At 43.8% G+C, this 69,129-nt stretch overlaps 8 protein-coding genes across 18 annotated transcripts in view; 6 read left to right on the plus strand and 2 right to left on the minus strand.

Annotated features, from left to right (window-relative positions):
- The first annotated feature begins 2,815 nt into the window (after nt 1–2,815).
- Nucleotides 2,816–9,826, plus strand: LOC133921142 (flavonol synthase 1). Of its 4 annotated transcripts, XM_062365908.1 has the most exons (3): nt 2,816–3,781; nt 7,479–7,522; nt 9,370–9,567. In XM_062365908.1, the coding sequence occupies exons 1-3, from the start codon at nt 2,933–2,935 to the stop codon at nt 9,416–9,418; spliced, it is 942 nt and encodes a 313-aa protein (XP_062221892.1). In that variant the 5' UTR covers nt 2,816–2,932; the 3' UTR covers nt 9,419–9,567. The 4 variants fall into 4 exon arrangements, 3 of the variants coding, with proteins under 3 accessions (XP_062221892.1, XP_062221893.1, XP_062221891.1); XM_062365909.1 differs by lacking the exons at nt 7,479–7,522; nt 9,370–9,567 and adding an exon at nt 5,265–6,670; XR_009910214.1 differs by lacking the exon at nt 7,479–7,522 and having other exon boundaries at nt 2,818–3,866; nt 9,370–9,504.
- A 9,993-nt stretch (nt 9,827–19,819) lies between these two features.
- Nucleotides 19,820–23,267, plus strand: LOC133920354 (triacylglycerol lipase OBL1-like). The gene is made up of 5 exons (XM_062364970.1): nt 19,820–20,226; nt 21,101–21,294; nt 21,389–21,422; nt 21,531–22,138; nt 22,842–23,267. Exons 1-5 carry the CDS (start codon nt 19,902–19,904, stop codon nt 23,091–23,093), a joined length of 1,413 nt encoding a protein of 470 aa, XP_062220954.1. The 5' UTR covers nt 19,820–19,901; the 3' UTR covers nt 23,094–23,267.
- Nucleotides 23,268–27,095: 3,828 nt separating this feature from the next.
- Nucleotides 27,096–32,554, minus strand: LOC133921144 (THO complex subunit 5A-like). 3 transcript variants are annotated; one of them, XM_062365910.1, is made up of 8 exons: nt 32,250–32,554; nt 31,857–32,147; nt 30,739–31,075; nt 29,797–30,131; nt 29,016–29,263; nt 28,094–28,679; nt 27,896–28,009; nt 27,096–27,804 (listed from the first exon to the last, which is right to left on the minus strand). In XM_062365910.1, exons 1-8 carry the CDS (start codon nt 32,478–32,480, stop codon nt 27,550–27,552), a joined length of 2,397 nt encoding a protein of 798 aa, XP_062221894.1. In that variant the 5' UTR covers nt 32,481–32,554; the 3' UTR covers nt 27,096–27,549. The 3 variants fall into 3 exon arrangements, 1 of the variants encoding a protein (XP_062221894.1); XR_009910215.1 differs by lacking the exons at nt 27,096–27,804; nt 27,896–28,009 and having other exon boundaries at nt 28,538–28,715; nt 28,842–29,263; XR_009910216.1 differs by lacking the exons at nt 27,096–27,804; nt 27,896–28,009 and having other exon boundaries at nt 28,539–28,679; nt 28,842–29,263.
- Nucleotides 32,555–34,882: 2,328 nt separating this feature from the next.
- Nucleotides 34,883–40,206, plus strand: LOC133921145 (uncharacterized). 2 transcript variants are annotated; one of them, XM_062365912.1, is made up of 9 exons: nt 34,992–35,112; nt 35,209–35,287; nt 35,528–35,657; nt 35,756–35,842; nt 35,928–36,704; nt 37,894–38,251; nt 39,182–39,263; nt 39,382–39,634; nt 39,811–40,206. In XM_062365912.1, the coding sequence occupies exons 2-8, from the start codon at nt 35,276–35,278 to the stop codon at nt 39,580–39,582; spliced, it is 1,647 nt and encodes a 548-aa protein (XP_062221896.1). In that variant the 5' UTR covers nt 34,992–35,112; nt 35,209–35,275; the 3' UTR covers nt 39,583–39,634; nt 39,811–40,206. The 2 variants fall into 2 exon arrangements, with proteins under 2 accessions (XP_062221895.1, XP_062221896.1); XM_062365911.1 differs by lacking the exon at nt 35,209–35,287 and having other exon boundaries at nt 34,883–35,112.
- A 1,128-nt stretch (nt 40,207–41,334) lies between these two features.
- LOC133920789 (putative mannan endo-1,4-beta-mannosidase 9) lies at nt 41,335–43,426 on the plus strand. The gene is made up of 5 exons (XM_062365368.1): nt 41,335–41,691; nt 42,037–42,231; nt 42,370–42,492; nt 42,626–42,828; nt 42,946–43,426. The coding sequence occupies exons 1-5, from the start codon at nt 41,335–41,337 to the stop codon at nt 43,307–43,309; spliced, it is 1,242 nt and encodes a 413-aa protein (XP_062221352.1). The 3' UTR covers nt 43,310–43,426.
- Nucleotides 43,427–44,515: 1,089 nt separating this feature from the next.
- Nucleotides 44,516–49,838, plus strand: LOC133921146 (bZIP transcription factor 23-like). Of its 4 annotated transcripts, none has more exons than XM_062365916.1 (5): nt 44,516–45,681; nt 46,164–46,235; nt 46,903–46,932; nt 49,128–49,204; nt 49,670–49,838. In XM_062365916.1, coding segments are annotated over exons 1-5 (1,056 nt in total). In that variant the 5' UTR covers nt 44,516–44,805; the 3' UTR covers nt 49,671–49,838. The 4 variants fall into 4 exon arrangements, with proteins under 4 accessions (XP_062221900.1, XP_062221899.1, XP_062221898.1 ...); XM_062365915.1 differs by having other exon boundaries at nt 46,903–46,931; nt 49,124–49,204; XM_062365914.1 differs by lacking the exon at nt 49,670–49,838 and having other exon boundaries at nt 49,128–49,509.
- Nucleotides 49,839–52,519: 2,681 nt separating this feature from the next.
- On the minus strand, nt 52,520–53,707 carry LOC133921148 (uncharacterized). The gene is made up of 2 exons (XM_062365917.1): nt 53,159–53,707; nt 52,520–52,968 (listed from the first exon to the last, which is right to left on the minus strand). The coding sequence occupies exons 1-2, from the start codon at nt 53,583–53,585 to the stop codon at nt 52,889–52,891; spliced, it is 507 nt and encodes a 168-aa protein (XP_062221901.1). The 5' UTR covers nt 53,586–53,707; the 3' UTR covers nt 52,520–52,888.
- A 14,274-nt stretch (nt 53,708–67,981) lies between these two features.
- Nucleotides 67,982–69,129, plus strand: part of LOC133921149 (protein DCL homolog, chloroplastic-like) — a 6,552-nt gene continuing 5,404 nt past the window's right edge. For both annotated transcript variants that reach the window (XM_062365918.1, XM_062365919.1), the window contains exon 1: nt 67,982–68,674. In XM_062365918.1, the coding sequence (XP_062221902.1) occupies nt 68,265–68,674 (410 nt within the window). In that variant the 5' untranslated portion in view covers nt 67,982–68,264. The remainder of the gene's footprint in view (nt 68,675–69,129) is intronic.

Here is a 69,129-nt window from a genome sequence, read left to right on the forward strand (position 1 = left end):
ATGTAGCATCTTCAAATCCTTCCTCAAGAAATAATTCAGCGTGCATCTTCTTTATACGCTAGACCTTCTAGAATGTACAAGTTCCATGAGCTGAAACACTTTGGCGTGTATAACACCTTTGTCGTCGGACCATCTGACATAGTCATTTATTTTGAAACTTCTCCGATTCAACCAATCTTTGTCTCGACTTCGATGACTTCTTCATGTATTACATCCATGAGATATACTAAAGCATATACTTGACAAAAATATTTGTCCCATTGACTATGTTATCATTAATCACTAAAATCACATATATGCCCTAAATATGGTCGCTACAATCTCCCCAAAGGTATGTTTTCTACAACCGAGAGGGGCGGTGAAGGAGGAGGTGGCTTTGGTGCTTCACACGCACGGTCATAAGGCATGAGTCTGGGATTTTGGGGCTGAGGACTTTAGGTGGTGGGTGGTTCTAGTGTTTTATGGTGGGCTAATGGGCTAGCTGGGTCAGATATGGTGGTGGCCTAGGAGGTTGAGGACCTATGAGTACATAGGTATGGGTAGTAGGAGAACGGATCTATACCCACTCCACCCGATGTGTGATAATTTTGCCCTATTAACAGACCCATAGGTAGAAAAAAGTCTATACCTAATTCCTAATAGAGTAATTACCCGTCAGGTATCAGGTTTCAGGGCCCATGGGCATCTCTGCTCACCACGCATCCATCAGGTATGATGAGAACAACACTACATGTACCATGCACTTTGCATATTGCACCAACGTCCATGCACACACTACGTGGAAAATAGACATGGGTGACGGGTCATACCCGTCATAAATGATGGACCTATACCTGTCACCCCGAACGTGTCACTGATGACTAGTCATTGGTGACAGGTAAGGACCTGTCACTATTGAGGTCATCGGTGATGGGTCATAACCTCAACTCGTCACCTTTGAGCATCTCCCATGTGGTTTAGTGGCAGACATAAGTGAAGGGTAAACTCTTCATCCGTCACTTATGTCCCAATATAAGTGACGGGTAACTAGGTTATTCGTCATTTATGTCTATCACACATGTGTTGGGGGGGAATACATAAGTGACGAGTAACCTAAGTTACCCATCACTTATATTTAACATAAGTAACAGGTAATTATGTTGCCCGTCACTTATGTTTATGGTATCCTGCTGGATTGATATGCTTCCTAGCTGCATCATGGAGCTTAACCAGGATTTGATAGCGTCTTCTCCCTGCAAATAACAACAATGCATCCAAATTTATAGTGACAAACACACTTATATAAGAACTCACCTCATCACAGAATCGCAAAGGTTACATAGTTCCAATATATTCATTACAGAATCACAAATGTTATAAAGTTCCGATCAACTCATATTACATAAGACATCACAAACTAGAGATTCTATAGTGAAACTCACCGTGTGGGCTGATAACTTCAGACACCATGAGCCCGGTGATGTGTCATCGAATCTCGAGCAATTTCAAGTATAAGAAAGTGCACTCAAAAGCCTCTGCTCCATCTAAGACAAAATGCAGCAATGAGGTAATAAGGAATGAGTAAGGCATCACAATTCACACCAAGAAATAAGCACTTCAAGCATGAACGCCACAAGTCCATCATTAGCAGGCGATATGCCACATTCCTATTTTAGACTTCATGATTTGGAAGATCTTCAACAAATCTGACTTGTCATCAATTTGTCTTATCAGAACAAGATCTCCAACAAATCTGATCCAACATTGCATTAGGAAGATTAAGGGCACTTTGAGCAAACAAGATCTCCAACAAACATCATGATTTATCATCAACCACACAACGGATCCAGTACGAGCAGGAGATGGGGGAGGAGTGGGGGCGTGCCAGACAGAGATGGGGGTGGGTAGACACCGGGCTCAACAGAGATGGGAGGTGGACACTGAGCTCGACAGAGATGGGGCGATGGCTTGTAGCGACGGTGGTAGGCCCGGGGGCGATGGTGCTGCTCCAAGTGTGGCGAGGATCCGACGGGAGCGAAGAGGGCTCAAGGGTGATGGTGGAGACGGGCTCAGTGGTGACGGCGACCATCTCGATGGAGAGCGACGGCGACAGTGAACCCTATTAGCGTGCGCAAGCAAAAAGACTCAGACAAAATGATAGATAGCGCACGAGGGAACTAGCTAGGGTTATATACGTACAAGTCATAAGTGACGGGTGATAAATATCACCCATCACTTATTATAATTACCCATCGGATATCAACTTTAGGACCCATGGGCATCTCTGCTCACCATGCATCCATAGAACAATACTACAGGTACCATGCACTTTGCATATTGCACCAACGTCCATGCTCATCACCATCTAATTAACACATATTAGACCATATCCAAGGGAGTTTATTCGCGGACGAGAATCTCTTCGTGAAAGGATTTGTTTCTCTTTAACATTTCAACGGTTTTCTTCACAGTTTACGTCATAAAAGAATTCATAAAACTATTCTCTCTTAACGGGATTCTCTCGGTTCTCTTTACTAATCTGTTTGAAGAGAAATTATTGGAGCCTAGAGAAAATAAAGAGAGCTTGGACGAGAAAGAGAATTAGAGTCCCTGTCCGTTGCACAGCTTGAGCCAGACGAGTCCCTGGCGGGTACAACGTACGACTCTGACACCAACTGGCCACCGGAGATTCTGAGCAAGCTAGCTAGCTACCCGGAAATGCGGCGAATGAAAAAGATAAAGAAAACGAGTGTGTGGTAGGTGCATCGAACGGCCAAAACCACGCGATACGCGACGCCCTTGCTTTGTGCCGCCTTTTTCAGTTCCCAAACCAGCGACGCTTGCAACACCGGGCGCCGGCACCAACCACGTCGCGTCCGTGCCGTACGTACGCGTGCGTGAGCGGGGCACCGCGCGTTTGCCCACTCGCTCCTCGCTCGCTCGCTCACGGTCCATGTATATATATTACTGCTACGAGCTCCGTTGCTCTTCATCGGGAGTAAAGCAGTTTAACGTGATGGGGGAGATGCACCAGAGCGTGCAGGCGCTGGCGGCGTCGCTGGGCGCGGTTCCGCCGGAGTTCGTGCGGTCGGAGCACGAGCAGCCGGGTGCCACCACGTTCTGCGGGGCCGACGCGCCGGAGGCGCCCGTGATCGACATGTCGGAGCCCGGGTGCGGCGCGCGCATGGTGGAGGCGGCGAGGGAGTGGGGGCTCTTCCAGGTGGTCAACCACGGCGTGCCCGCGGCTGTGGTGGCGGAGCTGCAGCTCGTGGGGCGGGCCTTCTTCGCGCTGCCGCAGGATGAGAAGGAGCGGCACGCCATGGACCCGGCCTCCGGGAAGATCGAGGGGTACGGCACCAAGCTGCAGAAGGACCTTGAGGGCAAGAAGACATGGAACGACTTCTTCTTCCACGTCGTCGCGCCGCCGGAGAAGGTCGACCACGGAATATGGCCCAAGGACCCCGCCGGCTACAGGGAAGCGAACGAGGCGTACTGCGCGCACATGCAGCGGCTGACGCGCGAGCTGTTCGAGCACCTCTCGCTGGGGCTGGGCCTGGAGAAGGGCGCCATGAGCGAGGCGTTCGGCGGTGACAAGCTGGTGTTCCTGCAGAAGATCAACTTCTACCCACCGTGCCCGCAGCCGGAGCTCACGCTCGGCGTCGCGCCGCACACCGACATGAGCACGCTCACCATCCTCGTGCCCAACGAGGTGCAGGGGCTCCAGATCTTCAGGGACGGCCACTGGTACGACGCCAAGTACGTGCCCGGCGCGCTCATCGTCCACATCGGCGACCAGATCGAGGCAAGTGCGCACGCTACTATCTTTCACGCCTGAGCCGTGTTGGAAGCAGGGTTAAGAAATTCGGCGGTTACCGTCGAAATTCACGGTAACGGATCTTACTGTTCCGTTCAAATAATATAAACCAATCGATTATCGAATTTAAATTTAAAAAATTAAAAAAAAATCCTGAAAATTAGAGAAAATCCTTGAACTTCGTGAAAATTTAATTTTAAAATAATATCATTTGAATCATATTCTATAAGGAGGAAGTTTAAAAAAAACTTGAAACGCACAGTTCATTTATTAACTCATGTTAAGAAAAAGTTTAACATAGAAATAAATATTTTTCTTATATGGATGTATCTTAAGAGGACCTTTAAAATTGATTTCACTTAAGTTAGAGTTTTATTAATTTCTTCATGATTTTTACAAATTTCACAAGCATAAAGTGAATATGTTAAGGAACAACGCTGTAATTAATTTTTTTTATATCTACCAATATTTTTTCTAAATAAAAAATAGTATAAGTAAACTAATAAAAGTGGCTTCATAATTTTAGAGGTGTGATGGGTTAGTTATGAATTAATCTAGTTACAACATATTTATACAATCCTGCATATTACAATAACTATTTTTATCATGTAGATCATGTTACAAGGAAAATAAAAAAAATTGTTTCACTTGATTTTTAAGCTCAGATGAATTAGCTATTGATTTTACAAGGTTGAGCTATTTTTTGGTTTTTTTAAACATCACTGAAATTCAAGAAAACCGCTCGATAAATCACTAAAATCGAACAGTTACCAACAAAATCGAGCGGTTAGTGACAATGCAGAAAATTGGGAAAATGCGCTAGATAAATCGGCGATACCGCTCGATAACCGGTGCAAACTGAGCGGTTACCTTCAATCGATTCGGTCCGAATTCTCAGCGAATTTCAAATTTGACCGAGTGAATTTTGAGTGAATTCTCGCTGAATTTCAAGCGGTTATTGTGATAACTACAATTTTTCGGTTACCGTCGGATCTCGGTTTTTGTGCTCCAAACGGTTTTGTAAACCTTGTTTGTAAGTAATAGTTCTTTCATATTTAATTTAATTTATTTTTTAATATAAAATAAATAGGATCAGATAGAATAAATAATAATGATTGCGTTCCAATTAGCTCCGACTAAATTTGACTAGCCTTGAGTAGAATTTGACAAGTCTCAACACGCCTCGACTAGTGCATATTCTTGATAAGATATTTGACTAGGTACTCGAGTAGGATTTACATACGTACCCGATGATGACGTGAGATGTAGATGCTCTTGTGGTGTCGATGCTTGATGTAGTAGATGATGATGAAGATAAAATAGTCGATGCAGATGTCACCATGATGCCAATTCAGTAAGTGATGACAAAGACGAAGTAGTCAAAGTTGATCACAATAATGTAGATGAAGTAGATCATGAGCAATCGCAACGAGCGATTCCTAAAAACCTCATTCGTCCTCTCTTGGAGCAGGATCCCAAGGGCGACAGGACCCAAAAACCTGGTTTCACATTCGTCGGTACACACTGGTGCAACGGGATGTAGTAGATTACGTGTGACAGTGGAGCAGAGAGAAATTTGTAAAACCCTAATTACGTGTGGTGTCTCACATCTCTCATTTATGCGGCGGCTGACAAATATATATAGAGGGAGAGTCGTGTGGTTGAGATGTACCACGACCGGAGACGGTTATGTCATCACGATTAGAGTCTTGACCAACATGATTTTCATATAGTTATTCGTTTGCCCACGTAGCAAAAAGAAAGAAACGGCAAAAGGAAGACATACATGCGCAAGCAATCAAACCATATTTCGATGGACCATTCCCGCAGGTGTCATGCGCCTGCGCCCTTTGCTCCTGCTCTGGCCCCAGCCACAGCCTGTTGAAGTGAGCGAGCGCGTGTGTGTTCTTCTAGTCCTCTCATCCACATATGCTAAATTGGTGGAGGAGATAAACTGGTTTAAGTTGGTCTTCATCCACTTTTATTAGCAAGGTGGTACTAAAGAATACGCACATCTCTCACATGGTTGAGCATATAATGGGCTAAGCCTATATATTCTAACAATCACCCATCACATCTAAAAGTCCCACGAAGATTTACCTTTTTCTTAATATTGTTTGATATATTAGTGTTTCAGTGGAGACGGTTAGGTTGAACATACACCTAGAACATCAAGCTACACGCATTCAGAACTTGACAATGGACTAAGTCTTGAATTGCAAGTCTTGTGCTAACAAGTTTCACTTAGAGTTATAACTGATACTAGGTTGATAGTAGGCTACACCGCGAGTGGAGCATATAAGTTATACTTCATGGTCTCTTCATGAATTTATTAGAGATCACCCAAGTCTTATAAACTACAACCAACAGTCAGGCTCATATATGTGTTCTTTCAAAAATAACATATGTTAGCATCTTCACTAATTAAAGCCAACATAACACATTAAGGCAATAGCTAACCTACCTTACAGATTTCGAGAGTCTTGCATCTTTACCCGAGTAGGTTGTGTGGTACTCTCATTCAGTTAACCAATAGCTTGTTCTTCTCAGGTCCTAATTCACAGGATATCTGATCACATAGGTTAGGTTGCCACTATTGTATAACTCATATGGGTCTCATACTCATCTCCTTCGATGAATTATCTATCACATTTCGTGATAGTTTCTTTGTAAATTAATCTACCAGATTTTTAGCTGCTTGGATATAATCCAACGCTATCACTCCAGAGTTTCTTAATTTTCTGACAGATTCAATTTTCTCTTTACATTCACTCAAGAAGTACAATCCACATGATCCGACCTAAGTCTTTTGATTTTTCTTTCCAATAGATTTTCAATTTCTGCCTTATAGATCTTTCGATTTCAACAAATATATATGATTAAAGTCATGAAATATCTTTTGTCACCCTTCATCAACACACCATTCATCTCGCAAAGATTTGAATGTATGAGTTCTAACAAATTTCTCTCCTCATCTGCCTTGTGAGAACTACTAGGATGCTTAGATTGCACACAACTTTGGCACTTAGAACCTTTGACAATGAAAAAATTAGGAATTAAATTCGAGCCGAAAAGACGAGTCATACAACCAAAGTTTATGTGACATAATTATGAGTGCCAAACACTAGCCTCATCTCCATTAATATTGCCACAAATACGATTCAAAGATTTATTGCAGAAATCAAAAGGAGAAAAGCATAATAAGCTCCCGCACTCATAGTCTTTACCAATAAAAAGTCCAAGTTTTGATAGAATCACTTTATTAGACTCAAGTACCACTTTAAACTTGTCTCTGTAGAGAAGGGAACCACTAACTAGATTCTTGTTTATTAAGGGACATACTGCACATTCCTCAGCTGCACGATCTTTTCCTAAGTAAACTTTAGATCTACTATATCAATACCATGAACAGTAGCATGAGACCTATTTCCCATTAAGACAGAATAATCTCTAGCTATTTCCCATTAAGACGGAATAATCTCTAGCAATCGGATAAGAAGAGAACATTGAAATGTCAGCACATATGTGTATATTAGCCTCAGTATCAATCTACCAACTGGTAGAATGATCCACTAAAAGAACAATAGGTAGATTATCACACCCACTAGTTCCATCTCTAATATTGTCAATCGTCATGTTGACAGACTCGGTGTTCTTCCCTTGATTAACCTTTCATCTTTTGCAGTCTCGGCAATCTTTGGCCCAATGGCCATCCTCGCCGTGCACGAAGTAAGGTTTATCATCTTTGTACATCTTCATTTTTTTGAAGTTGATGGTTTATTTGGCCTTGTTATTTTTCCCTTAGTACTTGCTATTAGAGAAATGTTGCACCATATTTACGGTAGACTATCCATCGCCTCCTTTATTATGCACGTCCTAAGCTCGAGCTTTCTCTTTAACATCAAGAGACACAATCAGACTCTCAATAAAGATTTCTTGTCTCTTGTATTTTAGAGCCGTGGCAAAATTTCTCCATGAGTGAGGTAATTTGGCAAGGATACCCCCAACCACAAACTTGTCGGATAAGGAACACTTTAGGAGCTCGAGTTATTTTACAATGCACTGAATCTTATGAGCCTGCTCAACTACCAATCGATTATCGACCATCTTGTAGTCATGATATTGCTCCATGATATACAATTCTATGTCTGCATCTGACGCACCAAATTTTACATTCAGTATGTTCCACAACTCTTTTGTGCCCTTTATGTTCATATATACATCACAAAGACGATCGGTAAGAGCGCTAAGAACATATTCTATAAAGAGTATGTTAGTTTTCTCAAACTTCTTCTACTCATTAGAGGAAATAGTTCCTTTAGGCCTGCCAGACGCAACCCAGTAGCAGTTCATAGCTTACATGCACACCAATAAACTTGTCCGGTTTCAGTGCATTGGTAAAATCAGCTATCCTTAAATCAAAGTGCCTACAATAAGATTTTTGGATTGTTGTAAGTAATAGCACTTTTAGATTTAATTTAATTTAATTCCTGATATAAAATGAACAAAAATGGATGCAAATAATAAAAAACAACTATGTTCTGACTAGCCCCGACTAAATTCGACTAGCCTTGAGTAGGATTCAATAATTCTCAACACGCCTCGACTAGTGCATATCCCCAACAAGATATTCGACTAGACACTCGACCAGTAGATGTACTCGACTAGGTACTCGAGTAGCATTTACATACATACCCGGTGGTGACCTGAGATGTAGACGCCTATGTGGTATCGATGTTCGATGCAGTAGATGATGAAGCAGATGAAGTAGTCGATGTAGAGGCTACCGTAATGTCAATCCAGTAGGCGATAACAAAGACGAAATAGTCGAAGTAGATCACAATGATGTAGAGAAAGCAGATCGTGAGTAGTCACGACGAGTGCTTTCCAAAAACCTTATTCGCCCTCTCCCGGTGCAGGATTCTAATGGCGACGTATTCTGGAGAACTATTCTCCCATTTGTCGGTGCACATCGGCGCAACGGGATGGAGTAGACTACGTGCGACAGCGCAGCAAAGAGAAATTGGCAAATCCCTAATTACGTGTGGTGTCTCATGTCTCTCCTTTGTGCGACGGCTAACAGATATATATAGAGGGGGAGTCATACAGTTGAGACGCACCACGATCGAAGACGGTTATGCCGTCACGATGGGAGTCTTGACCGACACGATTTTGATATATTTATTCGTTTGCTCACGCAAATAAAAACCCTATAAAAGAAGATCGGACCTGTACAAGCAACTAGATCCAATTTTGATGGACCATTCATGCAGACGTTATCCGCCCTCCGCTCCCACCCTGACCATGGCCCGACAAGCCAAACGAGAATGTGTGTTCTTGTACTATCATCTACACATGTTAAATAGGTGGTGGAGAGAAATCTTTTTAAATTGATTTCCATCTACTTTTATTAGTAAAGTGAGACTAATGCACATCTCTCTCACATGATTGAGCATTTAAAATTTATGTAAAATTATAAAATCTATAATAGACTAAACTCATATATTATAACATGCCGTGCAGAAAGTACAAAGACTAATGTCTGTCTGTGCCACGTTCAACATGCTTATGAATAGATTTTCAGCAACGGGAGGTACAAGGCCGTGCTGCACCGGACGATGGTGAACAAGGAGAAGACGCGGATGTCGTGGCCGGTGTTCGTGGAGCCGCCGGCGGAGCTCGTCGTCGGGCCGCACCTGCAGCTGGTCAGCGACGAGAGCCCGGCCAAGTACAAGGCCATGAAGTACAAGGACTACCAGCACTGCAAGATCAACAAGCTCCCGATGTAACTGACTGCTCACGCCGTTGTCGTTGCCTCGTGGCGTACGTGCGTCCACGTTTCTCTGTCGTGCCGTCGTGGTGTCAGTTTCGTCTTGGCAGTGGTTAGTTTCAGTCGCATCACCATACTGTGACATACTGTATGGAGTGTACGGCTGTGACATACTGTAATAATAACGGGATTGCTACTTCTGTGATCTGGAATATCGCCGTTTGCTCTTAAGCAGAATTATAGAGGAAAACGCTCCCATTTAACACGCTGCTCTTCATCAAACTGAAGAGCAGAATTTGAAAGCTGCTAGGTCCGGCATGGCAGATGGTGTAATGGCATCAATAGGGTTGCGTTTAGCGACTGCTGCAGTCCAATCCGAAAGGGGGAAGAGTCCTGGAGGCTGGTGCCTTGGTGATTTGAACCTGAAGCATTCTGAGCTGAACATGAAAATTCCACTAACTTTTATGACACACATTTTATCATGACTATTTATTGAGATTTGTGTTGAAGGGTAGGTAAAAAAATCATAAATTAGATGAGAAAATTAACGGATGGATAAATTTTAGATAGAAGAGAGACGGTCTAGATGGGTCGTTCATGCGAAAAAAATGCGGAGTTGCATTTCTCATTTTGAGTTGTGCGTCAGTTCATAGCTGTTTCTGTCTTCTTTTTTGTTTTAGTTTTTTTTTATCTCTTCTTCGAGTGCTCAATGAAAACGTATTGATTGTTCAAACTGTGCTGCGCTACTCTCTTTTTTTTTTTTGAAACTGCAAACGTACCGTGCTGTAAAACACTACTCTGGTCTTGTTGCAAATTGCAATGCTTATGGACTGGGGCTTTGTCCCTAGTAGAACTTAAAAAGATATAGGGAAAAATGAAAAAAAAACCCCTAAAAATCACTTGGATTTTGATTTTTTCCCTAAAAATTGTTTTTTTTTTGGAAAAAAAACACTCTCAGAAGTTTAGTTTTGTTGCAAAAACACTTCCAAAAATTCAAAAAAAAATTAAAAAATCTAAAACAAATCTTAAAAAAACTAGAGATAATCCTAAGACCTTTTGTGATTTTTTTTTTCAAAAATAATATCCTTTGCATCATATTTTATGGAGAGGAAGTTTGAAAAAAAAGAAAAATGTGCAGCTCATTTATTAATTCGAGTTAAATGCATAGTTAATTATTTACTAATCCAAAAATCATGAAACTAATTTTTTTTAGTCTTCTTACATGATCCTCTATCTTCTAAAAATACATAAAATCTTGAAATAGTTATTGTAACGTGCAGGATTGAGTAAATGTGTTGCAGATAGATTAATTCATAACTAATCCATAACACTCCCAAAATTAGTGAAACCACTTTTATTAGTTTAATTAAACAATTATTTGTGTAGGAAAAATAATGGTAGACATGACAAAGTTAAAATAATATGAGTTAATAAATGAGCTGTACATTTTTCTTTTTTTTCAAGCTTCCTCTTCATGAAATATGATGCAAAGGATATTATTTTTTAAAACAAAATTCACATAAGGTCTTAGAATGGTCTCAGTTTTGTTTAGAATTTTTTTTATGATTTTTTTATTTTTTTTTGAATTTTGGGGGGTTTTTTCAACTAAGTCAAATTTTTAGAGGGGTTTTTGCAAAAAAACAATTTTAGGAGAAAAAGTCAAAATCCAAGTGATTTTGGGGGGTTTTTGTATTTTTCCCAAAAGATATAAGACGCTGCTCAAAACTGAGTTTCTGACGTGGATTGGGCCTCGGATTGTGGGCTGGCTACGTACTCGCTTGCGCTTCATGGGCTGGCCTGCTATTGAATTCGAGTTGTAAAGAATAGCAGTATGACCTTTGGTCCTTTGGAGTTGAGCTACAGCCTGCATGCTTTGCTTTTCATCTGTTCGGCTGATTCTTTCCACTAAATAAATCTGTTGGGCTGATTTTCCTCTAAAATCCACGCACATACCCAAAACACGACTTTTTATTTTTTATATTTTCTAGCATAAATATTAATAAAGATATACTCGACTAAAAATATTTGCAAAATAGACGTCTATCACTCTGATAGCGGTAAGAATGACACTGTGACATGGCTAGCGCCACCTAGCCCTTACTGCCCTCTCATGTGGTGGTTAGACCTTATCGCCTCCTTAGAGGGTGGTTAGGACCTACCCCCGATGTATTGTCCTTTACTGTCCTCCGAGGAGGCGGTTAGCCTCTGCTCGCGCAACACCCCCTTAGCCCTATAAAAGGGCTGGAATTCAGCTAAAATAACCATTTTATTTCAAAAAAGAAATAAAGAGATGAGAGAAGAGGATAGGGTGGTAGCGTGACGAAGCTCTACTGTTTTTGATCTGTGGACGTCTTGGATCTCGGTTTTCAATAAATTTTTTCTAGACGTTTGTTTTTATTAGTAATTAAAATATACTTAGATATAGGGTTTATCGATAGAATTGTAGTTATATTAGATGAGAAATATGGTTTAGCACAGTAATCAGGAAATGAGGTTTTCCTGTCTTTTGTAGTTTATTGTAAATATCTATTTGAACATGGTAGGATATCCATAAGATATATAGTTGTATTTAGAGTAGGTAGTTTTGATTACTTAGACTTTACAAAATAGTGACGTAGGTAATAATTATAGATAATTAGGGATTTTATTAATTATATAGGGGTTTAATTAGTTTAAATAGGTTAGTTTGCTTATGAGCAATATTGATTGTAGTGAACTAAATGTATAGTTAGATGATCATGAATTTCGATAATTTTGTAAGAGTTTTGATAATCAGAAGTATAGAGTTCTGGTATTAATGTTGGATATATTTTTGGATGTTTTCAAGTATGTTGGATAAGCTATATTTTTAGATATATTATGGTAAATGTTAGATTAGTTATAGTCCTAGCAATGTAGATCCATCTGGATTTCAACATGTCGTGAATGGACTTAGTAGAGTCAATGAAAGGACAATAGTGGACGTGTGCAAGTGGTTGATGCACCATTTTCAATTGGATCCCCAGCACTATGAGCTTAAGGTGAGAGCTACGCTTAGCCGTGCTACTGAGGGGTACATTGGGGAGCTCATCCCGATTAATGCGACAACTAATTAGAGGCATTACGTAGATATAGCATATGAATGTGGTCTCTCTCTTGTGCTACTAGCTAAGGTATATCAAAAGGATTCAACAGAGATAAACGTTAGGGAAGAATTAGCAGGAACAAGTCAGACAGTGGTGGATGAAATAGACAAGGCAGTTGTGGGAGACGAGAAGGACGTTGGGGATGTGCAGGCGGTGCAACTAAGAGGTGTGATTGATGAGGGGGAGCACATCTCTAACATAATTGAAGAGATGGAAAGGGAGTATCAGGAGCTTGAGGAAGCTATTACCGATGAGGATTCATCTGATAAGGAGGAAAGTGCTCCTGTTCCTGTAGAGTGGAGGAATAAAAATTTTCACTGCTAGTGGTCAGTGAGGGTCATTGGACACCGTGGAAATATCATGTGAACAATGTATCCCATGGTGTTATGTACCCCAGTATGGTGGTTGTTATTGATGCAGTAAAATATCAAATCAAATCCTCGACCGACCGCTAGAACACATCAATATTACTCCCAGTTGTTCCTCTGACCCATCGTGCGAGGCGGGATATAGTATCTTCTAACGTTCCTAGCTCTCTCTTGTCGCAGTTGTTCATGTAGTTATTCGATGAGGACGTGCAGGTGACAGATGCATTCTTAAATGTGTGGCTCTATCCGCGAGTTAATCCAGTACTAGAAACCACAATCATCCATTTGGAAAAAGTGATAGATGAGATAAGTAAATGGTGTTGATAAAATCACAAAGAAACTGAGTATTATTTGTTCGTACTCTGAAATATGAACAACGGAAGAGTCAACGACATGCATCACCGAAATGCTCATTAACTTGGACTACAGCATCATCTCCGTGTCGATATGGCGGCCAAAACGAGCAAGGAAGAGCATTGTGATTTTCGTAGAAATCTCTACCATAGACGTCTAAATGGGGGTGTGGAAGTGCTGGATCAATGGGGCCGTCGAGAGGATGAGGATACACCATTGTTTCGTTTCAATTTGAGGTCAGGAGATGTGTGAGTAGAGAGTTGATTGGGTTTTGTTTAAATACAAGAAGTCCAGGCGAGAGTGGATACATGTGGCAGCACTGACAAGTCTACTCACTAGACTGAACTGGCCTATTATGAAAAGAATGAAAAGTCTATGCGTTAGAGTGCACCAGCCTATTAGGGGTACCATTGCAAAATTATGCGACATGATTTCTTGAGACTTACCCTGACATCGTAATAAATCTCCCTCAAATATAGTGAGTAGTTTATGGCCGTATTACCCCCTTGTGCATATAAGGGTAACCTAATCCATGACTACTTCATCTCCAACATAGTCCAACACAATTCCTTCCATGGCTACCGGGTTTGGGTCCGGGTCCAATAAGGGTAAAGGCAAGATGGGCTATTACGAGCTATAGAGCGACATCCTTGATAGACTCAAGCATGAGAAAGAAAAGCGAAAGAGAAGTGAAGACACATAACAGAAGAAGATGTAGATTGAGCTGCAGATAGAAGTGCACAAGGCATGCATACTATGGTGCAACTGCGTTAAAATAGCACGCTAAAAACCGTTCTCGCTGCCACGGTTGCTTGGTACCGATATGGGGTAAGCTTGCACGATATCGTATCGTGCTACGAATTTCATCTAATTCACATGCTTCCCTACAACATTAACTACGACTATGATAAGGATAAGGCAATGAGGCACGCGGATGTTGAACGGCTGAAGATTAGGCTACATGAGCTCAATGAAGAGTGGTGTGATAAGTACCTCACTACATGCGATAACATGAAGGTTCCCTCGTAATGCGTGTGCGACTTACCAGCTGTGTCGAGGCCTGTGACATGTAGACTGGCACAAGGGTACGTATGCAGCAAGCCCTACCCTCATGGATGCAACTTCCAAGAGATTCGCTAAAAATATCTGGATGAGAAGCCTCCATCATTTCCACCCACTCAGTAGATGTTTTTTTATATCCGACAATCTGCCTTTCCATAAGACATGCTTCATTTAGCGATGGACTACCACATACCATTGTAACTTATCGTAGATTCTGTACGAATAGGGTACGAGTCGGTGAATATTTTCTTATGTATTGTTGCCACAGATAGATAATAAATGCTTATGATGACACTTATATATGATGTACTTCACTTTCATCAATGAAATTGCTATGATTTATCATTCTACTAATACGTTTTCTCTAACCTTAATGCTTTCATAGAATTCCATACCTTCCATGCAGAGGTAAAAATAACTCATTACTGAATTTTTGCATAATAAAATGACCATATTAAGCAACAGTTTTCATAGGGAATGTCTGTCAAGCATCAATGCTATAACTTTTTTAACTTTGATAGGAAATCCTTGCTCATTTGTCCTTATGCACAATACTTCCTTGCTCTAGCCCCCAGCCATGCATATGCACTCAGTCCATACACCAGTCTCCAGCCACCATAAATAATCTCACTCTGAACCATGGATAGACCACTCGTTCCTTAACTCTCTCAGCTACAATATTTTTCTCAGCTCCACTAAACACACCCAAGAAACATTGGGGGATGAAAATTCCTCAGGGGGTCGAATTATCGATGTGTTTCTATGACCATCCTTGTAGGCTTCGCGAGTCTCAAGACATCTCCTACACCTATGGTAAATACTTCTTCATGTGTGCCAACTACCAGCACAACTTGTTTCGACATGGACTGTATCAGTACCTACCAGTATAGCGATATAGATCACTCATGTGGCATTTTTCATATGATTTCATGCACTATCTTACTAATCTTCCCTCTTATTTTATTTATCCAGCCTCCTTCACCTATTTATGACTTTATGGAATGGATGGAAATGAAGTAAAATGATCACTAGAAGCGGTGGGTCGACATAGAGATGCAGTGAAGGAGGAAAGCTTATAAATGCCGGGAGTATGATCAAAAGTAAGAGGAACTACGATCAAAGTGTCAAGAGGAGGAGCGCATGAGGAAGGTAGCCAAGGAGTGTGCCGCGGCTGAAGCACACGGAACAAAGAAGGAAAGAAAGCGGAAGAAGATCTGCCGTGCTAAGGCGGAGGGCCTCAATGCCCTGCGAATGGGCAAATATCCTAGGTGCACTCAGTAGATGATATCTATTGTAACATAGTATATTTTCATTCCTTAAGGTATGTTAAGTTTAATAGTGGCACACTATTAGGTTAGTCTTTAGGCTATCGTATATGTCAACATTCGTTGTTATCATATATTTATGGTTAGGGTTCATTCCCGTAGTGACAAAAAAACCACATGTCTAATGTAATGTTTATCAACGTATGTAACCTCCGTGCGGGGTAATATGATAATTGTGCTTAACAACTACTATTATTCGACAAATTAGATTTTGTATCATCCAAATATTACTCCACTAAAAAAATAACTCACATAATTTTACATGAACTAAATAAATAAATGTCGACAAAATTACATCAAACCAAAACTAAAGGTAAAATGAACCACTCCGTGAAGTATACATGACAATTTGAAAATTCTGAGAGGACAGTTAGTTCCTGATATTTTTCACCAAATGAATGTGTAATATTTTTCAAATTATCATATACAAAAGTTATATAAAAAAAATCCTAATCACCCTCTTAGAGGGTAGTAAGGGGCGGTATAATAGGGTGGGTTCTAACCACACTCTCAGGGGGCTATGGTCTAACCGTCTCATAAGAGGACGTTAAGGGCCTGATGATGCTGGTCGTGCCACCGTAGTATTTTTACCGCTATCTGAAAAGGTTGTAATCTTTTTAGAGGACGGTATGTGTTTATTCCTGCAAATATTTTTGGCCGATGTATATTTTTGTTAATATTTATGCTAGGAAATATAAAATAAAAAACTATTGGACAGACTTGCATTTGAACAACAGAGGAGAGACTGGCAAACAAAAAAATCAAAGTTGTTATCTCAGTAGATTGTCTATAAAGGATGATGTTCTGAGAGATATTATATATATTATAAATTTTATCTATATTAAAAATCAATTCAAAAATACATTTTCTATAAATAACTTTTCAAAATATTTTTTTAAAAAAAATCAGTCCAACCAAACAGAACCATCCAACACCAGAGTTGGGATTCTATTCTAAACGCACGCGCTACTGCCGTGTGCCGTCTAATGCCGATTGATTCGGCACATGCACGCTACCTCTGAAAGCCAAGGCATCTTCTTGCAAGCGACGTTCAGGCAGCACTAGCTGGGCTGTAGCTTTATGTTGTCTTCGTGCAAGCACCTGTGCCTAGGAGAATCGATGTGCGTAGGAGAATCCGTCGTTTGTCAATTTTCAGGAGTTGACTTGACCAGTATATGTCTGCCATTTACTATCGATCGCCTCGGCTGCTGCTGTTCTTCGTGCGGTGAATCAAAAGTGATACGTCCAGCCACTCAGTTTCCGCACTCAACTAAGTATATGTGTACAAGTTGTTGTCTGTACTCTGTACCGATTGAGATGCTATGAACATGAGATCATATATAATCTTTGTTATATTGCTAGGGACATGAGATCATATAAAATCTTTGTTATATTGCTATGAACATGAGATCATATATAATCGCCTCGCCTGCTGCTGTTCTTCGTGCGGCGAATTCAGAGCACTTTGTTATATTGCCCTTCGATTTCAGACAGTAACCTGACTTTTGAGATGCTTTACACCTGTGCCTGCTCGGACCATGAACCGTTAACTCTCCGCTCATTGAATCCACAGCGGCCGGCACACGCATCTCTCGCAGCAGCAACTTTTCCCCGTTCCTGCGCTCTTCGCTTACGGCCCCGTTTCTGCCCATTTGCAGCGTTGCTTCCTGCTGCCCTGAGAAATTAAAGGATGACCGAAAGCAACTAGGTGATGCCAGATATGCCTGCCCCAGCCCCACCAATTGCATCGGCCGCCCATTCGATTCATCCATGTCTCTCACGTAACAACAACTGGTCACCCATTTCGAGCGACGGGAAGGATGAAACGCACCAATCAAGCGAACCAGAGCTGCTCCGTTTGGATATAGAGATAGCTTCGACGCAAAAGCTTTCCATGTCAGGTTCTTGCTTGCTGGGCAACATGGATTGATCCTTCCAGCTTCTGAGTTCTCACATCTAGTAGAAGGTTGTAGCTTGCTTGCTGTCATGTTGCTGCATGCAATCTCTTATAACTATTTAGATTATCTTCAACAGAAATTCTAAAAATTCATCTCCTATAACACTATTACAATATCTCCTAACACTATTACAGTATCCTTTATTTTTTTCATCTCCAACAGCCACCTTATTTTTTACCTTTTATTACTCTCCTCCTCCTCTCAGACTCACAGACATACTCTTGCTACAGTAACATGGGAGACCTTTTTCTCCAGCAAATATGCCCCTGCCGAGGTCGAACCGTTTTTCTCCTGTAATACTATTCATCTGAATACGGTCTCCATTGGACCAGCTATGCGGCAGCAAGAAACGGCAAACTCGAAGCACAGTGATACGGGAGAGAATATACGGTCTTCGTTGGAGTTGGTCTTAGCCTTTGCGCTGCTTGTACAGTTAACTGTACGAACATCACTCATATTCGCCAACTGCTTACACAATAGTAACTTAGATAGCGTAATACCTCAACTGTCTTTGTTTCGGCCATGTAGCTTAAATGTTTTTGGTGTGATGGATTTAGTATCCTATTGGTAATTTAAATAAGTTGAGTCAGCTTATAAGCTTTCGCGTTTCAAACATAGCAAATACAGTTTAACACTTTTACACGAAGTAATAATGAAAATCTAAGAGATGTGTTATACGTATGTGAGTCTGTTCTACAAGTGGATTGGACTGTAAGTGAATTTTAGAGGCAGAGTGTTACTAAATGGTATTCAGAGCTAACTCTCGCTGCACGAGTGCAGTGTGTCGGCCCGTGGAGGGGGCATGACATGGCTCTAAGGGGAGATCCTATGTGTTTGTTTGCCATGTACGCGATAAGCTATCGAGAGCGCCAACCTTAAAGAGAGGAGAATTTAATATCCTGGCCTATTAGTGTTTTTAGTTTCGGCCTATGTGGTCTAAGTTAAAGATGTCTAAATGGGTCGTGCCTACTGGGCCGGCCCGAGTATGACACAGTAGACACGGCCCAGGCACGGCACGGCTAGAGCCGAGACGGGCCGGGCCAGCACGGCACGAGGCCACAGGCTATGCCTGGGCCGAGTGCGCGGCACGACACGGCCCAGCTGAGTCGGGCCGGCACGGGCACGGCCGAGTCCAGGGCAGCACGGGCCCGGCATGGCCAGGCACGATCCGGCCGTCATGTATGGGCCCGGCATGTATGGCCCGGTTTTTTTTCTATTTTTTTATATATTTTTAATTTTATAGCTATTTTTTTTATCTATTTTCTATATATTTTTTAATTTGTAGCTATTTTTTATTTTTTTGGGCTGGCCGTGCCGACCGGTCGCCCGTGGCATCGTGCCCGCCGAGCCGACCATACCGCCGGGCCGATCCGACACGGCACGATGACCGACAGGTTGTGCTATGGATCGAGGGGAGGCACACGGGCCAGCACGGCACGGCCCGTTACAATAGCTAGGCCGTGCTGGGCCGGCCCGAGTGACCTATTTGACCATCTATGATCTAAGTTAGTACCACATTGATAATTTAGATAAGTTGAGACTAGCTTTTATGTTACAAATAGTGTGAATAGTCATCTTCACATGCTATGAACATGGGATCATATATAATCTTTACTGAAATAGAATATATTTCGAAATGTGACTGTGCACTTGAAGAATCGCCACCAGGTCGCTATTGGTGCACACGACCATTGAGCACTATACTATGGATGGTAAATCGGACGAACCGCAAGAACATATTCTGGGTTGTGAATTAAATGCATTAAGATTCCGAAAGCATCTTAGCAATGCACGTATGTCAAACCAAGCGATTGATCAGTTATTTTCCACTTGAAAACTGTGTCATTTCCAAAATTAACTATGTTTTGATTACCACTGCTCTTTACACTAATCCAAGTACTTAATATATTTGACACGGCCAGTAGTATTCCCTACCTGAATAGCTAACTAGCAAAGGTAATGGCCATTTTTCTCATTCCATGGAGTCATGGACACGCGAGCCATCTATCATCTATATGTATAGGCCCGTTGCGCTTCGACGTACCGGACTATATATCAAAAGACGTTCGTTGTGGTTAGTTGTCAACTTGTTAATACGTGGCATTGCCATTGCTCTAGCCAGCTTGGTTTCTTGGCTTTGGACACCATGGCCGGCGCCGGTGGAGGAGAGGGCGATGGTTTCTGCAGAGACTTCATGGTGCTACGGCCGGACAAAGGCGGGTTCTACGACCTCCTCCACCTCCTCTGGTCGTGCAAGGTGGCGGAGAACGGGGCCGTGGACTGCCCCGCAGGGACGGAGATCGGCGACTGGCGGCGGCGGTGGGCCGTCTTCATCTCGCTGGTCGCGCAGGTGCTGCTGCTGTGGGCCAAGAAGCCGGTGGCCCTGCTCGGGAGCGTGACGGAGTACTGGACGAACCTGCTCACTGAGAATGGCGGCGGCGTCCTCATGCTCGTCGTCAAAGCTCTGCAAGGTACCTGCAGTTCCGTCGTTCCGTGGGTGAACTGAGGGCACTCAAGTTTCATCTTGTTCTGCACCAGTATTCATCTGCTTATATTTTCGATTAATGGACTCATTTGTTTTCTTGACCTAGATATGTGCGTAGGACTACGCCCATGTAGAATTGGCAGGACTGCATTTATGATCCTTCAGCTTTCACCTTACATTTGTTTCTGACCACATGCATATGAGCATTCCCTCATGATGTAAATGTGCATTCTAGCTAGTAGCTTGCTAACTTGCCATCTTTTATATACTAAACCTTTAAGAACATATTTTCTTATGTCAATCCCTCTGTTAAATATCACACTAATTTCAGTGTTTCCAGATTGCTGAATACAACTTCAGGTTTTCAGGTCTGATCTTGTATTAGAAGCAGACATTCCAAGTGCAAAGCTGACGTGCATTTCGTTTTATAGAAAGAGATTCAAATTAAATTCATTTTCCATACTTAGCACTAAGTTATGTTTCTCTTCCCCAACGCGTTAGTAACTAAGCTGAATGTTGCCATTTGCTTGCTGCGAAGGACAAGTGCTAATCAATTCACTAGTTGTGATAATTTTTTTTAACAATTTCCCTTATATCACATATAGAGTTGCGTATGATAAAAAAATTGTAGTCAAATATAGGCTCATCGTATCCTTAAGCATATCTATTTTGAGACCTGAAGACTTCTCACAGTTTACCGTGAATATGCTGCTCAACTTATCCTCTTCTGCTTTTTTCCTTTCTTGGGGCAGGTACAATGATGTCGTTTTATAGGCTACCTCTAAAGAATAATGTACTGAAGACCTAATACTAGATTAAACGACAAAAAAAATGCTAATTGCAATTTCCAATCTTTCCAGGAAAGTTGAAATTTCCAGACAGAAGATCCCCCAGCTACCGCTCCTGCATTGGACTGCTGGACACAAGAATCGAATTGGACAAGAAGATTACGCCAGGGGATAGCAGCTACCACGCTGCTCTGTCGATCATGGCTGCAAAGCTGGCCTACGAGAATGAGCTCGTCATAAAAGATGTTGTCGAGAACCATTGGCAGGTGGAACATTAATTCATCTCCGCCAAATCCTAAATCATTTACAGAGAAAAGTGTTCTGATCGCACAGTTAGCTAAAATATTTGTATTTCTTCAGATGAAATTCGTGGCGTTCTACAACTGCTGGAATGGTCAGAACCATGGGTCAACACTCATGCACATCGTCAGTTGCGTATAGTAGCAAAACGCAAGCATGCATGTCAGTTTCTTCATCGATCTCCTTGTGTGTTTTTCTCCAGAATTCCAAGGGGACTACACCACCCAGGCGTTCGTGCTCGCCGACAAGCCGGCCGACGCGAGCCTCGCCGTGGTGGCGTTCAGAGGCACGAGGCCATCCGACACGGAGCAGTGGTGCGCGGACGTGGACTTCTCGTGGTACGAGATCCCGGGGGTGGGCAAGATCCACGGCGGCTTCATGAAGGCGCTCGGGCTGCAGAAGCGCGGCGGCTGGCCGAAAGACATCGACCAGAACGCCGAGAAGCCGTTCGCGTACTACGCCATCCGCGAGAAGCTGAGGGGCTTCCTGTCCGAGAACGCGAACGCCAGGTTCGTCGTGGCGGGACACAGCCTCGGGGGCGCGCTCGCAGTGCTGCTCCCGACCGTCCTCGCGCTGCACCGGGAGGACGCCGTGCTGGGCAGGCTGCAGGGGGTGTACACGTTCGGGCAGCCTCGCGTCGGCGACGAGGAGGTCGGCAAGTTCATGGACAAGTACCTGGACAAGCCCAGCAGGTATTTCAGAGTCGTGTACAGCAACGATATCGTGCCGAGGGTGCCCTACGACGACTCTTCGCTTCAGTTCAAGCACTTCGGGACCTGCCTCTACTTCGACAGCCTCTACAGAGGACGGGTCGGTGTAACAGCTAAAATTCTCTCGTTCATCACGCCAACCTATTCTTTTAGGCTTGGGTTTAAAACTGAATTGATTTTTACATATAATTGCAACAATTATTTTATTTCTCAAAAATATTGGAAATATATCCATAGAAAAACTCCTTATAGCGTCTCCAACAATATATGACATCTAGCTATAAGATTATTCACATTAGATTTTTGTCTAGATGGAATAGAGAGGTGAAGAAACAAAAAAACTAACTCTTAATTTATAGATAGACTATAGTACATGAGACATTAAATATAAGACAAAACATCCATAGTGACTGGTTGAGAGAGAACATGGATGGATGGACTAATTAAAATTTTAATTATGCTATAGATCGACCATTGAAAATGTAAGCTTTTGCACTATCTATAAATAATATTAAAGAAAAAATATATAACAATTAGCTACACCGTTGGAGACGCTCTTATGATTGGGTAACATATGAAACTTTCAAGGCAAGCAAAGGAAGACTTGGAAGCAATAATTTTATCCTAGGCGAAGCTCCCTGTGGTCACCACTCATCCATGATTCCTGGAAGGCTAGAATCGACCCCACTAGAGAGAATATTGCAAATCGGCAGAACCGCAGAAGTGGCCACCCCCAAGCTTCGAAAACCCAGGCCAGTCTGAACTCTGAACTGACTACGCTTTTGTGCCGTTGAATGAAGCAGGTGATGCAGGAGGAGCCAAACAGGAACTACTTCTCGCTGCTCACCGTGGTGCCAAAGTACCTGAACGCGACATGGGAGCTCATCCGGAGCTTCCTCATCGGCTACGTCGCCGGGCCGGAGTACGCTGAGGGATGGCTGATGTGTCTCGCCAGGGTCGCCGGGCTCGTGATGCCGGGGCTTCCGCCGCACTCGCCGCGGGATTACGTGAACTCCATCAGGCTCGGAGCAGATTCGCTCGGGCCGCTGAGCTAAGTCCATAGCATTGGTTGCCCAGTACAAACACTAATATTGTATACGAAATTCAACACTCTGTAGTTTGGCCAGAAATGAAAAGTTTCTTTTTTGAGGACTTCCTGAAAGAGTTTTTTTAGAGGATCCTGAAAAGAAATTAAACACACTGTTCAGAAAATTGGGCTCTTGCTGTCGATTGGGCCACAATTTGTAGGCTGCTTACCCACCCACTTGAACACATGGGCCGGTTTTCGTGCAGCATGGGCTTTGGAGTTGGGATGCAGCCTCCATTCTTAGCTTCTCCGGGCACGTACAACCGTACCGTCTTTTGATCTGTTTTAGCGTCGTTTAGAGATGACTGACATGTTGTCTCTCTGTGATCTCATAACACTTTAATCAATGCATGGACCTAAGCACATGCAATGCCAAATTTGTGGTTTATTTGGGTTGCTTATGTGCAACAACGTTTAAGGAAGTTGATTCGGTCCCGAAATGTGGTCTGAGTTTAATGCTTATGTGCATTTGAGTGTCCGGATTAACTTACATGAATTGGTGCACAAGATGCATGTAACTCACTCAAGCATGAACCAAAAGAATAGCTATACTGAAGTGTTCAATGACTACCGGTAGTTTCTTTTTTACTTTGTGGTTTATTTGGTACACGGGCTATATATAACAACGGGAAAATATCTGGTAGAAACCACCCATTCAGTTGAATCGTGAAGACCCTTCTCTGAAACCTGTTTAGAAGTTATGAAATTTCTAAAAAGACCACAAATGTGGAGTAAGTAACCTTACCCAAACGCCAAGCTCGTCGTCGCAGGGCACAGCCTCGGCGGCGCGCTCGCCGTTCTGTTCCCGACCACTCTCGCGTTGCACCAGGAGAACGTCATGCTGGACAGGCTGCAGGGGGTGTACACGTTCGGGCAGCCTCGCGTCGGGGACGAAAACGTCGGGAAGTTCATGGACAAGTACCTGGACAGGCCCAGGAGGTACTTCAGGTTCGTGTACTCCAGTGACGTCGTGCCGAGGCTACCCTCCGACGACGCTGCCCTCCTGTTCAACAGTTCAAGCATTTCGGGACCTGCCGCTACTTCGACAGCTCCTACAGAGGACATGTCGGTCTAACAGCTTGAGCACCCCAAACTACGGGCACGATAGAACCAACTGAACTGATCATACTTTTTGTGCCGTTGAAACAGTCGGTGCAAGAGGAGCCAAACAAGAACTACTTCTTGCCCCCTGGCTATCGTGTTAGAATATATAGGGTTAGTCTATTATATTTGTATAATTCTAGAATTTTTTTAAAGATCTAACCATATGAGTGAAGTATGTATCTTTAGTCTATCTTAGTAGTGGATATGGATAGAGACAATTTAAAATGATTTCTCTTCTCCATCCATTTAGTACGTGTGGATGAGAGTATTAGAAGAATACGTGCGTATTCGCTTGTCGCGTCTTGCTGTGGCCGGGGCAGGGGTGGAGGGCACGGGCACACTGTACCTGCGTGAATAATCCACCAAAATCGGGTCCAGTTGCTTACGCAGGTACAACTTCCTTTTGTAGTTTTATTCCTTTTTCTGCGTAGGCTAACGGATAAATATATGAAAATCGTGTCGATCAAAACTAACTTACAGGGCATTCTGAAAACAGCACACCTATACAAGGTTGACTGTTAGTCGTAGTCTATAATACTTAGATTATCTCTAATAAACTAATGAAGAAACCACATAGTACGATTTATATCCTCTATCCGTCGGGTAGCCTACTGGCAGCCAAGTATCAGTTATGATTTTAAATGGAACTTATTTACACAAGACTTGCAATTCAAGACTTAGTCCATTGTCTAAGTTGTGAATGAGTGTGGTTTGATGTTCTAGATGGATATTTAACTTAACAGTCTCTACTGAAACACTGGCATATCAAATTATATTGAGAAAAAAGTAGTTCTTTGTGAGACTTTGAAATCTGGTGGGGAATTATTGTAATATATGGGCTTAGGACATTATATTTGTATAATTCCAAATAAATGTTAAAGATTCAACCATGTAAGGAAGTTGTGTATCTTTAGTCTCACCCTGCTATGGATGTGGATGGGGACTAACTTAAAAGTATTCCTCTCCTCCACCCACTTAGCATGTGTGGATGAGAAGACTAGAAGAACACACATGATCGTTTGCTTGCCATGCCGTGTTAGGTCGTGGTTGGGGCGGAGGCGCAGGGCATGGGCACACGACATCTGTATGAATGGTTTGCTAAAATCAGGTCCAGTTGCTTGCGGAGGTCTAACTTCTTTTTGCGGTTTTCTTCCTTTTTTATGTGTGAGCAAACGTATAAATGTATGAAAATAGTGTCGGTGAAGACTCCGATACGTGACGACATAATCGACTTCGATCGTGGTGCGTCTCAGCCGCACGACTCTCTCTCTCTCTCTCTCTCTCTCTCTCTCTCTCTCTCTCTCTCTCTCTCTCTCTCTCTCTCTCTCTCTCTCTCTCTCTCTCTCTCTCTCTCTCTCTCTCTCTCTCTCTCTCTATATATATATATATATATATATATATATATATATATATATCTGTCAACCGCCGCACAAAGTTGAGACACGAGTTGCATATTTGCAATTAGGGTTTTACTAATTTCTATCTGTTGCATTGTCATATGTAGACTACTTCATCTGGCTACGCCGGCATGCACCGATGAACGGGATAGCAGGTCTCTAGAATCTGTCGCTTTTAGGATCTTGCACCGGGAGAGGACGAATAAGGTTTTTAGGAAGCGCTCATCACGACTGCTCACGGTCTATTTCCTCTACATCATTCGTGTGCTACTTCGTCTACATTGTCACCATTATCGTCGTTTGCTACATCAAGATCAATTTCGACTACTTCATCTTTGTCATCGCCTACTGCATCGACATCACGGAGGCTTCTGATTCTCACATCATCATCGGGTACGCACACTGTAATCCTACTCGAGTGTTTAATCAAGTGAACTAGTCGATATATTACTTAAGTGTTTTAGTCGATATATCTCTCGAGTGAGCTACTCAAGATACTTCTTGAGTATATAGTTTTGGGATTGGTTGAATTCTAATTGATTGTACTAAAATCTTATCGGGACTCATCCGAACTAATCGATAATTGATTATCAACATCTATTCATATTCATGTTATATAAAAATTAAATTAAATTAAATTTAAAAGTGTTATTATTTTTAACAAATCGTGCCCACGAACGTGACCGCGACATGGGAGCTCATCCGGAGCTTCCTCATCGGCTACGTCGCCGGGCCAGAGTACGCAGAGGGGGCGCTGCCACGGCTTATCAGTCATCGGGCTTGTGTTTCCAGGGCTTCCGCCGCACTTGCTGCAGGATTACGTGAACACCATCAGGCTCGGAGCAGCGTCGCTGGGGCCGCTGAGATAGTTCATCGGCCCGAGCACGGACTGTCGTAGACAAAATAAAAAAATAAAGAACAGTGTGAATATAGTTCAGATTGCCCATATTGTAAATTTGTGATAGTCTTGGTAGGGGTTGCTAGATTAACTTCACTACTACCTAGCCCGCATACTATGGCTCCATGAAAATTGGCCCGTGAGTATAGTTATCAAATAAATTTGTTAGGAACTAAATATCGTATCTCAATTCAAATGTGTAGAACCGAAAATTGTTTCCTGTTGCATGGTGGGTTGGAATAAAAATGGAAACACGATTTTAACAGGGTGATCCTGTTCGTCGATCATGATCTCCAACGGTGGGAACTCAAATGTCAAACGATGGCATCCGCCGCAAATCTTATCTTTCTATGTCCATGTTCCAAAACGTCTATGCCACCCACAACATTATTCAACTCCAAGGATAGAATGACCAAATAGATACCGTATCCGAAACCGTTATCTCATAGCTGTCAGCCAGGCATCAACAATTGTGATAGCTGAAGCTGGTGTCCAAATCTAACCAGCAGACCAGCACCAAACCATCACCACCCGGGAAAGCAAGCTTTTTGCTTATTGCACAAAATGTTTGTTGCTATAAAATGCAGCTAGGTTCCAAAAACTTTGGTACTTGTACATGATCAGTGTAAAATCCAGGACATAAAGTACAAACTGAGTTTCAGAACTATGTGCAGTAATCAATACCAACAGCAATCAAGACAATAAGAACCATCAGAAAAAGGCTTCTTGCTGTAGATGAGCAGTCATCCTTGCAGTAATACACGTCTCTACTTTCTACAGGCCACAGATCATAATAGTAAAATAAACAGAAAACCAAACAAAGCATTTCTCCTTTCAACATGGACATACCAGCTCTTGTTGTCACAACAGCAGGCATAACCAGGGATCTGTGTCAGCTCTGATAATGTAAGCAGTTCTCTCAGTGCCAGAAAAAAATGGAAGGGGAAGTATCACCAGCACCAGTTCCTCCAAATGGCACAACCAATGCTTCAACTCGATTGAGACCAATCAAGATTATGCATACTCTACAAATAGCTGGATGAGCAATCGGCACCTCTCCAATAAATAGTCTGCCTACGGTCTCTTCCCCTAACTGATCTAGTAAGCATGGTTCCACTAACAGGTTTGCAGAGGCCAACATCAATCACTGAAGTAACTTTGCTTTTCTCATAATCCTCATCAAAATGCATATCAAATAGCATGGCCAGGCACATAACTTGGTGAGTTAATATATAATCCTCACGCGACAAAGGTACGCTTCGAAGGATGTGACGATTCACCTGCAGGCCATAATACTGAGCTTAGTTGTTACTGCTCACCTTCTGAGAAGCGCACCAAATGAAACATGTCAGAGAACCTGTTAGTACAAACCTCAGCTTCCATGGCACGAAGGTCATTGTGCCATTTTAAATTTTCTGACTTTTCAGAAAGCAGTCGTAATCTGAAAAGGGGAGGCCTAAGAGGATATTCCACGCTTATATTAACCTGTGATTGAAGTTGCACTGTCAGAAAGCAAGAGCATGGACAGTTGCATGAAGGCTCACAAACACTAATGACTGCATAGTTTACCTTGGCTTCCAGCATAACTTTTGGACCATTCTTCAGAGTTTTACTCAGGAGCATGGTGAACTCCCTGGAAGCATAGTCCTCCCAGGATTTATCAACAGTTAGGCTACCTTTTTCAGTTTCTTCACGAGTGCATGGTTGGTCCTCCAACTCGCTGTCACTATACATCAAGAGATCAAGATCATCCTCGTTTCTACCAAAACTGTGTGAGATGCTTAACTTAGAGGGTGTTGCGCTCTTTGATATCAGGGATAAGCCTCTAGAATGGCTCCGAACCTCAGGTGACACCTCAGAGTGCAACATTGGTGAACCATTTGGTGTGTTCTCAGCAGGAATGACCACTGGAAGCTCCCCATCCTCCCTGGTACTCTCAGTTTCTTCCCAGTGTGTCACAGATCTTCTCTCTATATCACTGTCAACACCGCTTGCAGCCCCACTCACCATCAAACTAGAATGAGTTGATGGCTCAGGAAAAGAACCTGTCAATGACCAACTATGCAGACTACACAATGGGCTCCGTGATGCCCATGGTGTATTGTCATGTTCTATTTGAGGCCACTTCAGCTTTGTCAAATAATCAAGTTGCCACCTGTGATCAAATAGACTCGAAAACTTCAACGGGATGCTACCACAATCAAACAAGCAATGCATATCAGTCACAGGTAACATTGGAAAGATGGTTGATAAGAATTATCTTAGAATCAATATATAACATATGCACAGCTGTAAATGGGATGTTCACAAACTCTACCCGTTAAATGTTTCATAAGTTACGCCATATCTCAGAACGACAAGTGCAAATGAAGCAAAAGCATCATTAGCCCAAAATTGTCAGCCAAAGTACACTGTCACTTCTATACTGATCTACCATCCAAATTTTGTCATTGGTTTCCCAAACAGCAAATATTGTAGAGCAGCAACTCACATAAGAGCCATCTGTGCAACTTTCCGGGAGCGGATTCTCTGCAAAATAGTCTGTGCGCGATTCTGCTGGCGGTATAGAGTAAGCCCCGATGACAAATTAGCGCTGCTCAAAGCTCTGTTAGAATCATCCCCAACAGTTGGAGGCACTTCTGGCAAGAAGTCAATGCCAGACAGATGCTGTGCCCACTTGTATGGCCGTGAATCCTTGTCACTGAAGTTTGGAGCCTCCCCAGCATAAATCTTAGCCATCTGCACCAAAGTGATAATAAAGTTAATCTTTTGGCCAACATGAACGAGAATTGCCAAGAAGATAAAACTGTAATAAAAAAAGATTCAATCGCCAAAATGAAATAAATGCCATCACAACTACCCCTCCAGTCCAAAATAAGTGTTGTTTTGGGTTGCGTGCAGCCAACTGTTTCAAACTTTGGCTACAAATTACTTTTTATGTATTGAGTTTGGATACTTGAAAATGACATAGGTATATTTGTCTCGAAAAGTACTTTCATAATAGTATATTTTTGCTATGTTTTATCAATATATTACAACAAAAAGTAGTAGTCAAAGTTGTATTTTGGGGACCGTGTCGATGTCAAAAACGACACTTATTTCGGACTGGAGGGAGTAAATGCTGCCAACAACTTATGACCGCATCTAACTAAAAACCAAAATCGTGCGACTAGTGAGAAATTGTGGTTGCTGCACAAAACAAGTACCAAAACATCAGCTAACAATAAGGTCTGAATAGCAATTAATCACATGCTTTTAAGTTTAGTGCATACCTGGTGAGGCAGCTCTAAACCAGTATCATCTGGAAATAGGTTGCACAAGATATTAATGTCCAGACCCTCTGAATCTTCAACTGCAACGCAGACAACATTCAACTTCACCAAGTATTCAAACCTCAAGGTGATGAGTTTACGGCGTTTGATTCCAGAATCTTCAGTATCATATACATGGACAATAATTTTAAGTGGATGAAGCTGATATGCCACTGCAGGATTATTAGTTTCCTTCACTACATTCTTCTTGGACCTTGATCTTCTTCTCTGGACATCTTCGTCGTCATCAATTAAATCATCATCCAATCTGTTGTTGTCACCATTTGATAAGGTCCCTGCAATAAGATACACACAAGACATGCCACATCAGGAAGATCTCCAAATTTACCAATCCTTAATGTTACAGAAAAAAGAGATAATATGCAAAACGAACAGACAATGATGCAATTAAACACTATATGTAAGGAAGATCTCCCAACTTACCCATCCTTGCTGTCACAGAAAAAAATATCATATTCAAAAGGAATGGACAATGCGGCGATTTGATACTGTAGATTACCCTCTAGTCTCAAACTCTGTAAGATGAATAATCAAGCAACTGTGTACTACAGGCACACTGTTATCAATTATGATTTATGAATATAAGAAATAGACCATGCCCTTCAAAAAAAAGCTTGCTATGCTGCAATACTGAACACAAATTGCTTGTTCTACGTTTTTCACTAGGAAAATGCGCAATGTCATTAATGCCTGGAAACAACATTCTCTTTGCTTTTGTGAAAATGGTGCAGATTGAAGAAGAAATCTAAAGAGATAATGGGTCCTTACAAGGATATTACGATATGCTATTTAAAAACAGGAAGTGATGTGTACAACACATGACTAATCGCAAATTCGCAAGAAGACATAGCTGTGACATATTTCAAGCAAATACATACGCACCATTTTCCTTCTTGGCTTGCTGTTGAGCAAATGTTTGGGCATCCTTTGTGCTTCCCATGATCTCTACTTCAATATTCTCTCCAAATGCTTCTTTCTGTCCTAACAACTGAGTGTATGCTACATAAAGAGGGGTCGGAAGCAACTCAGCTGCATGGTGCTGCTTTAGTTTCTTGGTATGCTGCATGCCCAGCTGCTGCTGCACTGGTAACGATGCTTTCTTCAGTGATTTCAAATGTGATGGAAGGCTTGAAAGGAACTTTTTCTTATTAGCAATTGTCTCCAGCAAGCTGCTCCTCTGTTGTTCCAACTTCTCGTGTAGCTTGCACAACTCTTTCCGCTGGTTCACAATTAAAACTTATTTTAGATGCCAGAAATAAAATCCTGAAAACAGCAAAAACGAGAGCAGGCTAGCACCACCTCACAGGGGCATAGGGCTGCTCTTCAGGAGTCCAAATCATGTGGGCCAGCAAATTAAAAAAATGTGCAACACAAAAGTGAAATCATACACAGGATCCAGAGGTGGTAAACAACTGCATGAAGAATATATGTACAGACTTCTTGAAATAGATTATAGGAGATCTTATTATAATCCTATAAGTATTAGTTGGTAGTTATGCACTGTTGGTAATAAGTAGTAGTTGGTAGTTGGTAACAATCCATATACAGATCTAACAAGTGCATGAACTAACCTAGTCTCCTAGGATCTTACAAATTGAAAGGAGTTCAAACAGAGCACAATCTAATCTTAAAAAAATGTGTGACACAATCAGGTCGCCAAACCAATAGTAAGTCCAACAGGTACTGTATCAAATGCAAGCAGTGGTGGAACCTCACCCGCTATCACGAAATAGCTTTCAAATGTTCCAAAGTAATGCAGTGTGCTAGGCTCAATGTCACGTAAAATTTACTAGAAGTCCCCCTTAACTTGCAATGCAGCTCTTTCTTTCAAATATTCCCCCAACCCTTCAAAAGACGGTCCGCGAATCTAGGTTTCATATACAACCTTGTACAATCTCCCCATTCATATGCAAGTCCCTCAAACAGGGAATCGAACAGAGCACAGCAATTTAGCGATAAGTAGAGTTCCCACTGAATTACAAAAGGTAGCAATTCACAACCTGGACGAGCTCAAAGTTGAGGCGCTTGAGCATGAGGTCATGGGCCGCGTCAGCAGCGAGGGTCTTGTCGCGGATGTCTGCCGGTGCAGCACGCTGGAACTCCTCCTCGGGCACGAGCTCTATCCCCGGATACTTCGTCTGAAAGTCAAGGCACGCCCTTATGGCCTTCACGTAGTGGTTCTTCTCATACAGCAGGTTGTGCAGCTGCAGCGTCGTGGAGTCCACCGGCGCCTTCGCGGCCTCCGTCTCCGCCTTCACCCTATCTTCCTCCATCAGTACCTCCCTATTCACCTACGCAAATCCAACTCGAGTTATCACCGCAGATCTAGAGCTAGGGTTTTTTTGGGGGGGGGGGGGGGGGGACGCGGGCTAGGGTTTCGGAGCGTGACGTGCTTGGCGGAGCGTGATGAGGAGGAGCGACATCTGGGTGACGAGCTCGCGGAGCTCCGACTTGGGCGCGCCGTCGCTCTTGATGGCGAACATCCGGGCCGCTACCTTCTCAATGGAGGCGCGGGTCTCCGCAAGGAGGTCGTGAGGGGAGCGCGACTTGGTGGCCGAGGCGGTGGGCGGCAGTCTAGCCGGTGCCTCGACGTCCATTGCTTTCGCCGCCGGCAGCGCCGCCATCGGTCCGGGCGGCGCGGGGAGAGACGATGCTCGAGGCCTGAAGTGGAAGTGGGTCGGGCTGTGGCTTGTGCGATCTGACCGAACGGTAGTTTTGCAGCTAAGATATTTGGGCCATTTATTCAGACATCCAATTGGGCCCAGATTGCGACAGAGGATGAGAACACTAGAAGAAACACTGTTAGGCCCATAAATACATGTGTTTTGAAAAAAATTTGGTCCAGCTTTTAAACTGACTAAAAATATATTTTACTTAGTTTAGATATCTTAAAATTATATGCATATATTTATCTTGAGAATGCTTTCATAATATCACAAACTCGATAGATTTTATAAATATATTTTAATAAAAAATAGTAGTCAAAACTATGGAGCTGATTGTTTTTCCCTCCATTTAGTTGCTCGGATCTCTAGCAATTAATCCAGGGATGCAACTAGAGATCCGAGCTGATTGTTTTTCCCTCCATTTAGCTACAAGGAACGGACACCGCGCTTACTCTGTTTGTACCCAAAGGGTCCATGTGTGATTAGTAATGTATCAGCATGTAGCCCTTCTGTTTCATCAAATCACGTTCAATCGATGCATCCGTGATCCGTCATCAATCCGGCCTGAGGTGAACAGAGAAACTTGTACGACGGACGAGCTGATGAAGAATCTCAGGGACGGTAATGACAGAAATGTGCCGAGGCTCGAGTGCTCTGTACTCCTCTCCTGCAGTAATGGAGCACTACACTAGCACTGATGGTCACCGCATTGCTACGATACTTCGTTCTTAAAAGCATCACCGCTCACACATGCTGCAGAGTACAGACTGTTCGTGTCACTCTGAAAGGAACAGGAGAGCCATACGCAGCAATGATCTCACAGCTGCCTAGGTAGGCTGTTTACCACCACCTCTCGTGAACTTTAAGCCGATCCTTCGTCCATGTTACCACATGCGCATGCGGGTACTAGTTGTAGAAATGTTTGGTACAAGTTTTAGAGCTCCATTTCTTTGTTCCGCTTTGTGGCTTTGGCATCTAGCATCTGTGTAAAAACTGAAGTAGAAATTAGCACATGGAAATGCAGGTGTAAAATAATTCAAGATAACGATGATCGAGCTACAGGCTGCAATCAGAGCAAAAACTGTAGTAGTAGATCGTGATTACCTCAGCAAGAAGTCCCGATCACCAAAAAGTTCACTCCTAGATCACGATGTAAAATTTAAGGATGAACAGGCGAAGGTACAGAGGAGAAAAGCAGCGACACAGTAAAAAAATGACGCTGCACACGGCACAGTAGCCAGCATCACAGGGAGCACGCGACTGCCGCACCGCACCTGCCTCTGCCTCTGCCCTGCCCTGGCGAGCATGGCACTGGCTCCTCGAACGCGGACGGAAAATATTGGTAACGCGCGGGGCCCGACCGCCTCTCACAGCAGCGCAGGCGCAGCTCCAAACTCACCACGTTCCTTCCGTCCTTCGTACGCGCCACAATGGTCGTTCACTGACGTGTGGGTTCGTACACGGGCGCGACCGCGTGCTACTTGCTGGCTGCGTGCGGTGCGGGCATCGGTTCCCCGCCTGTTCCCGGTGCTCGCCTCCGACAAAAACATTCGCGCCGAGTCAAAACTGCTCCGACGCCGCGGGGGCCCGTTTCATCTGTAACATGGACAGCAGCGCTGACAAACGGGGCGTAGCCACGAGTTCGTGCATCAGACGGGCCCGGCGCCGCAGTGAGGAAGAGGGCCCCGATGTCGCAAATTTGATTGCCCGGTTTGAAACTTTGCCGCACTCGTCGGCAGCCTACGCCTGGGCGCGATCGCTGTTCACGGAGCCCCATTTTGCTCAGCAAATGTGATGAGCATTAGTGGTCAGTACTCCTATAAAACTGCTGGTGCCACATGCCTACATGGCGAACATCAGCCATACGGGGAAAAAAATGAACTTAGCGCGAACTATTGCAGTGGCTCACGCGCCTGACGGCTGATACACAACCTCGACTTCTCGCGTCGCGCTCACAACCAAACTCGTTCAACCGCCGGACTCCGCGGCAAGTTTTACAACATAGCGAGGATAATTGCTTAGTTGTAATTATGAGGAAGTAGCTATTACTATTAAGGATGATATATAAACTGTACTGAGCCTATGCATCTAAGAACAACGTGGCAAATGAGATACCACCGAGATTACGGGTGAAAAAAAAAAATTCCCCATAGCACGGTGCACACGCCAAAACATAGCAAAACTTGGTTAGAATGCAGGAGGGAGCACTGATTAAAATTTCTGCGAAATTTCGATGAAATTTATTGAATTTTAATGAGGAATGAAATATTTAATTCTAATTTTTTTTCACTCGCATATGAGACCGGTGGAAAAAAAATGTTAAACGAATTGAAGAGAGATCGGCAACCACGAGTCCACGACCACCTCCTCCACGCGCCATTTTTAATCCCCCTTCCCCACGAAGCCCCACTGCGCTCCGCTCCGCTCCACTGCCCCCTCTGCGGCTTCCTCGGGGAATGCGACCGCGCGCCCGAGCATGCCTCGCCTCGAGCCGGGGCTAGGGATCCCCGCCCGCGCGTCCAAGCCACCGCCCGAGCGCCGGCGCAAGAAGCCGCCGCTGAGGCGAGGGGGGCGACCGGCCGGCGCCGCAGTAAATTCTCTCTCCCCTTTTCAACTCTCACTTAACCTCCACATGGCCTCGGCATGGTGTGTCTCGATTAATCGGTTTAGTATATTTGCCAAGTAGATGAAGGGCGCAGTACAAGTCAATAGATCCAATCCAAATTCCAAGCGCGCGCTTGTCTTGCACACACATGGGATCCGAGGTTAGCGAAAGCGTCGAAATCCTCCGGTTAAGCAAAGCATAAAGCCAAAAAGTGGCGCTGCTCGCTCGCATAGTCGCTTTATTATCATTGCTCTTTTGGTCGGTTTCGGCGGCCTACCGCCTACGGATCGCTCGCTCGTCGTGGCGTCCCCCGTAAGCCGCCGCGGCCGGGCTCGCCGTTTCAATTCGTCTTTGCTGCCGTGCGCTGTCGTGACGTCTCTGCCGTTGGCGCTGTCCGCAGAAGCAGCAGCCGGTGGGGCCCCGCGGCGCGTCCGATCCAGATCCGGCGCCCTCCTCCGCGCGGCGGCCCCTCCCCAGCAGCAGCAGTAGCAGCTGCAGTGGCTTCGCCACGCGTGGCACGGCTCCGCGAGGTGCGTGGTGTTCACCCCGCTGAAATCCCAGTGCTCGCACGTTGCCTCATTTTTGTCGCCGTGTGTCCTAGCAGCGCTCTAACCGCTTGCTCGTGCAGACGAGGAGGGGAGAGACGGCACGATCTCGGCTGAGTCGGAGGAAGCGGCGGAGGCAACCAGTGATTCGTTCTCGTACTCGCTAAGAGGTAATCTCCTGTCCGAGTGCTGGTTGTGTTGGGATGCACTAGTGAAGTAATTGCTTACTGATTGTGGAATCTGTTTGTTTGGTAGAGTGCCAGAAGCAGCGGCAGCTTAAATCAGAGGGGCCTGCGTTGCCGGCCTCGCACGAGCTCAACGGTGGCGGAGTGGGGGGTATTGAGCTGTTAGTGCTCTCGCCGAGGTGTTTGATAGGGGGTAACGCGGGAGGAATGAGCAAGAGCTCGACTGCGTCATCGCGGAGCAGATCAGGCACAGGCACAGGCACGTTCCCTAGCCCTGGGACTCCGAACTACAACCGGCATTGTGCAGGCAGCATGCAGTACTCCAAGGGTTGGAGTTCAGAGCGGGTGCCACTGGGCACAGGCAGCAATAGGAGGTATGGGGGGAGTGGGGTTGTGCTTCCTTTTAACAATGGGAGGAAGCTGCCATCGAAATGGGAGGATGCGGAGAAGTGGATCCTGAGTCCAGTTTCTTGCGATGGGATTGGAAGGATGTCGGCACCGGCTCCGCATCATAGACGGCCCAAGTCGAAGAGTGGGCCACTTGGCCACCCAGCTGGCGTTCCAGGAGCTTACACAGCTGTTTCACCGCTTGTTCCCTGCTTTGATGGTGTTCTCGCAGCAGCTAATTTCGCAGCACATTCACCTTTCTCTGCTGGGGTTCTCATACCAGAGCACGGGAGCATTGGTGACTTTAGCAGTGGAAGCAGATGCGGTGATGATGGCAGCAGCAGATCATACTCTGCCGAGAAAGAGCCGTATATATTAAGATCCACAAGTATACATGCGTGGACAGAAACACTTATGGAGGCATCTGCTTTTGCTAATATCGCAGAAGAAGCTGCACGAGGTTTGATTTAGTCTTTCCCTGTTAATATCATTTACTTACTTTATATATATATATATATATATATATAAAAGCTCATTTTTCATGATTGCTGTTGCTTTTGCTGTTTCATTAGTTCTTGTTCATATCATGGATTTGCCAAGCAATTGAGCATGCTTGATGTAGATTTAGCTACTCATGAAATTGTTTGTCTAGTGCCATCTGATATTCCAAGGTTCTGAATTACTGATTGTTGGTCGCCACACGCTTTACATATGTTTAGTTTCCTATTGAGGCTGGGACAATTCAGTGCTTTTATGCATTATTGAGGAGTCAGTGGAATAGCCCAATTCACTTGTGTACACTTGAAAGTTATGATTTTGGTTTCAAAAAATTGGACTTATGCATTTTGTACTGATTGAGATCCACTGACATATATGCTTGCCACTTCAGAACTGTGTCAAAGATGGTAAAACTGCTTTCAGTTTAATAGTAATTTTAGATTACCTAGTTGAGGATTTCGTAAAACGAAAAACCAAATTAAGGAGAGCCTTAAGCCCTTAACAATGTACATGTCCGCTACTTCACATTTTAAACATTGAATCAGCTTCCTTCATTTGTTTTCGTCATATCATATACTGTTCATTCCATTTGTACTTCGACCATGCTTGTTTGTTTGTGTTTTTCTTGTCTTTTGGCCTAGCGCCTTGTAATCAGGCCCATTTTCCCCTATCTTAATGCAATGACATGCAGCCTCCTGCGTGTTTGAGAAAAAGCTGTGCCTATGAAGCTACTAGAGTTGCTCACGACCATTGTTTAAAAATCAGCTTCCTGGCCCGCCTAATCAGCGACTAGGCACTAGACGCCACCCCACTGCCCATCCAGCACCTAGTGCTTTTTAAGACACTGCATATGACCTAGTAAAGCTGAAATATTCCTTCTGTATTTTTTATTTTTAGAAACCGTTCTATTCATGTACTCCAACTGATAGTATACAGCTGTACAGTAGATATGTTATTTTTGTCTTACGTTCAATGAGCAAGCAGGAAAAAGTTTTTAAACAGAAATGGAAAGGTTATGCCATTTTATGCACTATGAGTTACGCATGCTATAGTTGACTAGGTTCAGATATTTTTGTTTTCGACATCTATTGTTCAATTTTCTTTTAACATCGAGGAAAACCAATCTTAATATATTTCCATCCTGAACACAGATGATAAACTGCCAGGTCAGCAGGAAGCAAATTCTGTGATTTCCAGTCCAATCATAAAGAAAGATGTTGCTACACATATGAGTCCCGAGGATAGTATACCGTCTTCTCCAAAAGCGAGGCATTCCTGCTCCAGCCTGCCATCAGGGCATCTGATTAAAGAAGCAAATAGTCATATACCTAAACCTGAAATCAGGGATGTGCAGGTAGATGATCAAGTAACTGTGACCCGGTGGTCCAAGCGACATGTAACACGAGGCTCTGATAAGCGGTCAACAAATATTATTGAATGGAGGAAGAAAACCATGGAAACTCGGGCTCCATCTTTTGATGAAAAAGAAAGAGAAAGATGCGTGTCAAAGTAAGATATTGTTTACGTTTGCCATATTATATAATAACAAACTAATTTTGCACCACTGCCTTATTTTCAATCCGACTAATGCAAAAAGAATAAAGTGCTAAAATTGTCATCTTGTAACTGTTAGTTTTGCATGGCCCATTTTGGTGTCAGTTTCCTAGTGACTCTCTACCTGATTCTGGGAATATTTTGTTGTGTTTATTAAGAAAAGGCAACCTAAAACTCAAGTGAGGCTACTCTGGCTGTAATCCTTGTGCAAACTCACTCACAGAAAGGATTAAGTATAAAAAGTGCTGCTGAGTATAGATTTGACTCCTCTGCTAGTTTCATTAGTGAAATAAGCAAGCAGTATAACTGACTGTGGTTCAGAGAAAGTTACATAACTTGAAGTCAGGGTCAGCTGGAATAAATTGCAGATACTGAGCTGATGTAGTGACATGACACACTTGAAATATTTGAGTGCTATTTGCTCATTTTCTTTCTACAGCTAGTGGTACATACCATGATGCAAATTACAATTCAATGTTCAATGATGCTTTAGAATATTAACAGAGGTTCATTTATAATGGAATTGTTAATTCTTTTTCCACTTTCGATTGGAAGATATAAAATATAAAGGGGTTAATCTTTTCTGACTGACAAGGTGGTAAAATAAAAATGGAAAGGCCAGATGCAAACCAATATAGTTCACATCTGAAATGGATGAATTAGAAATCCACTTATTTGCTAGTAAAATTTTGTCTTTTTTGTTAAAAGAAACTAGGCTTTCATAGAAAGCCCCACTTTTCATTGGTCGTTAAGCAGTCTAAAGCACGTGCTTGCTTTTCCTCTTACACAAAAGATGATCGTATCATTTGATAATATTATAATAATAGCTCATAGTTGAGGACAAAAACTGCTACATCTTGTTGAGACCTAGTTATTTGTGTTAAGGTGCAAAAGGGAGGAAGCGAAGATCACTGCTTGGGAAAATCTACAGAGAGCAAAAGCAGAGGCAGCTATTCGGAAGTTGGAGGTATTGTTTGTAGTCCACATGTACAATTGCTAGATGTTTCAATATATTCCCCTTTCTATTTTTTTCATGAAACATATTAAATAAATTGAGTTTACATATTTTACTCTCTGTACTTCAGATGAAGCTTGAAAAGAAAAGATCATCCTCAATGGACAAAATTTTAAGCAAACTCAGCTCTGCCCAGAACAAAGCACAAGACATGCGTAGTGCAGTTTCTGCTAGTGAAGGTCAATGTGGTGTGAGGGCAACCAAGAAGGGATCTTCCTTTGTCAAAACTGGCAAACCTTTCAGCTGCTGCTTCACCTACCGTGCTTGCTAGTTGTGGTATAGTTGGTGGCTGTGGGTGCAGCAGTGGATATACAAATTTTTCTGTGAGTTACATTAGCATTCATATAATTTAACTCCTAAAGCTTTCATTATTTCTACCTGATACTGGCAGTTTTGTAGTTGCAGATTTTTATGAATTTTAATTGGCAAATAGTCCTACTCGACTTTTTTTTCTTTCTCAAAACAATTGCTAACATTTGAAGTATGTATCTTTGTCAAGGATGTTGCGGATCATGTCAGCCAACAGATATGGGCTTTTGACTACGAATTGCAAGGGGAAGTCAGTTGGCTTTTGTGCTGTGGACGTAACAGGAGTTGTTAAAATAGAGTTTGCACGATCGAAGTCATACCAATGTAGAGTAGACATCGAAGTCATTGAGCGAAATCTACTCATGTGGCTACTGCTACGGATTACTGTACTCAGTACCCTGAGTCTCCAATCTCTGTACACCCAGTAGAAGAAGCTCCTTTCTTGAGCTTCATGCTAGTTAAATGCCAGATTGAGCTTGTATTCATTCCGCTTGACGTGTATCTTTCGTGGAATTGTGTATGTAATGCCGATCATGGGGGCTCTTACATTGACACGGTATTGAAAGAAGTTATTTGAGCTGTACCACTGCACCCTGAGAATGCAGCTTGCTCTCTTCCACTCTTTTAAAACTTGTGTGGTTCGCTCGTTGCCCGTTAATGACGGGCGGCAATCAGACCTTAGGCGCCGAAGTATATGTTTTCTTCCTTCAGAACACAGAAGATGAAAGTGGTCTTGTATGGTTGTTTTGAACTTTTGATTGCTGATTCAGATAGAAATTTTCTTTGACCTTTTTTGCTCATTCTCACACTGATATTGAGATGGAATTTAATCGAACTTGTCAATATGTGATTGAGACTTGAGAGACAGTGGCAAAATGTAGGATGTTGATCCATATTGTACAACAATGGTTTCTCAGTGTGGGAAGATCTACTGAACTACCGATCGGACTAGCATGGGATGCTTCGATGTGGAAGAGCATTTTGACGATCGGCACCGCCAATGGTCCACGGTCCACGGAACAAGCAGAGCTGAAGTAATGTCCATTTGCACCTACAGCTTCTTCCTTCTTCCTTTAGAACTTGCATTTGCGCCTAAAATTGAAGCAACGACGTATGCTGCGACCCATCCGAGATGCATCTGTGCAATGTTGGGGAACAACAAAGGGTTCAAAATCCAAGTTTCTGCTGGTGTCAAACTTTTGTATAGCGCAAGCGATTCGGTTTCCTAGCTTATTCACAGTCACTAGCTTTATTCAGAACCAGAATTCAGCAGGTCGCGTCCAGTGCCAGGTAAGTGCAGCTCCTAGTTGCACGAGAGACATGATCAGAACGACGTCCACTTGTCAGGAATACGCATCCCTCGCAAAACTTCCCCTGTGACGATCCAACAGCATGGGACATTGGAACATCCTTCCATCTTCCTCCAACTAAACGGCCGTCTCTTAATCTCCCCATGCACATCCACTACGCGTGCAGTTTGTTCCATGCTATGCTTGATCATTAATCAAGACGGGACACGAAGCCGGACGCACGAACATACATCGGCATGGTCTCTGCCCTAGCCATGGCAGTCGATCGCCATCCCTATATAAGCACTTCCATGCACAAGCCTAGTACGCATACCCATCTACCAAGTGATCGAGTAGCGATCGTCGTTGATGCAAGATTTCATCTACTGAAAGTCGCCAGCTTTGCTAGTTTGCATAGTACATAGATGGGGAGCAGACGGGTGACCTTGTCGAGTTTGTCCGTGTTGGCCTTAGCGGCCGCGGCGTTCTTTCAAACCGGCTACGGCGCCGGCGAGGTCCACGACGCCAGCCGTAGCGCCGCCTTCGCGAGGGCGAGCGGGACGCGTTTCATGGTCGGCGGGAGACCGTTCTACTCGAACGGCTTCAACGCGTACTGGCTCATGTACATGGCGTCGGACCCGGCCGACCGGAGCAAGGCGTCGGCCGCGCTGGAGCAGGCGGCCCGCCTCGGCGCGACGCTGGTGCGGACTTGGGCGTTCAGCGACGGGGGTTACCGGGCACTGCAGGAGTCGCCCGGCGTGTACAATGAGGCGACGTTCATGGTATGTCGTACCGGACGTCTGTAAGGGTTCGTTTGCGATGCATCTCTTGCGGGTCTTCAACCGTGGCCGTTCAAGCTAATATTTTCGGTTCTGGGCGTGTGCATAGTCACCAATGTTTATCACCGAAGACGTAGAGTTTCTCCCCTTCATTTCCTTAGATATTTTTATTTAGGAATAGAAGTAAATGTGATCCGAAAGCTACATAGAAAATTAGCAATAGTGGTAATTAAATGTGATAAAACCCCTCCTGTTGCTATACTTTGTCACGATCACGGCCGTCAACAATAACATATTGTGATTCACGATTGTTTTTACGCTGTTTTACTTTCCTTTGTTATGATTCAGGGGCTAGACTATGTTATAGCTGAAGCAAAGGAGCGAGGGATATATTTGATACTGAGCCTGGTGAACAACTGGGACGGGTACGGCGGAAAGAAGCAGTACGTGCAGTGGGCCAGGGACCAGGGGCACTACATGGGTTCTGACGATGACTTCTTCACGAGCAGCGTGACCAAGGATTTCTACAAGAACCACGTCAAGGTTTGTCAACAACTCCATATAGGCACGAATATACTAATTCACTAAGCGAGCAATACTATACATGCACTTACCACACGCCAAGCTCGAAACATGAATCTGATAAGTTGTTTATGTGTGTGCGCATGCATATGAAAACAGACGGTCCTCACCAGAGTGAACAAGATGACGGGAGTGGCGTACAAGGACGACCCGACCATCTTTGCATGGGAGCTCATGAACGAGCCTCGCTGCCAGAGCGACCTCTCCGGGAAGACTCTGCAGGTTGGCCATGCATGCATCCACGGCCATCGTTCGTCGCCAACTCGTTGATGAAGTCCACGCCAATCGCAAAAATATAGATAGAGCACATTAGTCGATCGTAGCAAGATGCTGACACTGTTTGATCCACGTACAGGGTTGGATCACGGAGATGGCCGGATACGTCAAGTCCGTGGACCCGAACCACATGGTGGAAATCGGGCTAGAAGGGTTCTACGGCGAGTCCATGCCCGACCGGAAGCAGTTCAACCCGGGCTACACCGTCGGCGCCGATTTCATCTCCAACAACCTGATCCCCGGCGTCGACTTCGCCACGATCCACTCCTACCCCGACCAGTGGTAAGCACGAGTAGAAACCACGCGTAAAAACACGGCGCCGGCTCGCTCGCTCGATTGATCATGTTCCCAAGAGTTAATTCGCCGTGGCAAACGCCTAGCTAAACGGCACGCGTGCAGGGTGTCCGGCGCGAGCAGCGACGCGCAGGTGGCGTTCATGCGGCGCTGGATGGCGTCGCACGCCAACGACTCGGCGGCGGTGCTGCGGAAGCCGCTGCTGGTGGCGGAGTTCGGCTGGTCCGCGCGGTCCAACGGCTACACGGTGGCCGCGCGGGACGCCTACTTCCGCATGGTGTACGACGCGATCTACGCGTCGGCGCGGGCGGGAGGGCCGTGCGCGGGGGGCCTCTTCTGGCAGGTCATGGAGCCCGGGATGGAGGGCTGGACCGACGGCTACGACGTCGTGCTCGACCGCAGCCCATCCACTGCCGCCGTCGTCCGCAGGGAGTGCGCCAGGATCGGCAGCCTCAACCAGGTCGCCTAGCGGTACATGCCAACCAACACGCAAGGGACTGCGGAGAAACCAAGAGACTCACGGGCAAGGTCCATGGACGCTGCAATAATTTACGTCACGATGTTCGCAGATAACGCTGTGTGTAGAGAAACAGTAATCCAGATTAAGCAAATAAAAAACTCGAAAGGCAACCAATTTGAGTAAACATTTTCACGATAGAACCAGTCTATCTAGGTTCCGTGGACATTAACAAATATTTTGTTGTGACAACTTAAAAAATCGTTCTTTCACGATCTGTTGCTTAAAAAGAAGCATGTAGGCGCAGCCGGCAGCAACAATGGCAATAACAGTCTCTCCACATTACTGTTTTCTCGAGACGACGACACGCGTGTGTTTGTGTTTTAGACGAAACTGTGGCTAGATTACCCAGATGTTGACGTGAGCCTGATCCGTTTGTGCAGTTCACAGAAGAGTGCGGTTGGGCATAGCAATTTGGGCCTTGTCTACGGCATAGTAACCGGCCACTCGTCGTCGACTCATGCGTTTCAGGCTATCAGCTACAGCTAGCTGGGCCGGACGTGTTCCGGTTCATCGTTGGACAGCCTCGTCTCACGGCAGCAGCAGCCCAGCCAGCCCAGCCCAGCCCATCGAGACGGCGTAGTCGCCTCGGCTCACCCTCGGCTCAGATTTTACGTAAGATCTTATTTTTATAATGATATATATTATTTTTCTCTGCTCTTCAATTTAGATATTAGATTAGAAAGTGAATGATTAGATTAGAGCCTCGTAAAATTTACGACCGAAGGCCGGTGGGGTGTGGTCTCCGCGCCGATCCGCCCGTCCGATCCGTTTGTCCGAGCCCGCCCAGATGCTCCCACCTTGCGCTCCCCCATTGGGCAGCCCGTCGCGTCGCCAGCCGTCAGCGTCGTGCGGAGGCCGCCACGTTGCGCGCTCCCCCAAAGGCGGAGCCCGCCACGACACCGCGACCTGTCCTGTCGAAACGAAATAAAAAAAACTTATCCAACGCGCGCACCCCACCTAGAAAATCATGCACCACCTCTGACATGTCGGCCAGAGAATCCTGCACGCTACTGACATGCCGGCCCCTCCGGGCATTGGGTTCTCCGAGCACAGGGAATCGAGCGCGAGATCTGAGGCGTCTGTGTACGGGTGCCGCGTGCCCGAGGCGAAAGCCCAGGAATGTGGAGTACTTTATTACCTGGCGCGCACCCAACTCGTTCAGACTTCGTCGCGATCTCGGGCCGGGCGGCGTTTTAAACGCCCCCACACGGCTCCTTCCTGGCGACACCTGTCCTTCCCCTGCCCCTCGCCGCGCCGCCGCGGTCGTACCCCCTCTCGTCGCCAACCAGTCTTGCTCTGCCCAACCCTCTTGCTCCAAGCGTTGCTGATTAGCTGCTCCTGCCGCTGGGTGTGTGCTCGTGAGTTGTGAGGGGATTTTTGAAACGTACTCCTGCTAGCTTAGGTGAGTTTGGTGCGCGAGGTGAATTCGGGATTCGTGTTTGGATATGGATTTTCCGGGAGGGAGCGGTAGGCGGCGGCGGCAGCGGCAGCAGCAGCAGCAGCCAGAGCAGCTGCCTCCGATGACGCCGCTGCCGCTGGCGCGGCAGGGGTCGGTCTACTCGCTCACGTTCGACGAATTCCAGAGCGCGCTCGGCGGGGCGAGCAAAGACTTCGGATCCATGAACATGGACGAGCTCCTCCGCAGCATCTGGACGGCGGAGGAATCGCACACCGTCGTGAACGCCACCGCGTCGGCGTCGTCCGCGGCGGCAGACCTGGCCGCGCCCATCCAGCGCCAGGGCTCGCTCACCCTTCCCCGCACGCTCAGCCAGAAGACAGTCGACGAGGTCTGGCGAAACATCATGTGCTTTGACGCCCCTTCCGATGAGGCGGCGCCGCCGCCGCCCCCACCGGCCCAGCGGCAGCCGACGCTCGGTGAGATCACGCTGGAGGAATTCCTCGTACGCGCCGGCGTGGTGCGGGAGGACATGACGGCCGGGCCGCCGGTACCGCCTGCGCCGGCGCCTGCGGCACCCCCGCCACTTCCTCCGGAACCGTCAATGCTATTTCCCCATGGCAATGTGTTTGCTCCATTGGTGCCTCCACTGTCTTTGGGGAATGGGTTGGTGACGGGCGCTGTCGGTCAGGGAGGTGGTGCCGCGGCTTCGGCGGTGTCACAGGTGGGGCCGGTTACATCCAACGGGTTTGGCAAGATGGAAGGCGGGGACTTGTCCTCTCTGTCGCCATCACCGGTGCCATACGTTTTCAATGGTGGTCTGAGGGGAAGGAAGGCATCGGCGATAGAGAAGGTGGCCGAGAGGAGGCAGCGGCGGATGATCAAGAACCGGGAATCCGCCGCGAGGTCTCGCCAGAGGAAGCAGGTAAAATTCTTTATGTTGTCACCTTGTCGGTGCTGGCATTATTCAATATCAAATTGTCATGTCTCCTGCTTACTTAGAGTGACATGTATAACATGTATATTTTTTCTTGCTAAACATGTTATCTTAAGTACATAACAAGAACCCTGCAAAAAAAAAAAACATCACAATAACAGTGGTGGGAACTGAGAAAGTTATGTCAGCATGATGATCATTCATGTGCGATTTGGTTAAAATAAATTAAGGCATGTACTTTCTTTGTGTGCGTAACTTGTGCTATATTGGTGCAAGCATACCAAATTGTTAAGTATAGACGCTATAAAGATCTCTTTCGCAAATACTAAGCTGAATTGCAGAAGTCTTTGAAAGCTCTGTAGCACTCTAAGTGAAAAATTATTGCTGAGATTATTCTACTCCTTATTGTTGAGCTTCCAAGCCTTTATCGATTTTATGCTGACTTATTTTTGTTTTCAAATATGCATCAGACATATATGATGGAATTAGAAGCTGAGGTGGCAAAACTTAAAGAGCTCAACGAAGAGTTGCAGAAAAAACAGGTATACTCATGTTTGCATTTATTGGTTGAATCACGTTCATATTAGCTAATGAAAGTGTTTCTTCTGAAATAGTGAAATTCAAGTAGTTGAGCTATTATCCTTAGGTTATCCCTTGAATTTCGTGCATCTGGGATTCCACGGAACCTTCTATACATTGGCTTACTGTGACATTTATTTTTCTGTGAGATGTTGCACTCTGGTTGATCCTAACGTGTACAGTGTTTTAATTGGGTTTTTGAAAACTCAACTTATCAATTTTTTATTTATGTCGATCGCCACCTGTACATTTAGTTTCCAGCGATAGGCACTATAGAGCATTTGACTAATTGAAGTGAAGATGAATTTCACCAAATAAAAGTATCATGGAATATTTTATCTACAGTCTATATACACTAATAGTGTTTCTTTTATAATCTTCTCTTAAAATTAGGTTGCCAATTAAGTCATTGCCCAAACTGCAACTTATGAGCAGTTGCTTGCCTGCTTGCTATGAAATTTTCCTCTAATGCATGTAATAATAATAACTTATTGTTAACCATATTTTCCATTAAATTAGAGCTTATAAATTTGCACCCTCTTGCGTTGCTATTTTCCGTTGTTTAGTCTTATCACATTATTTATAGTTGCTACTCTTATAACTTAACTAATTATCGCTTCTAATTTGCAGGTCGAAATGCTGGAGAAGCAAAAGAATGAGGTAATTGCTTCCCATTTTTGTGAGACTACTTTTGTTCTGGATGGATAATACTCTTGCTTATTTACTTGTTAAAACAGAAAAGAAAAAAAAAAGCTACAGGGTCATGTTCCGTTTTACTAGTAACAAACCAGGTTGATGTGACGGAAACTGTTTTCTACAAAAGCATTATATGATCTGTGAATTCTCTTTTCATGGAGTATTACAGCCAACCCTGTCAACATCATGAATATAGTATAGCTCTATGATTATATCAGTTACCTCATTTGTTTACGTGATTTTGAATGCATGGTATGAAACTTCAACAATTATTGCAAGAAAATACTAGTTTTCCAAACTTGTGGTTTTGGTAACTTGTTTGAATGAGAAATCTAATGGTCTGATTGACAGCTACTGATATCCTGAGAGTTCTGCTTTCAAACTATCATATATATTTGACTTCAGCAATACCTTGTGTACGAAGTAAAGCTGTAGGGACATGGAGAAATGATAAGGCCAGGATCGATGTGGATGTGATTAGTTGTATTTTCCTACAAATGGGGCTAGGTTGTACCATTTAAGCAGCTTAAATGATTTCAAAATTCTCTGAATTGATTGACCAACTTCCATCATAGTTGTCGGCCATGAAGTCAACGTTCTTTTTTCCTTTGTAATTCGCCTGCTGATCCTAATTCTGTGCTGTAAGGTTAGATATGTTTTTGCCATTATTTTGTTCCAGCTCTTCCAACTATTCTAACAGCTGCATTGTCTATCTCTAATATTATGTTGCCTAAAAACGTTGAGCAGGGCCAACAAATTTATTACTGCAACAAAGCCTTTTAGTCCAAAGCAAGGTGGGGTAGGCAAGAGATGAAACCCAACAAGATCAAACAAGAAGAGGATGAAAAATAAATAAATAAATAATTAAAATAAGGTATTAGTAATAGTAATAATAGTAAAAGGAGACCGATAACCTAAGTCATGGTTCGAGAGAAACAAGTGATAGCTTGGTTGGTAGAGCCTCAGTTGAGAGACTGCCCACCCAGACTTAGACTCGGGTGCTTGTAGGTCGTGTGAGTACCTCCCTGAGAAGTGAGAATTGGTTTCAGGTGTGAGCAAGTTTTTTTTTAAGTCATGGTTTGGGCACTTGGATTGCTAATTTCCACGTGCTCTTAACAAATTTACAACTGCAATGGTTACACCAGATTTTAAATAAATGTGTGTGTAGATAAATATACATCATGGTGAGAAATGAGACCTTTTGACACTATTATGTTCTATCTCTAACAAAAAGAAAGAATATCCCAGCTACTTTCATCATGAAGCCCAAAAAGACTGACAACTGCCACTTCCTAGCTTCCATCTCCAAATTGTCCATATAAGAGTTTTCATTATTAAATTTTATTTCCATGAAGAATTTTCACTGCACGTTGCACAAAGCAAATGTATTATTTCTCCACCTAACATTCAGTAAAATTTGTGGGCTCTATGATTTATTTTATTTCGTTGTGGGCTGTTTTTTTGGTTGGCCAATGATTATAAACTCTTGCGGGGCCAAGGGGGGGAAAGGTTATGTTTTACCAGTGACCGGTACCCTTGAGTTCCTAAACTAAGCGTTTCCAAGCTTTTTAAGCTGGATGGGGCAGAATTTTGTGAGGAACCTTTTTTTCTGCATGTTTAGCCACTATTTCTTTGTTTTGTACAGAGCCTTTATATTCAGACTCTTGGTTCAAGTTCCACTTTACATAGTTATGTTTTGATAAAAAGGAAAAAGGATGAGGCCACTGCTGTTATTACTGTAAATCGTGGATCGCTATTTCCAAATAGAAAAACATACCTCAATTTGTGTACAGTTTCTAGAATTCGTTAGTTTGGGTTGATTCTTTTAAGGATGGGCATGGATTGATCCATCCCTAGATTCTTTGTACTGAGACTCTTGTCCCTGCAGCTCGTCATCGGAGTGAAGTTTGACAATTGTTGGTTGGTGTCAATGAATTTGTGGCAGACTTAAACTTTGCTGTCCTGCTTTCAACTTTTCAAAAAATGATTGTTGATCTGTAGTTCTATGGATATTGTAATCAATTTTTCAAAAAATGATTGTTGATTTGTGATTCTATGGATATTGTAATGTGAAGCTGTAACTTCTACGATTGCTTAGTTGCTATTTTTCGTCAGACCGCCATATTTGCTCTAACATAATGTTTTGATGGTTTCTGCAGGTCCTGGAGAGAATGACCCGGCAAGTAGGACCCACGGCAAAGAGAATTTGCCTGCGGAGGACACTGACAGGTCCCTGGTAAGCTGTAGGCCTGTAACTAGAATGTAGCACCTGCGATCCGTTCGAAAAAAAGAAAGCAGTACCTGCGTCGCGAGCAGTGCATATAGTAGGTGAACGCAACCGCCAGAGTTGCCCTTGTAGACACAGCCATTAATCCGATGCTTCAATCTCTCAGGCTGATGGGTTGCCTGTGATTTTCACTTCATAGATTTTGGCCGTTGGCTTAATGTTCGAGACAGTAGAGGGGCATTGTATGTAACCTTTTTAATGTGGTCAATTTATTGACCCAGGGAGTGCGTGCTTGTTAGATGTTACATGTTAGATGTTACACGCCCGATATAGGTTCTTTAGGCTTCTGTTTTGTGTGGTGTGATCCTATATCATTAGTCCATGTTAGATGTTACACGCCTGATGAATCTGTTCATAGACCATGCCACTGTGTTCTGTAAAACCAAGTTGCTTATGGTGTAAAAACTTCTGCAGATGTCCGTTGTGCCCAACTTCTAGGGCATGGTTATCGAAGCAACTATGGTGTTATTTAATTACTTACAGTTGAAGATGTTTGGTTGATATCCACATTTTACCGCAAATGTGGCGAGGTCTTTGACAAGTGGGCTAGGTACCGAGGTAATAACATTTTCTTACCAGGCAATGTTATGGCTACAAACAAAGCGGCAACCAGAAACAGTATTTTGGAGATCTCTTTCACCTGGGGGGGGGGGGGTACTCTTGTGTGAAGATTTTTGTATTGATAAAAGGCATTTCTGATCTACCTTGTGAAAACTGAGTTTGCAAGTCCATTCGGGCACCGCTGTGATGGACGCGGGTCGCGTCAGTTTGTTGTGCTTTATGGCAACGGGATCAGTGAGTCACGCAGTGCTTTCATGAGACGATGGTTCCAACCAACGCATGGTCTCTGTGGAACTCCCCGGTATGCTTAGCCGGGAGCGAGTGGCGCTTCGGCTGGCCAGCAGCGTGGCACGCAAGCGTGCCATGTTCTTCGTCGTGGCCGTCCTAATCGCAATTAATAGGACTCGCCATCAGACACGTGCAGTGCCGGAGGCATCTATTTTTTTTATTATAAAGAGTCATATAACAGACAACTGTGAAAAAAAATGAACTGGGAAGACCAGCTAACAATTCAACAGATCAAGACAAAGATCTTATAGACTAACAACTCACTCATAAGCAAAAGCAACAGTAGAAATTATACTAAAAAATACTCAGCTAGCCAGTTATAAGAGGAAAGTCTAAAGCTCTACCACATCTGATTCATCGTAAAGGATGAGATCTACCGAAGAACATTAGACACAGAAGCCTCTAGGACCGTCCTTTCATCTATTTTAAGTAGGATATTTTATTTTTACAAATATAAAATCCTAAAAAAAAGTATATCAATGAAAAGTGCACGAAATTTCCTTTCTATCGTTATCTTATTATGAGCTCTCCAAACAACCTATGCTAGACCTGCAAAAAGAAAGATACCTAATTTTTATGAGCCTTTAAAATTCAAACTAAGCCAATTAAATAAAAGGTCATCCATAGACTTTGGCTAGATCAACCAACCAAAGCACTTCATAAGACAACATCAAGCAAAATGAGCTAACAGATACCTAAATAAAATATGATCAGTTGTTTCAACATGCTCACATAAGCAACAATATTCACTTCCTTTTCAACACCTTTTTTCATAGAAGCAGCAAATTGCACTCTATCATGTGAAGTCTGCCAAAGGAAATCTTAATCTTCAAAGATAACTTGCTCTTCAAAATCTTACCAGCACCTTTGCTGATAATACCCCCAAAAGTGATAAACATGTAGAGAGATCTGGTTGAATTTTTTTAGAACTATCTAAAGCCCAGAACACCTCATCCTCATTGTCATTCAAGATCACTTCTTGAAGAGCTTTCCTTGTTCAAGCTGATTTAAAGTTCTTCTGAATTCAATCTTCCAATTATTATTCATGACACAATCCTTCACAAGGGCATCTGAATCACCACTAAGTTTAAATAGCTCGGAATATTAGATATGAATAGGAGCATCATCAAGCCAAGTATCTTTCTAGAAGACAACCTTGTCCCCCTATTAACCTTGTAATAAGCCCCCACTTAAACATATGTTTACTTTATGTAAATCTTGCCAGGATTGAGGAGAGCCTCTCTTCTTGGAGTTGAAAAATCGACCATCAGACATATATTTAAGTACTTATTGTAACTTGCGCTACTGTTTCTTCTCATCTCGGACTGATTCTTCTCTCCTCACGCTGCTACTATTCCTCACCTCATGTTGTTTCTCCTCTCCACGCGTTGTGCTGTTGCTTCTTCTCTCCTCTACTCTCTTGCACGCACTGCTCGTCTGCTCTCTGGTCGCACCGCAGCTCCTTATAGCGAAACACGGCAGCGCGCTCGCATTTTATAGCGAAGCACGACAGCACATCAGTTCAAAAAGGCGACAAAAGCGAAACGACGTGACACGATGTGACCTACCGTGCCGAAAGCATCGACCGACGTGATGTGAGCGGGATCGACCAGTATTCGGTACCTGATGTGCCGAATACAGTATTCGGCACAGAGCTGTATTTGAAACCTCAGTTGCTGAATACAAGAGTTTTCGGTACCTTAGATACTGAAGTCAATTTTTCGGTATTTAAGGTACCAAATATAGATGTTAGATTTAAAAATACACTAATATATTATCTATTTTAATAAACACAGTAATATTTGTTGCCTATTTTTATATTTTTTCCAAAAGAAAGCCGTAACAGCTAAAGACAGCTCTCGCCGCGCCAAAACGACAGAAAGGGACAGCCAAACTCCAGACGCCCTCTCTCTTCCCCATTCGTCCAGACGGACCACAGCCTGTGTCCTCTCCACTCGTAACAAACAATTCTCTGCGACACACGGCACAGGGATGCTGCAGCTGCATCTACAACCCAAACAATTTTCTCACCCAATCCCACCATACAGAATTTCTATCCCCCCTGTTACCGATGAATGTAAGCTCCAATCGTATGCTGACTTGAGTCATTCTATTACCGTGTAATACGCAAGGAAAAAAATTCCACCCGATATATCCGGTTTAATGGATCTACCGGATCCAAGGTAGAATTTTTTTTATCATATTACCAATATTTTGTTTGAATTTTGTTTGATAAATCGTTTACCGGTGACTCGGTAAAAAACCCCTGTAATACGACAATATTACGTGAAAGGTTATATGTATGGCAACATGGCTCTTGTCATCTCTGGCGATTTCTTTCTCTCACCTGCAAACTGTGGGTTAACAGATTCCATCAAACGACCAGGAATATAGGAACTGAGAAAGCATTCCCTAGATCAACAAGCTCGGCAAGAGCACTTAATCCACCTCTTGAAGAAGAAATCATGTACATACATAGATGTGAGACTACGGATTAGGGGAAGCAAGGAAATTAACCAAAGTAATTAGGCATATTCGTCTTAGTGATGAACTATATCATCATCATGGTGAAAGAAAGTTGTTGATTAGCAAGCAATCCTAGATAGGATATGCCAAGGTGGAAGGCGCACACCAAACCCTAAGGGGAATTCTTTTCTTCATTTTTCCTTCTTTCTTGCCGATGCGGAATGGATTCATAATTCCTTCTTCATCTCGAATTTTTTTCTCTCATCCCAATGCAAGGCAGCCACGGCGATGGCGTGGCGGCCTACGCCTGCCCCGGGCTCAGCGGCGGTTCAGCACGGAGAGGGCGACCACCTGCGCCCACTGCTTCAGCCGCATCTTCACCGTCTCCGGCGTGTCGCCTGCATGCGCCGCGTGAACGAACGAGTCAGAGATCGAAACTTTAATCATGTCGGACGTCGTGAACTGATCAAAAACCGAATCTTTGATGGCGCTAGGATCGATCCAGCAAGAGGATTGATTGCCCTACACTCCCGCAGCCTCACATGGCCAGTGTAATTTACAGGAAAAGTACGCGAGACTGGAGCTTACCTGGAGAGAGGATGGACAATGGGCTGCCGAGCGGCGACTCCTCGGAGGACGCCTCCGACGCGGCGCCGCACGAGCACGCGCACCTTTCCGCTCCGCCGCCGCCGTGCACGGCGTAGTAGAGGTCCAGCGCGGGGAGCGTCTCCATGAGGCGGGTCCTCCCGGCGCCGCACGCGGCGCACCCAGCGGGCGGCTCGAACCCGAACCCCAGATCGATGCACCCGCGGAGCTCGTCGAGGTCGTCGTCTGTGACGCTCCGCGCGCGCCGCAGGCCCGAGCCCCCGGGGTGCATCCCGCGCCGCCGCCGCTCCCACGCCTCGTCCCGCTCGATGTCGGGCGACCACGAGTTCTGCTTCCGCAGCCCCAACGGCGGCGCCGCCGCCGGCCCCTTCCTCCCGCCGCCGATAAGCTGGTGCCCCGCCTTCTCCATGGCGTGGGGTTCGCCCCTCCCCTCCGCCCCCTGGCAAGGCGAAGGGGGGACTTGGAGAAGCGAGCTTCGAGTGTGGGTTGAGGCGGCCGCGGCGGATTTTATCCTGCCTCCCTCACGCCGCCGGCTTAGCGGATGCGGGCGCGGTCGCTGCGTGACGTCTGCCGACGTAACGGACCGTATATATAGTGGCAACTGCGTTGTATAGCGGATCAATGGAATCCAACGGTGGATTTTCGAATTAGAAGGGTAATTATTAGGCATTGATTTCGGTCACGGGGGAGGGTGGGGGAGTGAGAAAAGACGGCCAGAAATTTTGCGGTGCTGTTCATTTCGGTTATAAATGGCATTTTTGAATAAGCTGTTTGAAATTTTTGTACATGGCCCTAGTGGTTTTAGGTTGTGAAAAGAAATAGGTCTCGATAAAACATTCAACCACGTCACCATCTAAAACCTTATGGCAATATTTCTTATGTGTTCATAACTTCTTGTATTATTCTACAGTTTCTCTAAGTTGTTGTTTTGAACATAGAGTACATTCGTATGTGTGCTTTCTCAGTTTGAAGTCTTTCCCATCTTCCTATATTTTTGTATTTCTCCTCTTAACCCTAACCATTGTTAAAACTTGCCATCTTCCAACACTCTCGTATCATCTTCCTTATCTACAACACTTAATAGTTCTGAACTTACTGCTCTAATCTAAAGTGGTAGATGCAGACTCGGTAAGTATGGGACTCTCTTCTTCTTCCTCCATCTTCACATCCTCCTCTTCTTCCTCTTTTTCTTCTCATTCCTCCTCCTTCTTTCTCCTCTTCTAATCTTCAATGTAGTTCCCACCAGTAAGGGGCTGACGCCCCCCGCCCCCTTAGATCCGCCCTGCCAATCTATTATCACCATATATTACCCCACATAAAAACACCACCATAATTCTAGCCCCTTACCCCTAATTAGTTGTCTTTCAGAGCTTCCTATATTTTGCACTTCTTTTAACCTAACCGTCGGTAAAACTTGTCACCTTCTAACACCTCATATGGTCTTTCTTTGTCTTCGACAGCACTCAACAGATCCACTATTCTGACCAATCCGATATTAGAGAAAACGAACATAGTCGAACCTTCAAGCAAATTCAAGATGAAAAATTTGAATGATTTCAACATATGTTTTTTTACCGAGTGGACAGTGATGTATAGCGAATCCGATTTAATTTATGCGTAACAAGAATCGTTGGATTAGTAAGTGGAATAGCAACATAGACACGGAGTAACTACTAATAGTAAGACCGCTCTACAGTAGAGAAGGTGAATGCTACTTTTCATAGTTCCTCCGGTCGGTTAGCGACAAGTTTGTAAGCTACTCTAACTTAACTCGTTATAGGTTCAAATTAAACTTAGTTCAAGACTTTAATCAGCTAAGTTCAAACCTAGACATAAGTCCGTGAGCTTGTCGAGCCCAAGCTTGAATAGCTTGTTAAAAACTTGACTAACTCAAACTGCTTTCTGTCGATGCAAAGCCGGTGTCCATTCACTTTAACTAAGTTTATTTTTTTAATCTCACTATTCAAATCAATCTTCCAACCTCAAGACTACGTGACTTATAGATAGGGCTATAAAAAAACTCGAGGCTCATGAGCTACCCGAACTCGACTCGCACTAGGCTCGATTCAAACTCGATTTAAGACCCTAACAAGCCAAGCTCAAATCTAATTATAGGTTTAGGTCATCTCCAGCAGATACTCTAAAAATTCATCCCATATAACATTATTACAACATCCTCTTACATTATTACAGTACTATTTATTTTTTTCTATCTCCAACAGCTACCTATTTTCTAACTTCTATTACTCTTCTCCTCCCTCCGGACCCACCGTCAACCTCCATGAACAGTAATACGGATGCTACAGTGCAGTAGTAAACTCCTCAACACTACAGTATAGCAGCAAATTTGGAGTACCCGATTCTCTCTCCTTAACACTACAGTGTAGCAGCAAATTTTGAGTACCCGATTCTCTTTCCTCAACACTGTAGCACTGGATACCGTATATGCTGGAGAGCTTTTCTGGCCACCGATCAGCAAATTCGAGCGTTAGAGTATTTTGTGAGCTACTATAGCACTGCAAACTGAAGCTGCTGGAGATAAACTTAGCCAGATATTTGGTTCGGATCTAGTTAGGCTCGAGTTTCTATCAAGCTTAACTCGACGGGCTCGCTTGAACTCGTCTTGACTTGCTTGCTCAGGAAGAATGGATCAATCGACGTTCTGCATGCTTAAATACGAAGTTCTAATTGCACTTTCACCATCAGTCGCGATCTCTCGACGCGATCACGAAAATATCTGCAGATCGATCACCGCATCGAAATGGCATTCAGTTAAGATCGAAATCCAGTAAAAAAAAAATCCAATCAGAGTGGCATTCAAAACCACACAACATACTATCTCCTCTCCCGGATTCATGGATTGCAGATTAAACCTATTGATCCGGGATTAGGATTGATCGATGCGGCTAATGATTTGCATCGACCGAATGCATGCGTGCATTTCTAGATTCTTGCAGATGACGTCAATGCAAAAGCAAGTTTGCAAACTGCATCTCTCGCTCGCCAGCTTTTTCCGAACCTCCGACGACGTTTCTTTTTGTGCAGTACGCATGAAGCCAGGAACAGATTTGGAAGTAAAGCATGAGAAGACAAGTAGCAGTAGTGGCATGTCGCGGTACAATGTTCTCCAAAAACTTGCCTGAAGCAGATCAGAAAACCAAATCCGTGGCGTGCCGTGGACAAAGACATGCCATAAACTGCACGGCATGCTTTGCCTCGCTTGAATTTCCAGCCTTCCAGAGGGTTAGCAACTTGGCATAGAAAGCAACTGGGCTTCTCCAGAAATTCTGAACAAATTATTCCGAAAAGCAATAGAAATCCTTCAGTCTTTCTACGCAAGTCCCATGTTCGAGATAAGCCTAAAGTTAAAAAAATCACTTGCAAAATATTAGTTATTCAATCTACACCAAAATTCTTAGGTCAAATCAAATTACGAGATTCTAACCATCGTGTGATACACTCGGATTAGCAAGTTAAGTTTTCCATTTGTCATTTAATTTTGTATGACTAACTAATAAGCGTGCATATGTAACACACGTGTAATTAATAATACTGCGACGATATGAATTAACAGTTGGAAGAGACGTCTAACATAGAAGGCAAATAAAGAGTGATTGATAGTATTTAAAAAATAGAGTTTAACTTTACACAATGATTATTTAATTAATTTGGATGGACGTTGAAGATCGTCCATATCTATTACAACAGCTGAATTATATAAGAATATAAATGTAAGGGAGGAAGGCTTCTAACCCAATGGTGTCATGGGCTTCCAACAACCGGTATAAAATTATTGAAGCGCAATGCCATGTGGGCAACTTGTCTCTTGTTCGGTCATCATCTCCTTACCCAAGCAAGTACGTAGCAGCCCATCGAGCACAATGAGAACGACAGCATCACGTTTCAATAATTGCGTGTTCTAATGGTGGGCATCAGCAAGATCCCATGGCATTGGCAGGCGAAGGTAGCATATGCTCTTATCATTAGTTTCCTGACGGGAGGTTGTTAAGTCTATACTGTTATTTTTTATCATAAATACATATTGTTTTAGAAAAGATTTGGTTAAATTTTTAAAATTTTGATAAATAATAGCTTTTAAAATTTTAATTTTGAAAACCTTATGTATATATTTGTCTTTAAAAAATATTTTATAATATCATAAATTTTATAAATATATTTTAGTTAGAAAATAATGATCAAAGTTATGTATTAGAGATCGTGTCTTATGTAAAAAAAATGTATTTATGAACCGAGGGAGTACTTACGTACTGAATTATTTTCCTTCTCAACTCTGTTGCCTGAACTGTACGTATTGTTTTCCTGCTTAATTTTGCTTAACTTTGTGGAATAATATGTATTTTATCTGTTATTTTTATTCAAAACCCTCTAAACAGAAGCCAATCCAAAATATTCAAAGTACTAGAAGTAGTCACGTTCCCGCCCTAGTGACAAGATCTGCTTCAATTGATTTCTCGTAGTACACGCATGACGCATCACACATCAGGACGGCTGACTTGAGTGCCTTGCATTTGCATCTGCCCTGAAATGACAATATAGCTTTCTGGAAGAACCCAGACTCTCACATAATTGCAGAACGTCACAATGACATGGTTACCTTCAGTACAGTACTACCTCTATCTTCGTTTAGTACTATAGCAATTTTGATATTACTTTTTTTTCTATGAAAAATGTACAAATATTTAAAAGGAAATAATACAAATGAAGTAAATTTCACGACAAATCTAATAGAGTAGTACGAAAATTTTATTATCTATAAATTATTTTAGAAAAATATATAATCAAAATTACTGCAGCAAAAAATAGTGACAAGTAAACTAAATTAGAGGTAGTATTAAATTTGTCGTTGCTCGGAAGACTTGACCTGGGTTGGGAATTAACTCGGAAACAGGACCAGATTTTCGTCAATGGTCAACGCATTACGGCCCTATTGATCATTAAGGCATTAAGCACCTCACCAAATCTCGAGCTGGCCCTAATGGACGTAATCGTAGGATATAGAACTTCGAGAGCCTGAACTCTTGACCGTGTTAGTTCGGCTTTAGCGCGTTGTAAACTCCGATCCTTGTCCGACCGTTTTCTTCTATAAAATTGACGCGCAAAGCAAAAAATGTCAAACTCCATCGCCTACCTCTACTTGTTTGAACATGTCACGATACAATGACACTTCGGTTCTATAGCAATGCCGTGAATTGTGAGCTGTGCGTATCTTCGAGCACAGGGTATCTTTCCCTCTAGGCGTCGTCGACTGCATGGTGGAACTCTAAGGTAGCTGCTGCCTTTATCAGTTCATACCATTCTACATCCTGTGATTTATTAGTCCCCAGCTAAAATATGTATGCTGAATTATATTACATTTAGATAAAGATGTACGTAGATATCTAATAAGTAGTTTCCTCACCATCAATATACTTAATAGATCGAATAATGGTTTTAAAGGATATAAGTAGATATCTAATAAGTAGGTCTATTACCATCATCAGTATACTAATAGATCGAATAATGATTTTAAAATAAGGCACACATTATTATTAGTACTAAAGGAGAAGCATGATTTCAGTGAACGGGTGAATGCTAGGTTGGTAAAGCTCGATGGGGAGCAACCGCGGGTCGGGGGATCGAGCCCCGGCTGTCGCACCATTCCGCGGGCAAGCACGGAGTGTGGGGGTTTGACTTCATGGTGGAGTCGAGCCCAACGAAAGTTCCGTCCCCCGTTTCATATCTAGCCCCGAGCCTCTAATGAAGGTCGTGTAGATAGGATTACACCGTAAAAAATCCGATGCTGTTATATATGCAGTGCAGGTCATTACAATTGGGCCCTTCCACACCGACTCCGACGTGTAGATCAGAAAAGAATTAGCGGCGGCGGCGGGCGGGCGGCCGTGCACTTTAATTTGTAACGCTGATCGATTGCTAACACCAAAAGCTCCCCGCATGCCTTCGAGCAAAAGATATTCCCATTCTTTGCCATCTGAGGTCACTTTGTTCGTCGCACACGCTCGACGGACGGAATCGATCGGCGGCCGTACGATGGTGTAAATGGCCACAGTATGAACAAAAATCAGGGCCGTTTCTTTTTTCGCAACAGTGATAGAGCAGCTGTTATCCATTAAAGAAGAAAATAACGGTGATATCGGCCGGGAGACATAACTAAAAAGAGAACAGACAAAAATAATAAAAAAATTAGTACTGAAAGAATAATATATAGACATAACATCGTAACAAACTTAAATGTTCGACGTTATTTCTACTCTAGTTTTACCGTGACCTTTATCTATCACCATTAGAAACCTAAACCGCACGCCAGTACCCGTGTTCTTAAATCGCTCCGGCTTGGATCCGGCCGAGCATCCGGCTAAGATCGAGATTCTTACCGTGACTTTATCTATCACCATTAGAAACCTGAACCGCACGCCAGTACCCGTGTTCTTAAATCGCTGCATCCGGCTAAGATCGAGATTCAGTACTCTGATTACTGACGCAAAACAGATGCACACGGCGCAGAGTTCCCCATGCCACCGACACGGCGATGGCAGCATCTGAATATTCCTGCGCGGCCTGCATCATCGGTCGCTGTTTACGAGCAGTATTTTGTCCCGAGCTTGGCCTGTCTGAGTGGTGGGCACGGGCGGCATTATCGCGTAGCAGCTGCCCGGCCTCACGTCGCAGCACCACCCGGGTTGGTCACAGCTCAGTCGGCCGCTGCTGGCGACTGGGCCGGCGGACACCGGAAACATGGCGATGGCACGGGTCGCTGCGCGCCACGCACGGGGCAGGATCGATCATCGATGGCCCGCGCTGGCCGTCCGTGCCACCGTGCTCTGCTGTTTAGACTTTCGGGCTATCGCCTGATTAGTTTATGTTTTAGACTTTCGAGTGCCATGTCGGTCGATCGATGGATCGTATCGTGTCGTATCGTACCGTGATGATTCGTTTTGTCATTACGTATTTGCATGCGCACGACGAACAGGGGATATTCCTCCCTGATGCTTTCGAGGTTACGTAGTTCTGTGCAATGATTGCCTCCAGCCCTTCGCATCATCGAATGCAGAACTTTCATGAGATGAGACACCTCGTGAGCTTAGCAGCTCCCGAGTGAGCTAGCACTGCTAGCAGCCTAGGTTCTGGTGTGATAATACAGGCCGGTCAGAGTTCTGGGCCTTTCAGTACGCTGGAGGGCGCAGCCGAAAAGAGCGCAGCGGCCACCATGTGCACTGCGCCGGATGTTGTGATTTTATTTATATATATTTAATATTTTTAATAATATATGTCTTGTCTGGAGAGTTTATCATCTTCTGGTCACGGTCGAGAATAATATCTTTCCACTAAACGTGTGAGAACTTGTAGGTCTTAGCGCTCATTACATTTAATAATCAAAGAGAGGAACATCTCACTCCGTTCAGTGGGCGAGAACTTGAGACGAATGTCCCGTTCAGTGGGCGAGAACTTGAGACGAATATCTCGTTCAGTGAATGAACGATATCTTTATTAATATACATTATATATGCATATGTATAATTTTTTTTCTAATATAATTTTTATATACGATAATTTGAAAAATATTGCACACCCATTCACGAAAAAATGCTAGTTGTACAAATAGTTGTCCAAACGGCATCGTAGAGTGATTTATTCTATCCTTAATTTTGGTTTGATATCATTTTGTCGATATTTTTTTATTTAGTTTATGTAAAAGTGTGTGAGTTAATTTTTTAGTGAAGTAACGTAAGGAAGATACAAAATCTAATTTGTCGAATAATAGTTGTTGTTAAATGTACGTGATATCGTATAGAGGAGAGTGAATATGTGTTTCCTGAAAATTAAAACTTTGCAGTGGATTATAGAATCTGAATACTTCGGGTCAAACCGGAGATTCCAGGCTCCACCTGGATAGTCCGGCTAGAATAGGAAAAACGAAATTATGAAAAACTAAGCAAGTCTAATTGAATCTAGAGTTACCATAGGTTCCTAAGAATGTATGAAAGATTTTTCAACATATCACATGTAGTTAGAAACACACAATCACATATATCGGTGCAAATAGCTCAAAATCAACTAGACCAACAAAGTAAGCAAAAGAAGATACGAATTTGTTTCCTGAAGTTCGAATCCAACGATCCTACGTCTCCGTTGAGGTGCTCACAAAGAGTCAGAGTCTCTTTCAACCCTTATTCTCACCGAGCGATCACGAAGATTGAGCTCAGGGCTTACTCGGCTTTCCTCTTTCCTTACAGTGGCGAGGATGACCTTCACAAACTTCCCAGGGCACTCCATAAAGTAGGATGCTCTCCAGGTAATGTCTAACCGTTTAGGAGCTCGGAGCTCTAAGAGTAATAAAAGTGAATTGACGGCTTGATGACGAAACCAACTCTCAAATCCTTACAAGATTTAATGTATTAGAAGACTGGAAGGGTTCTAAAGAGGTTTCAAATGCTTTTGTCTTGAGTTGGTTCAACAACAAATGAAGGAGGGGGTGAAGGGGTATTTAAACCAAGCCCCCACCCCCCCAAAAAAAAACTATCCATTACAATACCTTTTGTATTAATCTGGAGCCCGGAGACTCCGATTGGCACTTCAACGCAAAACCAAAAGCCTCAGCCGGAACCCTAGTCGGAGAGTTCGGACAAAACACCAGATCTCGGAGTATCCGGGTCAACCCAGAGACTCCAGGTAAAACATTTTAACTCTAACCGAGCACCCTATACCGGAGCTAAGTCCGGAGATTCCAGCAGCCCGGAGTATTCGGGTCAACCCAGAACCTCCGGGTTAGACTTTAACACCAATCGAGCACCCCAGCCCAGAGCTAAACTCGAAGACTTCGGCAACCTAGAGTATCTGGATCAGTCTGGAACATCCGGGTACAGACATAGGCTTAGAATTTTTCGGTGTTCATGGGGTAACTTGCGTCTCTCATCTTTGGTCTAAATGGGTACCCTGAGCACTGAGACATCTTCAAGATAGTTTATATGCATCACTCTTTATAGTACAATACACCTATACTCAATTTAAAAATAATAATTTAAATCTATTGAGTGACTACATGTCACTTCTCTTTTCTTTTTGAGGGACGTCAACACCTTTTAACACTTCAATGGGGCTAAAACATGTTCATAACCTCAATAAACTCATTAGTGTCTTAATCGTTTATTATCAATTATCCAAAACCCACATATGAGATATGGATGTACTTTCAGTTGTGAAACACAATTATCATATAACCCGGCTCAAATGTTACATATGCTGATAAACAGTGGCGGACCCAGGGATTTCAGGGAGCCTGGGCTGAGCGTAGGTCGTGCCTATACGGGCTAGATTTTGCCCAAAATTTGATCGGCTCAATTTACAAATTTCCTCATAACTTATATAGAAATATAGAAGCGGGCTGAGACGGAGCCCGGGCGGGCGCCCAGGGTCGCCGGGCCCTGGGTCCGCCACTGCTGATAAACATTACATGGGACATGGGATTTATTGTCACTACTCGAATGGACTCTAACCATAAAAAGATGACGATAACAAATATTGACATGTATAGTATGCGTAAAGACTAACCTAATAGCATGTCGCTGCTAAACCTGAAATGATTTAGAGAATGAAAATAGGTCGGATTCCAATAGATGCTCTCTACTGAGTGTATCTAGGATATTTGCCCTTTTGCAATGCATCAAGGCCCTCCGGCTTAGCGTGATGGGCCCTCTCCCGCTTCTTTTCCCGCTCTGATTCTTGTGCCTTAGTTGCGGCGAGCCCCTTCGCTGTCTTCCTCATGTGCTCCTCCCCTGACACTTGAATTGTAGTTCCTCCTGCTGTTGCTCGTACTCCCGACTTTTGTAAGCTTGCCTTCTCCACCGCATGCTCATGTCAACCCACCACTTATGTTCCTCTATTTGCTCCATATCCAGCCATCTCATGAAGTTACAAATAGGTGGAGGAGACTAGAGAAATGAAACAAGAGGGAAGATTAGTAAGACGGTGCATAGAATCGTATGGAAAGTGTTACAGAAGTGATCTATATCGCTATACCGGTGGGTAATCGTATGGTCCATGTTGAGGCGGGTTGTACTAGTAGTTGGCACATATGAAGAACTGTCTGCCATAGGTGTACGAGATGTACTAGGACTCGTGAAGCCTACATAGGTTGCTACAGAAGTACATCGACGGTTTGACCCCTGGGGATAAAAATCCCCTAATGTTTCTTAAGTAACCTTGGTGGTGCTGAGGAAGACATTACAGTTAAAGGAGCTAAGGAATGAATGATCTATCTATGGTAGATGGTGGGGTTATTTATGGTGTTTGGGGGCTGGTGCATGGGCATGGTTGGGAGCTAGAGTATGGGATTCCCTATGAAAGCTGAAAAAGTTATGGTATTGATGTTAGACAGAGATTTCTTGTGAAAGCTATTACTTGATGTGGTCATTTCATTCTACAAAAGTTCAGGAAGGAGTTATTTTTGCCTCTCGCAAGAAGTGTGGTTCAACTAGTGCAGGCCATTGAGTTTGTTACCACCAAAATATTCCACGTAAGGCATTCAGATGTCGTATGCTACGTGAATCATACTATCGTTGTTGTAGTTTATGATGGTATTGTTAATTCAGTATGATTAGAAGCAATGTATCCCGATTGTAGTAGTGGTCGGATTTGTAATGCGAATGGTTTTGATGTGGAAAGTTGCAAGCCAACGATTAATTGCCTGACTGGACGACACCCCTGCCCTGGCCCCTGCCTATAGCATGCTTTCTCCTATGTGCTAACTCTAGTTTTCACCTTAATATAGAGTAGGTTGCAGAAACTATACAGTTATCAGTGCTACCCTTAATAGGCCGGTACAGTCTAGCGAATAGACTTTTTTACCCCTAATAGACTGGTGCAGTCTAGAAAATAGACTTTTCAGTACTGCCACATCTATCCACTTCCACTGGAACTTCTTGTATATAAATAAAACCCAATCAATTCTCTACTCATACATCTCCTGACATTGAATTGAATCGAGACAATAGCGTATCTTCATCCTCCCGATGGCCCCATCGATCCACCGCCTCCACACCCCATTTAGACGTATATGGTAGAGATTACTACGGAAATCACAATGCTCTTCCTTACTCGTTTTGGTCACCATGTCGGCACGGAGATGACGTTGCAGTCCAAGTTTATGAGCATTTCGGTGACGTAGGCCGTCGATTCTTCTGTTGTCCACATTTCAGAGTACGAACAAATAATACTCACTTTCTTTCCAGTTATCTCAGCGCCATTTACTTATCTTATCTATTACTTTTTCAAGACGGATGATTGTGGGTTCTAGTACTAGATTGACCCACGGATAGAACCATACATTCAAGAATACATCCGTCACTTTCACATCGTCATCAAGGAACTACAATAACAATTGCACTAAGACAGAGCCAGAAACATTAGAAGATGCTATATCCCGTCTCACATGGCGGATCTGAGGAACAACTAGGAGTAATATCGATGTGTTCTAGATGTCGGTAGAGGATTTGATTTCGTATTTGACTTGTATTGTTTTTATTCTCTAAGGTATGTTAGGTGAAGCGTCGATATACCACTAGGGGTATTGTATATGCCATCGTTCATTCGGTCGACATGTAGGGGTATCTGTATTGTGCAGTTCCCATGACCTCCACCCGGTGCATCTTTGCCTTCTCTGCCTTGTCTTCCATGTACTTAGTCACGTCCCATAAATCAAACGAGCATCATTCAGCGCCGTGTGCACTACCGCATAACAGTCCCTTAAAGTACGAACATTACAATCCCCACCAACGGTAAACCCCTCACAGATTTTATCACCCAATTGTAAACCTTTACTAAATTTATAGTTATAATACCGTACCTAGTCCCGTTTGTGTCATAGAGAAGAGCTCACTTCTGCTTTGGCTTATTCTCAATCCACTCGCTAAATTACCTGGTAATCCGCATGATGTCAGCTTCAATGTCTATTGGCAGGGACTCAAGAGGTATTGGTTCGTCCTCTAGTCTGCTCACGAGCCTCTCTGCACGTTCATGTGTTTGTTTCTTCATCAGCTCATCCAGTGTCTTTCAAAGAGTATCAAACTTCCACTGCTGGTTCTAACCAAACACCCTCTTGAACATGTTTTTGAGGTTCTTGTTCTTAAATTAGCGGAAGAAGTTTGCACATAAATACCTCATACACCACATACTTTGAAAATCTGACCGCATAGGTCAAATTAAGCCATCATCTATTCCATTTTGTAGATCCTTAATTGCCGTGAGCATCACAACACGCTAGTCATGTATAACGGACACGTTATCGAGCACCAACAATTATCATCCTCACACGGTACAGGAACTAGTACCAACTGATGCTGTTCTCACTCTCCACAAATGCAAATGCTAACGGTAAAACTTGGTTGTTCTCATCAACCCCAACAGCAATCAGGATCTGTCCAGTGTACTTGCTAGTAAGAAAAGTGTCGTCGATGCACAGGATAGGCAAAAAATGCTTGAAATCTTCGATACATACTCCTAATGCAAAGAAAGATCACTTCATGACATATTTGCCAAATTTGAACGACAATGAGTACTTATCAATGTTGTAATATGTCATCAAATTCCTTTGAGCAATGGTCTGCAGCAAATATGGCAGATTGTCATATGACGTTTTGTAGGTCCCAAACCTCATCTTGATTGCCTTCTTCTTCGCCCTCAATGTCTTGTTATAGCTGATAGTGTACTTATACTCCTCCTCATTTACTTGATTATGGACCCTGATTCGTAGTTCAAGTTGTTCACAATCTGGACGTACATCATATTGGCGACAAAGGCTGATGTGATGTTCATGTGGCTAGGCTCAAGTTCATTCATCATGCAAGTATGTTCGACCATAATTGATACCTCCCAATAGTCAACTCACTTGCACTTAAAGTCGTGGACCCGCCACGGGTAACCCGCTTTCATGCACTTGACATTGTATTCTTTTTTTACTTGACTTCACAACATAAAAGTGTCATCGAAGTGATGTCACCCATTGAGTCACTGCATCATTCATGGCTTGACTAGTAGGATACATAGTACATTGGGTCACCTGATTCCCTTTATTCATCACAAGATTGTTGAAGTTAGGATTGTTCCAGTCCACAAAAACATGAGCATTGTCCTCATCATCCGAGATGTCATACTCAGGGGATTCGTCAGCCTGAAGATCATCTCGCTCCATTTATTCAATTAGAAAAGGGATTCGTTCCCCCTCGCCTGTCTCACCGGTAGGTTTAGTCGGATACTCAGATGAATATGCACCATCCAGATCGACATCATCCTCATACTCTTTCTTATCATCCTCCTCCTCTTCGTATCCCCACCCTGCATCTCCCTCATTGCCTCCTTATTCTTCCATTGCACAAGCAACATAGGTGTCAATATCTGTGCACAACATCCTGCAGGTACCTCTTTCACACTAAATCTTCCTAAAGCAGTTACACCTTCTAGTATACAACATCTCACACTCGGTTGCCCACAATACTAATGGTCATCTCTTAAACCTCGGGGTTTATTTTGAAACCCCACATCAACCAGACATACAAGTTTCTGATACTTTTGTGTATAGATCTCGAAATACCCTTATCCATTGAGTGAAATATGAACAATACTACCACTTTTAGACCATATAATATTTCACTATCCCCAAAAAAATTCTAAACAACTACATATCCAATATACCTGGCAATCATCGATAAAACACTAATATTATTGCGACTGAACAAAAATAATTATGTAAAACTACATCTACAATTAAAAAATAATTATAAACATAGCTTAATATGCTATACTACAACAAAATATTCACATATCGCTACATCAAACACCTCTAAATCATACATATATGAAATTAGTTATTATTATACTATGTCTAAATCATACATGTATTACCTAATATATGTTTAAATACTACATCTAATTTTTAAAAATATGTATAAAAAGTATATAATTGCTAAACTTTATCTAACCCTAATTCTAAAACTAGATCTGTATTCTAACATACGTTTAGTGGCTACTTGGTGCCGCAACCACAGATGTCTTATCCGTTTAGCGGGCAAGATTAAGTTCTCACCTATTGAATGGGCATGATATTCTTCTCTCCGATTATTTAATACATTGAGCGTTAAAACTCACAAATTCTGACCCATTCAACGGGTGAAATCTTATTTTCCCACGTTAAACGGGCAACTATAGCCTACGCATATAATTTTTTTTAAAAATATATATAAAATATTTCGATGGGCGTCGTGGTCATCCGCGGCGTTCGTCTGGGCCACTAGCAGCGTTGGTCAGCCGTCAGCTTCGGAGGCCTGGGCTTTTCTGGCTAGATTCTCAAGGCTTTGCTAGAGCTTAGGGCCGTGCCAGCTGCAGCTTCAAAGTACACACGGCATCTGGCAACAAAAATCAGGTTGTCACAATGCAGATGCCCTCGGGTCGAGATGTATTACTCCTCGGTGACACTGCTATCAAGCGCACATCCTTACCTTACCTCTGAAGATAATTGAAAAATACTCTGAATATCTTTGACGAGGAAGATACGAAGTTCAGCATGTTCATCATCCCAAAGACTTCATAGTACCAGGTTTTTCATCTAGTGAAAAGTTGAAACTTATGCACTTCAAGCTTGCATTATCAATTTACATCGATATGAATCAACGAGTTTTCTCAAAAGTTTTATTTTACCTCATATAAACAGTTGTCACAAAATATCACTGGCTCCTCTCCCCATCGCCATTCGCCGCTGCACGGCGACCACGCCAACGTGGTTTGGTTCTCACTGCTCAATGCTCACTCCCGTCCTGGGCAACAGAGCCACAGACCTATCCACTCCTCCATGCAGCAGCGCGGCTAACTTCCCAGCCACTGCTTGCGCCATCCCCACCCGCCGCTCATCCAAACCCAACCACCCTCCCGAATTCGAAAACCTCGGCGAGCCACCGCCACGCGACGCCTTCTCCCTCCGTCGAGCCCCCTGCCGCGCGAGGCCGGGCCCGCGACACGGCGTGCCCCGTACCATGCCGTGACGCCCGGACCCACCCACCTAAGCGCAGCCGCCTCGTCCCACATGCACTTCCCCTCGCCGCGCGCGCACGCCATGGCCGTGCCGGCCGTCACCCGCCCTCGTCTCGTCGCCAGAGCTAGCCTCGCCTCGACCTTTTGCCTGGTCCTCCGGGGCCGCGGGCGGGGACACGGCCGCGCGGTGGCGGCGGTGAGGGCGCGAGAGCAGGGCGCGGCGCCGCCCGACCCGGCGGCCATCCTGCGGCGGCCGGAGGTGGCGACGACGACGTCGGCGGAAGAGAGAGAGAGCGACGCGGACTCCTCGTTGGATGGCCCGGGGGAGGTCGAGGCGCCGGCGGAAGGGATTCAAGGGAGGAGGAAGGCCCCGGAGAGGGAGTGGGTGGACTGGGAGGACCTTATCCTCGAGGACACCGTACCGCTCGTTGGCTTCGTCCGAATGATCCTCCACTCCGGCAAGTACGCAACTTTTCCTCTTCCTGCTGCATGCTTTATTGAAGTTTGTCATCCAGACTAAATTTTACCAGTATAGCATAGCACCTTATGTCACTGGAAAGGATTTTTCTTTGCTGTGCTCATAATCCCAGAACCAAACGCAATTCATCAAACAGATGGTGTGCGAGCTAAACTTATCGTAGGTAGTGTTCGAGATCGCCTTGTGCGGTGAACGCTCGGGCCTCAATTGGACTGATTAGTATTAGAATTTTTCTATTTTCTGTATCGAATTCCATCGAGATAACGACCACAATTGGTTTGATGCTGGACAAAACACGGTGGCCAATGTTGAGAAAAAGCTGTGAATCAGTGAATGGTCAGTGAATTGGCAGAATTGGTTGCACCGACATATTCCAGTACAAGGCATGCGTTAGATTAAACTATCGTGGATTATATAAAAGAGATATATTATATGTTGC

The sequence above is a fragment of the Phragmites australis genome, chromosome 6 (assembly GCF_958298935.1).
Source record: "Phragmites australis chromosome 6, lpPhrAust1.1, whole genome shotgun sequence".
Classification (NCBI taxonomy): domain Eukaryota; kingdom Viridiplantae; phylum Streptophyta; class Magnoliopsida; order Poales; family Poaceae; genus Phragmites; species Phragmites australis.

Coding starts and splice junctions, on each gene's coding strand:
- LOC133921142 (XM_062365907.1), top strand. CDS start 2,933: ATGTATATATATTACTGCTACGAGCTCCGTTGCTCTTCATCGGGAGTA. Junction 3,782..9,369: donor ACATCGGCGACCAGATCGAG/GCAAGTGCGCAC, acceptor GCTTATGAATAG/ATTTTCAGCAACGGGAGGTA.
- LOC133920354 (XM_062364970.1), top strand. CDS start 19,902: ATGGCCGGCGCCGGTGGAGGAGAGGGCGATGGTTTCTGCAGAGACTTC. Junction 20,227..21,100: donor CGTCGTCAAAGCTCTGCAAG/GTACCTGCAGTT, acceptor CAATCTTTCCAG/GAAAGTTGAAATTTCCAGAC. Junction 22,139..22,841: donor ACAGCCTCTACAGAGGACGG/GTCGGTGTAACA, acceptor TGAATGAAGCAG/GTGATGCAGGAGGAGCCAAA.
- LOC133921144 (XM_062365910.1), bottom strand. CDS start 32,480: ATGGCGGCGCTGCCGGCGGCGAAAGCAATGGACGTCGAGGCACCGGCT. Junction 30,132..30,738: donor GCAAGCCAAGAAGGAAAATG/GTGCGTATGTAT, acceptor ATCTTATTGCAG/GGACCTTATCAAATGGTGAC. Junction 29,264..29,796: donor GTTTAGAGCTGCCTCACCAG/GTATGCACTAAA, acceptor ACTTTGGTGCAG/ATGGCTAAGATTTATGCTGG.
- LOC133921145 (XM_062365911.1), top strand. CDS start 34,999: ATGCCTCGCCTCGAGCCGGGGCTAGGGATCCCCGCCCGCGCGTCCAAG. Junction 35,658..35,755: donor GCGTGGCACGGCTCCGCGAG/GTGCGTGGTGTT, acceptor TTGCTCGTGCAG/ACGAGGAGGGGAGAGACGGC. Junction 36,705..37,893: donor CGCAGAAGAAGCTGCACGAG/GTTTGATTTAGT, acceptor TCCTGAACACAG/ATGATAAACTGCCAGGTCAG.
- LOC133920789 (XM_062365368.1), top strand. CDS start 41,335: ATGGGGAGCAGACGGGTGACCTTGTCGAGTTTGTCCGTGTTGGCCTTA. Junction 42,493..42,625: donor TCTCCGGGAAGACTCTGCAG/GTTGGCCATGCA, acceptor ATCCACGTACAG/GGTTGGATCACGGAGATGGC. Junction 42,829..42,945: donor CACTCCTACCCCGACCAGTG/GTAAGCACGAGT, acceptor GCACGCGTGCAG/GGTGTCCGGCGCGAGCAGCG.
- LOC133921146 (XM_062365913.1), top strand. CDS start 44,806: ATGGATTTTCCGGGAGGGAGCGGTAGGCGGCGGCGGCAGCGGCAGCAG. Junction 45,682..46,163: donor GGTCTCGCCAGAGGAAGCAG/GTAAAATTCTTT, acceptor AATATGCATCAG/ACATATATGATGGAATTAGA. Junction 46,236..46,902: donor AAGAGTTGCAGAAAAAACAG/GTATACTCATGT, acceptor TCTAATTTGCAG/GTCGAAATGCTGGAGAAGCA.
- LOC133921148 (XM_062365917.1), bottom strand. CDS start 53,585: ATGGAGAAGGCGGGGCACCAGCTTATCGGCGGCGGGAGGAAGGGGCCG. Junction 52,969..53,158: donor ATTGTCCATCCTCTCTCCAG/GTAAGCTCCAGT, acceptor CGGCGCATGCAG/GCGACACGCCGGAGACGGTG.